Raw genomic sequence first — 72,089 nt, forward strand, 5'->3', positions numbered from 1 at the left:
AACAGATGTATCATGATGGGATTAGTACTCATCGTTTTCCAAAAGACCGGACAAAGAGAGAGAAATGGGAGCGCTTGGTCTACACAGGCTGTGCACTGAAACTGTGCAAGCTCGCGTAGCCTGCTGGTGCTTCCGCAGATAACGTCACGAGTCTGACTCCAGACTCCCTTAGGATTTTTCCAGACGCGTTTTGTTATTTTATTTTTTTCTGCTGTAGACAGATGGCCTTGTGCAAAATTACCCTTCTGGATGAGTGTGTAAAGGGACATACTTTCATATTTAAAAAAAAAAAACGAAATTGGTCCAGAATATGCACTTTAACTTCATCATTTCTTGATGGATCTTCACCAAATTTGACATGGAAGTCTGGGGCAACCCAGAATTTTGCAAAACCCGGGCAACACCCGGGTAACCTGCTAGTAACTCCATAAAACATATTAGAACATCTCATTCCAGATTTAGTCCCCCTTTCCTGTTATAATAATCTCCATTCTTCTGGGAAGGCTTTCCACTAGATTTTGGGACGTGGCTGTGGGGATTTGTGTTCATTCAGCCACAAGAGCATTAGTGCAGTCAGGGGTTAGTTCATCAGTGTTCCAGTTCATCCCAAAGGTGTTCAGTGGGGTTGAGGTCAAGGCTCTGTGCAGTCCAACCTTGACAAATTATATCTTCATGGACCTTGCTTGGTGTCATGCTGGAATTAGGTTTTCTTGAAATATATTTATCCAAATTAAAGTTTTGATTTCTCATGTTTTTTAAACACAACCGTTTTAACCCATCTGTATCAAGGGTGCTAATGATTCTGTAACACTGACTTCACAACAGTTCAAGGTGGAGGAGTGGGAATCACATGACGTCACAGGATCCTATGTGAAAAATGTGGGTGGCTCAGAGATCAGAGACACCCAGCACTCTGATGTGACCGACTCGCAGAGGATGGAGCAGTCCCCTTAACAAATTGCTAATCGATCCAAGTCCTGAGAGATGCATCACCAAAACCAGCACTGTTCCCTCTCAGATGGACAGCAGATCTGCTGTCATGGTTTGAGGAGATATCATGGCGGATTTGAGTACGATTCATCTAGGCAGCTACAAGACGAGGATAATAATGTCCCGGGGATGCACGAATGTCCGACTGTGTGTTATTACACAGGTAAGGCATGAGAGTCATATTTAGGTTTGTGTATAATCCAATTTTCTACATTTCATATCAAGGGCAGGTTCAAAATAGTGTCCAATTCATAAATTTGTTATAGTTTTAGTCACGTTTCTCATAATTGTCTTGGATTATGACACTTCAGTTTTAGTGTATGATGTATGTGTTGTTTATTGTGTACTGGGTATGCACAAATACTTTTTTTTTTATTGCTGATTTCCTTCGTAATTCCACAATCTGTTACAATCTGCCAACACGAGCAGAAAACCCGCAGTGCCGTGCCATACACGATCTCAGCATGCTCGCTGGCACACACACAGGATAATGTCATCTAGCAACAAAGCAGCCCTCCTTCCTTTTCATCTCCTTCCCTCATTCTGAACTAATCTGTCCTCCTTGCAGGACAGTTGAATAGCTGTCAACGTCTACCAAAGTATTGTCTTGTGATTTTAGTCTTAAGATTTGACTGACATTCTCCATCAGTCCACATAGATATTGGGTGAGCTGGAGCCAATCCCAGTTGACTTCTGGTGAGAGGCGGGGTACACCTTGGGCAGGTCGCCAATCTATCACAGGGCCAACACAGAGACAAACAACCATTCACACTCACATCTATGGGCAATTGAGAGTAGTCAGTTGACATAATCCACATGGCTTTGGACTGTGGGAGGAAACCCACGCAGGCACGAGGAGAAGAACATGAAGATTTGCTGGCAGATTTGAACCCAGAACCCTCTTGCTGTGAGGTGACAGTGCTACCTACTGCACCACCATGGTGCCTCTGACTGATGTTATGTTTTATCCGTTTATAATTTCTTAAAGCAGTGCAAAATGGGGTAGATGGTCTAACAAAATATGACATCACAAGATTTTACGTTTTTATGATGCACAAAACAACATGCATCGTGATACACAAGTGAGCCAACAACAAAACCACATTTATTTATTGTTTACAGCAATAAATTAGCAATATATACACTACCGTTCAAAAGTTTGGGGTCATTTTGAAATGTCCTTATTTTTGAAAGAAAAGCACTGTTCTTTTCAATGAAGATCACTTTAAACTAATCAGAAATCCACTCTATACATTGCTAATGTGGTAAATGACTATTCTAGCTGCAAATGTCTGGTTTTTGGTGCAATATCTCCATAGGTGTATAGAGGCCCATTTCCAGCAACTATCACTCCAGTGTTCTAATGGTACAATCAGTGCCGTATTAAGCCAATGCGGTGCCCCTGGGCACTATACCTCAAGTGCCCCCCCCCCCCCCCCACACACACACACACACACCCTGCGCACACGTGTTCAGTAACCTCCTGCACACTCACAAACCTTGCCCTTTGCTGTCAAAAATAGTAGCATATACATAAACAATAGTACACATAAACAAGGTCATTCTTCCTCATTGAAAATGTATTAAGTAGGCTACATCAGCCCATCAAATTCACTGAAAACAACCAACGATATGCATGTAGGCATATTGAAATGTCTTATTCAAAAATGAGCAGCATATATTTGTATGTCTCAAGGGGATCCTCGTCGTCGCCGACCCCTCGGCCAACACTGGCTGTGGTTGTAGCATCTCCCCGGCTAGTGTTAGCAGGGCCATCTCCCTCACTAGCATCGCTGATTTCACTAGCTTCGGCTTCAGCGCTGGCAGTGACAGCAGTTGTCGATGTTTTTATAAAAAAACGATCTAACACTGGAACATTTTTAATTGCAGCTACACGCCTGGAGTCTTTCTCTTTTTTAATTTTCTCTTCGCACAACCACTCAATTGATGTCTGTCCATTTTTCATTTCTACCGCGGTTTTTAGAAAATTGATACATTTCACCGTAGGTGGACTGGCTCAACTGACAGGTTGAGGAAAGGGAGGTTAATGGTCACATAGGCCACTCTTGCTCAGAATTATGATTATTGTTGTTGTTCTTATGAAATTAGTGTTCATAATGAATTATATATGACTATTTAACAATGTCAAGTGTATAACCATTTTAAGTGTACAAACATTCACGAAAAATATTTTTAAAGTTTCTGTCATGTGGTGCCCCCCCACTGTGAGTGGTTGGTGCCCCTGGGCACTGTGCCGCAGGCCCATATAGTTAATCCGGCCTTGGGTACAATGTGTTTGCTCATTGCCTCAGAAGGCTAATGGATGATTAGAAAACCCTTGTACAATCATGTTAGCACAGCTGAAAACAGTTTAGCTCTTTAGAGAAGCTATAAAACTGACCTTCCTTTGAGCAGATTGAGTTTCTGGAGCATCACATTTGTGGGGTCGATTAAATGCTCAAAATGGCCAGAAAAATATCTTGACTATATTTTCTATTCATTTTACAACTTATGGTGGGAAATAAAAGTGTGACTTTTCATGGAAAACACAAAATTGTCTGGGTGACCCCAAACTTTTGAACGGTAGTGTATTTGACAGCTATTCCACGAAATCAAGTCGTACATGAGCTGATAGCTGACGAGGCACGTAGCTCCGATTTGGCTATAAGCCGTGTAAGACGAGATTGAGTGGAATAACTGTTTTATTATTTCCACATTCACTGGATTTTGAGAAACAGAACATTTTTTTATTTTTATTTTTTGCAAATATGATAAATAAAAACTCTATACAAAACGTCCAACAAAATCATTTCCGCTTAGAATGTAAACAAACCGGCGAAATGACCGGAGCAATTTGTGAAAAATGCTATAATAATAATAATAATAATAATAATAATAATAATAATAAATGAAAAATAAAAAATGTATGTTCTTACCATCAAATACTTTTATTCTGTATCTTGTTGATTTTTTATTTTTATGCAATTTTCTTCTTCAGAGTTTTTTGGCAGTTGGCAAGCCAACATAAAGGTGCATTACTGCCACCAACTGGGCTGGAGTGTGGAACAGGAGATACTGGGGACGGAAAAAAACTATATTCTTTTTTTCTATTTCCGTTTCTTTTAAATATTTGATAACAATTTTTGAGGTTTTGTTCTCAAGTCGAGTTTTTATTTCATCCTCGGTTGGTTCAGCAACACGCGCCGCCATTTTGTTTTTCTCTACTCATGGTATATGAGCTGATATCCTAGTAGTAGAGTAGCCAATCAGAGTACGCGATTGCTCATGTCCAGTGAATGTGGACGGAATAAAATAAATTATAATCATTTTAAATAAAAATTGTACAGTTTATAGAATTTAGTGAAGAAATAAAAAAAATCATAGTAGTGTTATTTCAAATAAACAAAAGCTTTAAGAATAAATCACGATACCTTCTACAAAGCAGAAAAGTGTATTGTAAGAGTTTATCACAATATCTATGCGGAATAAACCTTTACACGATTAGTTATTTGGTACTTTTCTTTTAATGTTGAGAAAAATAAATTAATAATAGAAATTATATGATATTTTAGACAGTTTTGCATCATCAAAATCAGCTGCTTCCAGAGATTAGAATTGTTTAAAAAAATTAAATCACAATACTCGTTATATCTCAGTAAAATGTACTGTGACATAATTTATCACATTTTTGATATTTTATCCATCATATTACCCAGCCCTAGTGAAAATTTTCATCAGCTTCATTAAAATATTCAGTATGCTTAAAAAATAGATATTTCTGTAAACCAGAGGGGAAAAAACCCTGAATGATTAGAACAAGAGGTGTCTCTGCATCTTGCATGCTTATTCAGAGTTTCTTGTCTTTTTGGAGTGATGTTTTTTGAGAGAACACTGAAGGGACTCTATTAGCTTAAAATTTTGAGTCTCAAAACAGCTTCAGCTATGCTTGGATTTTATTCGTCCTCCTTTTGTATATTTTTCTCCAGACGACAGTGAGGTCACCCATGCATACGTTCAGAACGAGATGGATTCCTGCTTAAGTGAGTCTGGAAGTGATTTTGGAGAAATGTGCAACCAGCAGGAAGTCCACGATGTCCTGATGGATCCATGCCTCCAAGCCTGTGATGGGAGAGAACACAACCTTGAAGTGTCTCATCCTCAAACCAGTCGAAGAACAAATGAAGAGCCAGAACAGAGTGAAGACACTTCATGCCCATGCAGGGCCGTACATTCAAGATGGAGTAGCAACCAATGGCCATCATTACCTCCTCCGTGTTGTGATGGTGTGTATCAGTCTTGATAAAGAATCAATAAAAACGCACAGACATTTCAAACACATTTCAGCATTTGGTACAGTTGTGGTCAGAAGTTTACATAGGCCCAATCCCAATTCTAATTTCTACCCCTACCCCTCCGCCTTCCCCTCCGCCTTCCCCTTGGCCCTTCCCCTTGAAACTGAGCTACAAGGGATAGGGCTTGAAATTCAACCCTTACGTATTGGGATAGCCCTTCAACGATCGCATACGTCATCGCGTACCTCCGTCAGCGTTTACGTTAGCAAAACGCGACCAAATGCGTCATTGGCTGCGACCAGCCGCTACAGTCAGAGCCAGAACAGAAATCTCTGCTGGCAGGGTGTGATTTGTTAACTAACACCACTGAATGGGATATCTTTGGCGCTTCGTGCACCACATCCGACAGAATGAGGTGTCAGAACACTCATGTAAACAATAAAAGCGAGAATAACAGAACAAAACGTACGCAGTAAAGCAACCGAAAACAATACTCACTCCCAAAGCTTTTTAGCAGCAGCTTGGATTTCAGAAATCGCTGCTCATTCTCAGCTCGAAAGCGAATCAAGCGGCGTGTTTCCTCTGGATAACAACTTAAAACACGTAAATAATGGAGAAAATACATTTATGACAATCTTTCGCCGCGGGAACCGCCATCTTTCTGAAATCCGCATGGCATTGTGGGAAATCACTCAAACCCCTTCGTTCGGAGTCAGCTCCAGGAAAATCTCCGTTTGGAGGGGTACAGAAGCCCTCCCCCTTCCCCTACCCCTCCGCGTTAACTGGGATTGGGATACCCCTACCCCTTCACGTGAACGCGCAAAATGGAGGGGAAGGGCCAAGGGGTTGGTCCAAGGGGTGAAATGGGATTCGGCCATACAGTGACATGAATGTCATCTTGGATATGAATGTCATGGCAACATTTGGGCTTTCAGTAATTTCTTTGAACTGTTCTTTTTCTGTGGCAGAATGATTGTACAGCATACAGCTTTAATTAAAAAATAACACTAGAATTTGGTGCACAAGTTTTAATTTTCTTTGGGTTTTCTGAAATCAACACAGGGTCAAAATTATACCTACAGAGTCAGAAATATACATACAGCACACCTAATATTTGGGTAAAATGTCTCTTTGCAAGATTCACTTTGACCAAACATTTTTGTTTACCATGAACAAGCTTCTGGCAGAATTCTGGTTGGATATTTCATGACTCTTCATGGTAGAATTGGTAGAGTTCAATTAATTTTTTTTTTATTGGCATGGACTCGACTTATAAGCACAATCCATATATTTTCAATCGGGTTGAATTCAGGACTTGTTTTAAGTTTATTGTTAGCCTGCTTTATCCTCCACAACCAGCTCTGATGTGGGTTTGGGTTTATTGTCCTGTTGTAACTCCCAAGTCGTGTTCAAGTTTCTGATGGTTTATGCTGAAGAATTCTGAGGTAGTCCTCCTTCTTCATTATTCCATCCACTTTGTGCAATGAACCAGTTCCACTGTCATCAAACCAGCCCCAGAGCATGACGCTGCTACCACCACCACCAGCTGGTACAGTGTCCCTCTGTACAGGGTGGTCATTGTGGCCAAACAACTCAATCTTTGTCTCATCTGATCATACAGCTTTCTTCCAGAAGGCTTTTTTCTTTGTCCATGTGGTCAGCTTGAAGGTGTCAATTTTGGAGCAGGGGGTTATTTCTTGGATAGCAGCCTCTTAGTCCATGGTGATCTGAACTGTAGACACTGATCTATCAGCCTCCAGTTCATGGCAGGGCTGTGCCATGGTGGTTCCCAGGTTGTTCCTGACCATCCAAACCAATTTCCTTTCAGCTGAGGGTAACAGTTTGGGTTTTCTTAAGCAAAGTGGCTTGGCAAAGTGACTACACCTCACAATAACTTGCATACAATTGTTTGAACTGATCTTGGAATTTGCAGTTGTTTAGAAACAGCTCCAAGAGACATTCTGGAGTTGTGTATATCTGTGATCCTCTTTCTCAGATCTGCACTGAGCTCCTTGGACTTTCCCATTTTACTGCGTGTTGGTCAATCCAATGGGTGCTGTAAACAAACCCTTTTTATGAAGGCACAGAGAAGCTACCAGCTGTAGTCAATCATGATCACTAACAGGAAGTTAAGAGACCTCGGCCTGTATTGATTTCAGAAAACCCAAAGAAAATTACAATTTGTGCATCAAATTCTAGCGTTTTTTTTTTAAATTAAAGATGTATGCTGTACAATCATTCTGCCACAGAAAAAGAACAGTTCAAAGAAATTACTGAAAGCCCAAATATTGCCATGACGTTCATATCCAAGATGACATTCGTGTCACTGTATGGAAACTTCTGACCACAACTGTATATTTGATATAACCATTTACTATGATGCTGTATTTAAAAGTCATCACCTGTTAAGCTGAACCTGAGCCACAATTTAGCTAGAAAGAAACATCTTGTCCATTTTTACAATATTGTTATTTAATCACATTGTATAAATGTGCTGAATTGTTCTAACATTCTGACTTGTGCGTTTTGACTGTAAATCCTTGCTTTTCAGTGCGAAACACATTGGTGGTGGGCGTCGAAGTGGATGTTGTCGAAGAGGTGGTCTACGAGGACACGGAAATTATTCAAGCACAAACCATGTGAGTCTATGAAACACATTTTTCAAATAAATTTGAAATTATTTTTTTAATTACATTAGAAGAACTGCATGGATATTAAGTGCAAGGAATGTTTTGTAAAAATCATAATTTGTCTTTAATTTATAGTCCTACTTAATGGACATAATCCATTCCAAGCATAGATCTCTTAAAGGAGCACCTGTGTTTCCTGCGTGGCGAATTATAATCGCTATTAAAACATTGATGAGGCTTTCCCTCGTACCAACAGTCCTCATGCTCTCAGCTGAAACTGCGTGAGTTACCAATGGTAGCTGAAGGAGGGGTCTATTTCTGGGCCAGAAAAATATACACTCATCGGCCACTTTAACAGGAACTTGTTGTTTATTATGAGGGGTGGAACTCTTGTACAAGCCCTTCGGGCTTCGTTCCCTCCTTGCACCATTGTTCTTATGAGTGCTAAATAAATAAACCTAAATTCTAAGATTCCTGTTCTTGGCTACAGGAGTGGAACCCAATGTGGTCTTCTGTTTGCTGTTGCACGCTGAGATGCTTTTCTGCTCACCACGGTTGTAAAGAGTTGCTACGAGTTACTATATCCTTCCTGGCAAAAAAGCGTTGAGACAAAAAATCTGTCCATTTTCCTCTGACCTCGCTTATCAACAAGGCATTTGTTTCCACCCACAGAACTGTCGCTCACTCACTCGATGTTTTTTGTTTTTCGCACCATTCTGTGTAAACTCTAAAGACTGCTGTGTGTGAAAACCCCAGGAGATCAGCAGTTTCTGAATACTCAAACCAGTCTATCTGGCTCAAACCAACACCCATGCCACAGTGAAAGAAAGTCACACGTCACTTTGAGATCACAATTTTTCCCGTTCTGATGTTTGAACACTGTGAACATGAACTGAAGCTCTCGATTTGAATCTGCATGATTTTATGCATTGTGCTGCTGTCAAGGGATCGGCTGATTAGAGAACTGCATCAACCCGCAGGTGGATGGGTGTTCCTAATGAAGTGGCCAGTGGGTGTAAACAACAGCCTGAAGGGCCAAGCCTGATTCATTGTATTGCAAAACATAGCTGATCAACATTATAACTGAAATTGTGTCATTATTATAGGTGTTGAAACAAATGGGGACGAATCGGTTGAGGTTTTTATTCGAATTCACAAATCACCTTCTTTATGCACTAATTCAGCTCTTGGTTATGTTCATGTTGTAGGTTTGATGGATGCCTGCAGGATCATATGGTGGAGTCAACCTCATGTTATTGTGACCAGTTGTTTTTCATGTGACTGTAACCATTTTTATTATTCCTTACATTATTGTATATTATCATATTAGTATATTGATATTATTACTAGAGCGGCTACAATTATTGACACCTTAACGATCTTTTGGCCGTTGCAAAAGTAGAAAAGACTTTCAATACGTAAATTGTGCATGAATAGTTACTCAAACTTCAGATCACATGACATCGTTCCACAAGTATTGACACCTTTGTTCACAATTATCGACATCCAGATGATTATTTATTTTTAAAAAAATCATTGGTATGTGGTATCAAGTTAATAAAGCATAGTTTTTATTTAAAATTTGTTTCACATAGACTTATATTAGGTACAACATATCTTCTATATAGGCTAAATATATCGATGTCGGTGCTTACGTAAACGAGGAAGTAATTCTAATGTTTGTAAACAAATGAACTGATAATGTTTAACCTGCGTCAGAAAATCTTTTGGTTCCATTTTCTACGCACTTTCTAAGTATTTTCGTAGATCACATTTTGTTAATTGTTCGTTGTTGTTTGTATTAATTTCTAGTTTACCAATAAATTTCAACAGAAAATTGACACTGTAACAACATGAAAATCCAGGTCAAAGGTCGCATGTTATTCATCAAACCAAAATACCGGTATAAAATGTCTACTGATATTGTAATATGTGGTAGATATTTACAACAAACTGCAAAAAAAAATTTTTTTGAATGGAATAGAAAAATCTGAATATTTCAAGCACGGGGGCGGCACGGTGGTGTAGTGGTTAGCGCTGTCGCCTCACAGCAAGAAGGTCCGGGTTCGAGCCCCGTGGCCGGCGAGGGCCTTTCTGTACGGAGTTTGCATGTTCTCCCCGTGTCCGCGTGGGTTTCCTCCGGGTGCTCCGGTTTCCTCCACAGTCCAAAGACATGCAGGTTAGGTTAACTGGTGACTCTAAATTGACCGTAGGTGTGAATGTGAGTGTGAATGGTTGTCTATGTGTCGGCCCTGTGATGACCTGGCGACTTGTCCAGGGTGTACCCCGCCTTTTGCCCGTAGTCAGCTGGGATAGGCTCCAGCTTGCCTGTGACCCTGTAGAAGGATAAAGCGGCTAGAGATAATGAGATGAGATGAGAGACTTCATCTACTTCAACAACGTTACACGAAGGTCGACACATAACAGTTATCTGTGGTTAATTGAAGAGAGCAACTGGACTTGCTTGAAGATTCTTGAAAACGTTTCACCTCTCATCCTAAAGGCATCCTCAGTTCTGTCTGTCTAATAGGGAGTATCCGGTATTTATCCTCTCATGGATCATCATAGAATCCGAATCGGAATGCTGATGGCTGCATTGTAGGTGGCTGATAAAAGATGTCATAGACACCCACCTCTGTTCAGTGATGGTCGTTCCAGGTTGACAAAAATGAACGATCCTCTCTGGCTAAGATGTCTACCAGTTTTCTGGAAGTCCTCTCATACTCCCGCACCAGTCGAAGGGAACTCATCCCAAAGTGCGTAGAAACATATCTGTGACGAATCTCAGTCATCCAGGTACATAGTAATCTGTGGTTGGTAGAAGAGAGCAACTGGACTTGCTTGAAGATTCTTGAAAACGTTTTGCCTCTCATCCTAAAGGCTTCCTCGGTTCTGTCTGACTAATAGGGAGTATCAAGTATTTATCCTCTCATGGATCATCATAGAATCCAAATCAGAATGCTGATGGCTGCATTGTAGGTGGCTGATAAAAGATGTCATAGACACCCACCTCTGTTCAGTGATGGTCGTTCCAGGTTGACAAAAATGAACGATCCTCTCTGGCTAAGATGTCTGCCAGCTCTCTTCAACCAACCACAGATTACTATGTACCTGGATGACTGAGATTCGTCACAGATATGACACATAACGGTTGTAAATGTCACTTAACTCTACAGGGTGTCGATAATGGTGGACACCGGTGAAAGTGATGACTATTATTGACACCTCACGTGACTTCTCAAACGTGCATTTAGATACAAAATGGCGGCTGTCGAAAGAAAGAGTAAGAAACAAAGTAGGTTTCGACAAGGAGATCATGAAATATCGGTGAATTTGATCAGTAAAAACATGTCCATGATCTTTCCACCATGCTTACCTGCGATGACAATGTCCGGGTTTTCAGAAAAATTGCTGATCGTACTAAAAAAAAAAATTCCATCTCAAGTAACGAGCTGCGTCATCAGACGACAAGATCAAAGGGTGTGTGTGGGGGGGGGGTCTTCCAGTTGATTAATTAATCAATAATAACTGTTGTAACTGAAACTCACTTTTGTAAAATTGTTTTCTTTATTGGTAAATGTGAAAAAGTGTCTAATTATGGACTGTCGATAATTGTAGCCGCCGATCTATTATTAATGACAGGTTTGTTTTGCGTTTACAATGTCTGCAATGTCTTTCGGAAAAAGTGCAATATTCGGAACAACAGTCATTTTTGTCATTCAGAGTGCTAAGGGTTAGGATTTCCGAAGCATTGATTAATGATTAATTTAGCTTTTGGCATATCATGAAGACTTGAATAAATAAAAGAGTGGGGAATTTATGAGGTCCGAGATGCAATTAGTAGGATATTGAATAATCAGATAACAGGAATAATAATAATAATAATAATAATAATAATAATAATAATAATAATATATTTTGATAATTACATGCATTAGGGTACAGTATATTTAATATACAGTCATTAAGGTTATTTTGTTATCATTCAATGCTAAGAACTGTCAGAAAGCCATTTTTAATCCTTCATTGTTCTGTACTTCGAATGGATTCTGCCTCATTTTGTCATTTTGAGTAAAAGTGTCTGCTAAATGAATAAATATACATGTATACTAGATTATACTTTGGTTGTACAAAGAGTTTGCCTTCATTTGAACAGATTTGACCACTATATCAAAGGCTAGTCGATGCTAAGTATAATTACAGTGTAATATTGGCCATATGAAGTCTTTTTCTGGTTATTTATTGATATATCTGAGGTAAATGTTAATATTCCTGATGCTTCTGTCTTGTTTCTACTGACTTTTTCCCTCAACTTTGTCCTCTGCAAATACATAACAACTATGTGCTAGCTAACTTGAGTCAGTAGCTAGCTAGCTCTGTGCCTTGTGTTTCTTATGACCACTTAAAAAGTGAATGTTGTGTTGTTTAGACCATCAGAAATAACTTAATACATAACAAAATAATACTGCATGACGTGAGGAATCCCAGTTCTACATAAACATTGACTTATCATATAACTCTAAGGGGAAATGGAGCATCTGGAACATCAACAAGACACGAAAACACAACAGTCTCAAACACATGATGAATAAATTGTCTTTTATTTATCTAGTAATTTCCCACCACTATATATTTTTTTAAATTAAATAATGACGCATTGTACTTTTTTTATCCATTTATAGTTACATTAATGTTGTGGATTGTTCTCGAAACAAGTTTGTATGTTTTGGGGGGGGAAAGGAAAAAAATGTTACATCATTAATTATTACTCATCATAACATCATAATGAATAATCATAATCAATAATTATCACTACATCATAATTATTACTCATTGATCATGTTTACTGTTTTTGTCAAGCAATTGAAATGTGGTTTATTAATATAACAATGTAGTAATATTACAATATGGTCTGTTTTATTTTACTATTACAATTATTAGTAATTAGTAATTATTATAACTGTAAAACATGGGCGATTGCTCTAAGACAATGAGGGAGGCCCAGCCTCCTCTAAAAATGACAAACATCGTGTAGGATGAATTGCGCTAGGCTTATGTTATAGCCGACCTTATAACATTGCTATTTCAGATCCAGAATCATAGAAATATATGTGCTCAACCCAACTACAGTGCGAAATCATTCCCTTATAACTTTCCCCAGTTCGCCTAATGTGCGCGTGAGTTTCTCCCCTGCGTGACAGCGCGATGCAGCCCAGCCTCAGTGGACTTCAATGGCATTTGGGAGCTATGCGCTTTTCAATCTCATAATGCAAGACGATTATTGGACAAATACTGCGAAAACGCCTGCCCACCGGACTCCCAGCCTCACAGTGGGAGGGACATGGCAGTTTCCACGAGGAGACTGGTGATTGGTGAAAGCGGCCGGATATTTTCTTTGATTGACAGCTCGTTTCAAACAGGCAGCGGTGAATTTCAGTTCAGTCCCATGCGGATTCACAAGTGCTGTGGTGTATTGTAAGAGATCAGCTTACATTTCGATTTCATTCATTACATACGGTTTCTACCAGCTTTTTTAGTTTGTATATATTTTCATTGTAAATAAAGTGTAAATATAGTGTTGTCAAGTTTGCTATCTTAGTTCCAGAAATTTTGTTTATTTGAGTGACTGAACTTGAACTTGAGGGGGCTAGTCAGCTAGCAAGAAAGCTGCGCACGGATGCCAAGCATTGCTGATTTAATTTTGGCGAAGCCATTTGCCAGTCTTCCTTTCGAGGAAAAAATGAAAATTAAAGAGCAGGGTAGACCAACGCCTCAAACTGACTTGGTGAAAAAGGTAGGGAATAATACTCGTTCCTTTCAGCTCTCCTGGTACGAGAAAGTGAATTGGCTAACAGCAAGTGACCCACATCAACAACAGTAAATAGGCTACTTTAGTAATATGTCATGGATGGACCAAAAATATAGAATCTATTTAAAATGTTTATGCTAAGTATATTATATTGGAATATATATTTCTCTGGATATGAATTAAACACAGCTACAATTTGGAAAACATTTTTAAACAAAAACACAGCCGAGAACATTTCACACTACAGACCTGGATTAAAAGTGAAGGGTTATCAAAATTGTCAATAAAACATTTCTCAGTCAAAATAAGTAAAATATAGGGAAAGTGTCATTGAATGAAATGTGTGGCACCCAGCTCTATGTTTGGCTCCCCAAGGTCAGTGCTTGTGCCTATTCCAGAACACTCTGCTGTTACTGCTGAGGTTCCTGACAAAGAGCTGCTTTCAATAATGATCAATTTTTAAACATACCACAATTTTAAAATATAAAATGTTAAAATATACCCCCCCAACACCACCATCATGTATATTGGACAGTAGGCTAATGGGCCAAAAGAACCTGTTATTTCACAGTTTGTGACCCTGCCAACAATCAGCCAGATCAGAGGCAAGAGTATGGGCAAAATTGATGTGTTTTTTCTTTTAAAATCTGGAAATATCGTAACCGACCAGCCTCCCCTGTTTGAAAGACTACCAGCCGCCACTGCTGTAAAATGTTTTATTGTACAGAAACTGAGGTGATTTTTGTCATTGGTGGGCTTTTTAATGCATTTCCATGTCGGCATGGAAACGGTCCATACCATCTTCAAGATTTTTTTTGGGGGGGGAATAGAGAAGATTAAGCTAAATCAGATATTAAGATAAAAACGCATTACACACAATACTGTGACAATTATTTCTACAAGCCTGCAAATAAAAGCACTATCAGTTAAAAAAAAACAAAAAAACATTTATACTGAAAGTCTAGTGTCCCACCAAATGCCGTTGACAGGATGCGGTGGGCGTGGCCATGTGAATGCAGGAAGAAGAAGAAGGAGCGTCCATGACTTCTCTCTAGCAACGTCGCCGTTGGGTTATGGATAAAACTGCCGTGGTTAAAGTCGGGGCGGTGGCTAGTGCGGGTGTGTGCGCCCTTTTTGGAGGAGTCGTCCTCGTTCAGTATATCGTAGCGAAGAAGAAAAGAGCTGGCAAGAAAACGAAGATCATCGAAATGGTGAGCTTCCGCTCCGGTTTAACGCGCATGTGCGGACGGACTCAGCGAACCCCAAACGCCTCCTTACATACTACATAAGTGCCTTATATAGGGGATAAGTGAATAAGGTGCACACCATTTGTAGTACACTTTATATCCTACAAGACTGCATTTGGTATTCGGTCGCAGAACCGCTTTAGAGGTCATAGCAGCCGGTGCTGTGCTCTTAGCTTAGCTTAGCTGGTTAAACATGTGGCGAGATTTAGAAATACATTTTACCTAGACATTGTAATTAATGTTTATTCTGAACAGGAGTAATTACTGGGATATAACTATAATATAAAAATAATGTTTGTTTGGCTGGTCACGAGTGAACATACATTTTTTTTTTCTCACTTCACTGCATCATCCGGGCATCAAATGACGTCGCGACTTGATGACGTAAACGCTTGCCAGTTCCAGACTGGAGTGAAGCCGTTTGGCCGCCATCTTACCACTCCCATCGCGTGTATTTCCTGACTTTCCCTTTCATTACTTCTTCTTGTTTCTTCAATTTTACCTACATTCCTTACATATCTTTTATAGGTTGTCTGCTTCCCTTCACTGTTATTGTTTGTTTGTTTTATTTCCTTTTTTTTTTTTTTGGAATGGCTCTTTTTTTTTATGACGATTTTCAGTTTTTTCTCTTATACAGTGTATCTTTTGTCTTTCATATATTTCTCATCTCATTATCTCTAGCCACTTTATCCTGTTCTACAGGGTCGCAGGCAAGCTGGAGCCTATCCCAGCTGACTACGGGCGAAAGGCGGGGTACACCCTGGACAAGTCGCCAGGTCATCACAGGGCTGACACATAGACACAACCATTCACGCTCACATTCACACCTACGGTCAATTTAGAGTCACCAGTTAACCTAACCTGCATGTCTTTGGACTGTGGGGGAAACCGGAGCACCCGGAGGAAACCCACGGGGAGAACACGTAAACTCCGTACAGAAAGGCCCTTGCCGGCCACGGGGCTCGAACCCAGGACCTTCTTGCTGTGAGGCGACAGCGCTAACCACTACACCACCGTGCCGCCCTTCACGTAGGCATTTTTCTCACCAACTACATAAATAACTTGTCCGATTTTGTGTAGCTTCCAGTAGTTGAAATGACACTGCTGCTCTGTAATGGGAGTGGTAAGATGGCGGCCAGCTGACTTCACTCTAACAAGCCTCCAGATTTTATACAGAGTTCAGTGGTTCCAGACGCCAATTAAGCATCAACTGGCCACGTGGTGTAGATTTACAGGTCAAAAGTCATATAGGTTGAACTTTCCAAAGTACACGATTAATTTACTCATGTGCTAATATCTGTGATAAGACTCCTGCTCCAGCCAATCAGTGCCAGGGTTCGCGTTCGGCTTCATCTATTCCAGGGAAACCTGAGGACATTCTACATCTTCACCTCTGACTTGTTGCCTGGAAAGCATTGTCTATAATATTGTGACATCGATTAATCAGTGATAATAAATCCTAGTCTTGTGTACTTGGGAGTCCAGAGTCCATTATATTTACCTGCTGATTCAACCCGTGAGAGGAATTGCAAAGTTGTGAATTTATAAGTTGAACTGTACTGTAGATCTTTGATTGATCAAAAGGCTGTTGATTAATTTCCTATAACAGCAGCTCTGAGTAGATCTGCAAGACAAAGCACGGGTTTTTATGAATGCACTTTTACTAATACGTTATCATATTCACTCAGGCTTGTACCATTGGTGCTACACGTATCAAAGACTCAATAAATTTAATAAAATAAAGTCTTATTTAACAAAGAACAACATGTAGGCTGTTCCTTATTGAATGTTGAAGATTTCTGTAAGGAGATGCTTATTTAATATTTATGAAGCCATTCAGCAAGAATTAACTAATAACACAGATATTCCCCAACATTCAGTGGAACTATAAATGGCTAAAATTTATGGCATTTTTTAATTTGTTCTTTCATAAATTACAAATTATGATTGTTATATCTTTTGCTCTGTCTGTTTTACACTATATAGCCAAAAGTTTGTGGACACCTAACCATCATATCCATATACCATGAAAACAAGCATTAATAATAGACTTTTTTTTAAATTCTCCTTTGGTACGAAAACTTTACTTCTGCTAGTTGCACAGTGTCTTTCACACAGAATGCGACCTAATTGCATTTGAGAATGAATACAAACAGTAGAGTACATCTGACCCTTAATCTTGTCAGAGCTGTAAAACTGCTAGTGTTCAGTGATTTGATCTGTTGAACGAAACCTTTGACCCTCACCTGTATGTTGTGAAACTGTAATGTTTTACTTCTCGGTAATTCGTTTTGAAGTTCATGGTTGGTTCATGTCAACTGAGGAAATCTTCAGTCCTTGAAAGAAAGTCTCCCAGTCTTACTTGCCCAATGAGCGAGCAGCACCCAAAACATACTTGCCTGAAAAACAATTCCACTTGCCCAGAGCTTTATTTTATTTTGAAGAGGACAGAATGCAGTTGATATTTTTTTAAATAGGTGAAGCAGCATAATTATCATGAATCCACAAAACCATAACACCAATATGTGCAGACACATTCAGAAAGAAAGTTCTAGTAGCAGAGGAATTAATAATTTCGGGTATATTAAGCTGTGTAGAGTTTTGAATGGGTATTATAATAATAGTAATAATAATAATAACGCTGGAGCTTTGTTTCTGTTATCAAAAGAACCCAGTCCTGTGCAAAATGCCTCCATGGAGCCAGAGTGTAGAAATGAACCTACAGTTCGAGAGAGTTCTAGACAGACGCTGAACTTTACAACAGCTGCACAGATGTGAAATGGAAATAAATCGACTAAGGCAGGAAAAATTTATTTTGGATAAAATTTATTGTCCGTTACACACTGATCAACCTGTGTGACTCGGTTGTGCCTTTTGAATCAAGAATAAATGAAAAGGGAACCGAACATTAACCTTTTATTGAAATTATTATTACAAGTTACTGTATGACTACAGCTACAACCAGGGGTGCCGCCAGAAATTTTGGGCCCCATGAAAGATTAGAATTTTGGGCCCCCCAACTTTGCCCACCCTCGTCACAATTGCACTATTGTCATTATTTGACTTTTGATAGCCCATGGACCTTGAGTTTGTGACTTTATTACATTTTATGTATTAACCAATGGTTTAGAACGTGTGAACATTCCACACACGTAACCATGTCAAACACTTGACTGGTGTCCGTTATTAGTGTAACGGGTTTATTTTTTTCCACTTGCCATTGTGTGTAGTGGTGGGGAAATTCTGCGCTGGCCCTTTAAGAGCGCAGGTAGTTATGGGAACGAGGCGCTGGCCTCTTTCAGTTTGGTTTGGAAATGTAAGCGCCAATGCCACTGGACGTTTGCAGCCCGTCCTCAGCAGTGTATTTGTGTCTCATTTCTTCAGAATAAAAAGACTGGTGAACAACACAACGTCTGTTACATTAGCAACACTTTAATCTAGCAAACTGTATATGGCGCTCGCTCATTAAAAACATACATGCTTTAGGATTTAAGGGTTGTATTGCTGCTCACCTCCTTCTCCAAAGGGGGGGTTCAGTGGTTTGGTAGGGCGGAGGTCCCCCTGAGGCTGAATCTGTGCATATTTAGGGCACCCCATTAGTTATGAAACTGGTTATTAGCACTAGTTATTAGCACCAGCATAACGTAATATTTCATCTTGTTTATCACACAAGTCAGTTCAGTTATTAAAATGGAAAAATGTCACTGTACAAACTGTAAAAGTGTTCTCTTGATAGGCTAATCCAACCACGTTCATACTGTTCATTTACCATTCGCTAATATTTTGAACACACATGTGAGCGATAGCTACCTTTCTTTGGGAAAAACTGAGTGACCAGTTGCCTGCCTCTCCGGTCCCTCTCACGGACCGAACTGGACCGTACCATTTCGCAAAAGGGGGAGGGTTAAATGACAATATGTTGAAGAACTCAAGAAATAGACAACCTTGTTCAATTAGCTCATTTTACCGGATGGAATATTACATTGTTGTTATTTCAAAAGTCTTATTAAAATCATTAAAAGCATATTATCAGCCCCTTAAAGGGCCCCATGGCAGTGCTGGGCCCCTAGAATTGTTCTAACCTTTCCCCCCCTGGCGGCGCCCATGGCTACAACTGGAATGTGCGGATTCTGTTAGCGTTTGTAATTACTGTGCCATCCACTATTAGAAAAATTAAAATAAAATCTTACAATATTGTTTGAAAGTCAAGCACAAGATAGTTATTTTACAAATAACACTTCAGATATTGTTTTAACAATAATAAGAATCACTGTATAAATGACAGAGTGCAGATAGCTGTGTAACTAGATGTCCTTGGGGTTGTTGAGACATGGAGGGGTGGGGATACGATTTAGCCCACAGTTCAGGTCGGAGTCCTTTGAGAGTAAATGCTTTGGCTTTCGCAACATTGTTCCCAAAAGCTGATGTCGGGAAAAAGTCTTTACACAAAGAAGGTTTTTCTTGCTTTTGTAGTCTTTAACTGTTCTTCCATGTCAGGACTTTGTGGGAAAAAGAACGTATATTCCAACATGTAGCTAATGCTAACGCTAGGCCACTAATCTGCATCGTCACTCCAGTCGTTTCGAGGAATTTTGTACGGATCAGAACCGCTAATAAACTCTAATTTCCATGTATATCTAGCCTTCGCTTCTTTCTGACTAAGATTGTCCAAGTAATCCGATAGTAGAGCTTTTTTAGGTGTAGTTTTCTTCGGACAACAGCAACAGATGCCAGACATCTTCACTTGGCTTCAGTATCTGAACAGCCAATCAGCGGATCCCGTATGTGTTTACAATTTTTATGTCACGATTTACAGCCAATGGCAGACACCCTTTGTCGGCTGTCCACCAATCACAGGCTCCCATGCCACAATGGGGGTATGCTGATAAATATTTCTCATCTCATTATCTCTAGCCGCTTTATCCTGTTCTACAGGGTCGCAGGCAAGCTGGAGCCTATCCCAGCTGACTACGGGCGAAAGGCGGGGTACACCCTGGACAAGTCGCCAGGTCATCACAGGGCTGACACACAGACACAGACAACCATTCACACTCACATTCACACCTACGGTCAATTTAGAGTCACCAGTTAACCTAACCTGCATGTCTTTGGACTGTGGGGGAAACCGGAGCACCCGGAGGAAACCCACGCGGACACGGGGAGAACATGCAAACTCCGCACAGAAAGGCCCTCGCCGGCCCCGGGGCTCGAACCCGGACCTTCTTGCTGTGAGGTGACAGCGCTAACCACTACACCACCATGCCGCCCCTTGATAAATATTTAGAAAATAAAAATTATATCATTATGAAATATATGAAACCATCAAAAGCAATAAAAAATTGTAATATATACTGGTTAGAGGTAAGGAACATTATTCAGTGATGTCGTTTATTATTAACTCGAATTGTGATATAAAAGTTCCGGGTCTGACACCTGCCCGCTTCAACCGCGTTGCTGGCACACGATGTCCTTGACCCTCGTCGCCCTTAGCCAACTGGTATAATCACGTCATTATGTGGACGTATTGAGCCGAGCTTTTCCAGTACACTTGAACACACACATACTTCGATGAATTATAAGCAAAAACCAGGAAATTTTAATGGATAAAACTTTTAATGCATTTCCTGTGAAACGAGACGAGCTACTTTAGACTGGTTCCCTGCTCTCTTAGCGCAGAGTGAGAATACAGTCAATGTCTCTGACGCTTGGTAGGCAAGGCAAGGCGAGTTTATTTCTATAGCGCATTTCATACACAGTGGCAGTTCAATGTGCTTTACGGAGGTAAAGGCAAAACAGTAAACAATAAAATTACATAAAATAAAGGGGGAAGAAGAGAGAAAAATAAAAATAATATAAGAATTAAACAATAGTAGAAGTAAAATAATAAAATGAAGTAAAAGTTCAGTAAAAAACAGCCGAATAAAAGTTAAGTAAAGTTTAAAACATGTAAAGATGACGATATTTATCAGTTAGCAGAAAGCATCTGAGAACAGCTCGGTCTTTAATCTAGATTTGAAGCTGCCAACAGCAGGAGCATTTTTGATGTCCTCTGGGAGTTGGTTCCATAGCTGTACTGCATAGTAGCTAAAAGCTGCTTCACCACACTTTTTGTTTTAACAACAGGTTTTACCAGTAAATTTTGCTGCTGCGATCTGGTAGATCTGATTGGGTTAGGCCGCTGCAACATATCAGAGAGGTAATTGGGCCCTGTACCATTTATACCCCTTTTCCACCAAATCAGTTCCAGGGCTGGTTCGGGGCTGGTGCTGGTTCACAACTTGTTCAACTTGCGAGCCAGCTGAGAACCCCAGTTTGCTTTTCCATAGCTCGCGGTGCTAAGCGGAGCCACGTCATTACGTCGCTGTATACGTCATTACGTCGCTGTATACGTCAGTTACGGCGCTACGTTTACATAAACCTTGGCGCAAATATCAAAGCAAAAACAACACGGAAGCAGCAGCAACAACAATAATAATAATGGATGACTTCGCGTTTGTACAGCTGCTGCTTCTCGTCGCTTAAAAATGGCGATCTTTCGCGGTCTTGTTATTGTTGTTGGTCTTAACAACTCCGCCCCCCCCACCCACCCCCACCCGCTGACGTAAGCGGTTCTTTCCTCTGGCCCAGCAGAGAGTTGGTGCTAGCCTGGAACCGGTTTTTCTGGCCCCAGAGCCAGTTCTTTGTCAGTGGAAACAGAAAACCCGGTTCCAAACTAAGCACTGGCCCCGAACCAGCCCTGGAACTGCTTTGGTGGAAAAGGGGCATTAGAGATTTGTACACCAGCAGCAATGCTTTAAAGTCAATTCTGTAGCTTACTGGAAGCCAGTGAAGGGACCTTAGAATTGGAGTAATGTGCTCTGTTCTTTTTGTTCGTGTGAGAACCCTCGCCGCTGCATTTTGAACCAGCTGAGGTCGTTTGATGGTCTTTTTTGACAGGCCTGTGAAAAGGCCATTGCAGTAGTCAACCCTACTAGAGATGAAGGCATGTATATGTTTTTCCAGATCATTTTTTGACACAAGTCCTCTTAGTTTGGAAATGTTTTTAGGTGATAAAATGCCGATTTAGTGATTGCTTTCATGTGACTGTCAAAGTTTAGCTCGCTGTCAATGAAAACACCAAGATTTTTAACCATATCTTTTGTTTTAATCCCCTTTGTGTCAAGAATAGTGGTAATCCTGAGTCTTTCATCTTTTTTCCCAAATAGAATTACTTCTGTTTTATCTGTGTTCAGCTGAAGAAAATTCTGTGACATCCAGTTGTTGATTTGGTCGATACACTGGTAGAGACATTCAAGGGGGGCATAATCATTAGGTGATGGAGCAAAATAAATTTGGGTGTCATCTGCATAGCAGTGATACAAAATTGAGTTGTTCTTGATAATTTGTCCAAGTGGGAGCATATAAAGGTTGAATAGTAATGGTCCAAGGATCGACCCCTGGGGGACACCACAGGTCAAGGACATTTGATGTTGAGGTACAATTTCCCATGGTAACAAAGAAGCGTCTATCTTTTAAGTATGATTTTAACCAATTGATAACTTTACCAGTCAACCCAACCCAGTGTTCAAGTCGATATAGCAGTATGTTGTGATCAACAGTATCAAAAGCTGCACTGAGGTCCAGTAACACCAGGACCGATGTTTTGCCTGCATCAGTATTAAGACGTATGTCATTTATAACTTTAATCAGCGCTGTTTCAGTGCTGTGATTGGCACGAAATCCTGACTGAAAGTTATCAAAACAGCTGTTTGATATCAAGAAGGCAGTTAATTGATTGAAGACAATTTTTTCTAGGATTTTCCCGATGAATGGTAGATTTGATATTGGCCTGGAGTTGTTCAATACTGAAGCATCCAGATTATTCTTTTTAAGTAGGGACTTTACAACGGCTTTTTTCAGGGACATGGGAAAAATGCCAGTCTCTTGGGATGTATTTATGATCTGAAGCACATCTGTAATTGAGATGAAGAACAGACTTAAAGTTGGTGGGCAGAATGTCCAATTCAGATGTTGAGGAACTGAGATTTTGTACAGTTTTTTTCAAGAGTCTCATAATCAACTCAACAAAATTCTGACATTGTGTTGAAATTGTCTGTCTGTGTCACTGGTGATTGCAGCTTTTCAGTTATTTGCAACTGAGATGTATTATAAGCAATATTCTGCTGTATTTTATCAAATTACCTTTGAAGAAGGATGCAAACTCATTGCATTTATTAACTGAGAGAAGTTCAGGTGCTAATTGTGGTGGGGGATTAGTTAGCTTCTCTACTGTTGAAAATAGCACACGGGTATTGTTCATACTCCTGTTGATGATGTTGGAGAAGAAAGACTGTCTTGCTTTACCAATTTCATAATTACATTTACAAAGCATCTCTATGGATTTGATAACGGACGTGAAGTTTAGATTTGCGCCATTTTCTTTGTCTTCCTACATTCTCTCTTTAGCAGTTTAACAGCTGGGTATTGCTTCCATGGTGCTTTCTGCTTGTCATTGACTTTCTTGATTTTGAATGGCGCAATATCATCCGTAATTTGGGTCATATTTGAATTAAAAATTTCCAGTAAGTCGTCTACAGAGTCTGACATTTTGGTTGAGATCCGTGAGAGAGCTTGCTCAAAGAGAACACGTGTTGTCGTTTATGACTCTCCTACCCATAGTCGTTGAGCTGTTCTGAATGTGAGGGGACATAGAAACATCAGAGAAAACACAGAAATGATCAGATAAGGCCAGGTCAACAACAGTAGTAGAAACAGTAAGACCCTTTGCAATAACGAGGTCAAGGGTATGACCACGAGAGTGGGTCGGCCCTTGTACATGTTGTACGAGGTTGAAGTTGTCAATAAGTGCAAGTAGTTCTCTGGCATAAGTGTTTTCAGGATTATCTACATGCAAGTTAAAATCCCCAGATATAATAAGACAGTCAAACTCTAAGCAAATGACTGACAACAGTTCACCAAACTCTTCCAGAAAAACTTTGGCTGAATGTCTCGGAGGCCTGTAAGTAGTTAATAACAATGTTAGGAGAGCATGTAACAAGTGCACATAAGTGTTCAAAGGATGTAAAATCACCAAGTGAGGACTGTTTACATTGAAAAGAGGCTTTGAATATATTTGCGATCCCTCCACCTTTCCCATGTCGGGTAGCACTCATGAAATTAAAATTTGGGGGAGCTGCTTCAATAAGGGTGGTAGCACTCTTTGCTTGATCCAGCAATGTTTCAGTTAGAAGCAAAAAAATCAATATGGTGTTTGCAAATAAGATCATTAATTAAAATGACTTGTTTGAAAGTGATCTAACGTTCAGAAGAGCTAGCTTTACAGAAAGTCTAGAAGTAATATCCGCTTGGGCACTCTGATGTCGTTTTGAAACAGGAAGGAGACTAGACTGGTTTAGCCCCTGGGTTAAATACACTACCATTCAAAAGTTTGGGGTCACTTTGAAATGTCCTTATTTTTGAAAGAAAAGCACTGTTCTTTTCAATGAAGATCACTTTAAACTAATCAGAAATCCACTCTATACATTGCTAATGTGGTAAATGACTATTCTAGCTGCAAATGTCTGGTTTTTGGTGCAATATCTCCATAGGTGTATAGAGGCCCATTTCCAGCAACTCTCACTCCAGTGTTCTAATGGTACAATGTGTTTGCTCATTGCCTCAGAAGGCTAATGGATGATTAGAAAACCCTTGTACAATCATGTTAGCACAGCTGAAAACAGTTTAGCTCTTTAGAGAAGCTATAAAACTGACCTTCCTTTGAGCAGATTGAGTTTCTGGAGCATCACATTTGTGGGGTCGATTAAATGCTCAAAATGGCCAGAAAAATGTCTTGACTATATTTTCTATTCATTTTACAACTTATGGTGGTAAATAAAAGTGTGACTTTTCATGGAAAACACAAAATTGTCTGGGTGACCCCAAACTTTTGCACGGTAGTGTATGCTCTATGTTTTCTATTTCTTATCAACACAGGAATAGAGAATGGCATAGGCATACTGGGTCCCAGCTTGTTTTCAAAACTACACCCAATGCAGGGACCCACAGCACATCATACAAGACTCTCTGTATATTCCATGAGGTTGGGAGGGGGAAGGATTAGAGATGTCATGTATTTTTTTTTAGATGGTGAAAAAGATTGGTAGCCAGCTGAAAGTCCTGGGCGAACATGGTTCAGTCTGTTGTAGGGCTGCACGATTATGGAAAAAATGATAATCACAATTATCTTGATCAAAATTGTAATCACGATTATTAATCACGATTATTCTTGATGTTAGGGAAATCACTTAAATTTTATTTCACTATATTCAAACAAACAATATGAACAGCTTTCAGTGCAGAATGAAATTTAAAAGAGAAATTCTGATTTCCAAATGACAAATAAATGAAATTTATCCAAGAAATTACCAAAGGATGAAGGAACTGAAAACTCAATTGCAACAATTACATAGCATTATACTGAGGCCTACAAGTTTTTAGCTAGAAAGACCAGCCTATCAACATGCTCTGGCTTTAAACATGAGCGAAGGCAGGTCACAACATTTCCTCCAGTGCTGAATAGTCTGTTGTTCCGACATAGTTAGCTTTTCTCTCTCACCTCAATCTGTTACCTACTCTCACACTATCACCCCTTGAAGAAGATACCGCTGCACTGAAGCTCTGCGCACTTGGCTTGCTTGCTTATTTAGGCGGAGTAATGAAACCTTACATGCGTCAGTTCGCCCCCTAATGGTTTGGCGGAGAACTAGTCAAAAAGTGCTTGATCAGATATGCAGCAGAGCTCGCATTTTAAATGGAAATAAATCGCGATTTTCATTTAATTTAATCGTGGCAGCCAAAATCGCGATATTCGATTAATTGTGCAGCCCTAGTCTGTTGGTTGATTTTCGATGAACTGGGTACACTGCTTGTCGCGAATGATTTGGGCTGGAAAAAGAGAGTGCAGCCATTGGCAGCAATCTCTGCATACTTTTAGGGAAATCCATGCAGGGGGGAGACGGGGATGGTACAACAAAGTCAGAAGAGCGAGACTGAGATTGGGACTTTGGTGAGGTCTTTGTGAGTGTCTCCATGACTGTCTCCCTGACGGTCTCTGTGATACTTGCATGGGGTCGAGATGGGGATGATGCAGCCTTGGCGTGATTGTCTTTGGTCAGGTCCTCAATCTGGATGGGCGATGCAGATATCTGTGGCTGCCCATTGTTAACAACAGTAGGATTCATTTTATATGGGAACCAGTCCAGGAAAACAAGATTTTCGAGAGACACAGGTGTACTTTGTTTTGACGAGGAGTCAGATGTCACGATGTGTGATTCACTTTGCAGAGTGATTGAAATATGCTACTGTCGGACTGACAGTTCAGGTCTGCATCACGGAGTGGTTGCCTGTGTTGCTTAGGTTGCCAGCACTAACTTTTGTCGTCTGATCGGACAATTACCATTAAAGTTTTACTTTACATACTTTAGTTGTCTCAGACAATCGGACATGTGGTTTTTCAAGCATAGCTTCATATAACGTTAACAAAGTAAGTTAACTGGTATAATAATTAATATCTAAATGTCTGTTCCCATTTCAAGGCTCTACATTAACTTTTGAAACCACTTGTCCTGTCGGGCAAGTTGAAAGGAAATTTACTTGTCCGAAGAAAAATTTGAGAAAAAAAACCACAACTATTTGTAATAAACTAATTTCACCAGAATTACTTTAACACAATCTATTCACTGCAGAAAAAAATTGGACTCTGTCAATCATTAATTTATTTATGAGAAATTGAAAACCAGAAAATTAAAATTATGCAGTATATTTTCATTTTTAAATTATTAACTTTGAATATATCCTCCACTGATTAATTGTTGTCTAATTATTCATTGTGGCTCCTGTATGGTATTTAATGGTTGCGATGAAAGTTGCGGTGTTTTAGGTTTTTGTTGCGATTACATTGCGGGAGGAAGTGAAAGTTGCGAGAAATTGTTGCGATTTTCTCTTTTTGTGATTAAAATTGAGTGATATGTTAAATATTAAGCTACTACTGAAAAACTATTGATTAAAAAAACAAAGACACTGATAAATGGTCCTATAAATAACTTTACCAATATAAAAGATTACCAGGACTACAAAAATGCAGAAAAATAGGCTTTACTTATCCAAATGCATCTCATCTCATTATCTCTAGCCGCTTTATCCTTCTACAGGGTCGCAGGCAAGCTGGAGCCTATCCCAGCTGACTACGGGCGAAAGGCGGGGTACACCCTGGACAAGTCGCCAGGTCATCACAGGGCTGACACATAGACACAGACAACCATTCACACTCACATTCACACCTACGGTCAATTTAGAGTCACCAGTTAACCTAACCTGCATGTCTTTGGACTGTGGGGGAAACCGGAGCACCCGGAGGAAACCCACGCGGACACGGGGAGAACATGCAAACTCCACACAAAAAGGCCCTCGCCGGCCCCGGGGCTCGAACCCAGGACCTTCTTGCTGTGAGGCGACAGCGCTAACCACTACACCACCGTGCCGCCTCCAAATGCACCTGTTGGTTCAAAAGTTAAAGTGCAGAGAACCTCACAGCACAACATGAAGTTACCTTAAAATATAATATAAATGCCTCAGCTTTCATGTAAGAAAAAAAAACTATTAATACTAGTACTGTGTGCAGGCAGTCTCTCCTGAAGACTAAATTAAACAATAATTATAAACTAATAAAATAAATGGCTCAGGCTTCATAGAAGAAAAAACAATTTGAACAGAATCTCACAGTATGATGCTGAAGCTGCCTAAACAATGGAAAATAAAATACCATTTTGGCAAAAATGTTGGCATCCATTAATTTCTTGTATTAAGTAAAAAAATAATGTAAAGTGCACACAGTCCTTCACTGCAAACATAACACACTTTCAGTAACAGAATTTAAGCCTACATAAACACTGACTCGCACATGCTGCTTCTCTTGAACATATACGCGGAAGACGACGCCAACGATTGGTCAAATTTGCGGGAAAGTTGCGGTGATTGGATATAATTGTAACACCGCCCTGAATTCGCGGGGATTGGTTGAATTTGCGTTGAAGTTGCAAATCGCAACATCGCAAAATCCTGGAGGGTCTGGTAAGCGACCGTTTACTTTTCAGCTCAAATACACGAAGCGGTATTGGCCGGTTTCGCAAGCGGAATATTGCGCATGCACACATCGCTCTTTCCGAAGAGAAACATCTGGCGATTCATCAATACAATATGTCGAGTGAGATGCTTCGGAAATCATGTGAATAAACTGATAAATTTGATATGTAGCCCGAATATCGGCGTATTTTGGCACTTGTCCGATCGGACAAGTAACTGAGACGATGAACTTGTCCGACATAAAGGATCAATTTTCCCGGACAAGCGGACAACCGTTAATGTCGAGCCCTGCATTTGCATCAATATTTATTCCATTTAAGAGTCATTCAAGTCCTGCTTGAACTTGTACTGCTAGAACATTAACATAAATTAAGTTATAGCAGTGGAACTCAATGTATTATCTAATAATTAAGGTATTTATTCATTTCTCATCGGATCGTGTTCAGTATTTAGCTTGCTTGGTGAAATATATATATATTTTTTTTTAATTCTTACAATTGATTAAGTACTTAGCCCTGTGATGACCTGGCGACTTGTCCAGGGTGTACCCCGCCTTTCGCCCGTAGTCAGCTGGGATAGGCTCCAGCTCGCCTGCGACCCTGTAGAAGGATAAAGCGGCTAGAGATAATGAGATGAGATGAGATTAAGTACTTTTTAATGCTACTTGTCAGGAATACAACATTTCAGGATGCTCAGTTATTGGAAAATAATCAACAATGGGGCACGCTTCCTGTTCCCAACCTGAAGTCAATTATTTTCACAGCACATATTGAAGTACTTTTCCTTAAGTGTCACAGCAGTTTACTAACTAGTAGAATTTTTCATTTATTAAGGATGTCAGATGTCGTACTTTTTATCTGTTTATAGTTACATTTCAACTTGGAGAACATTCCTGTTAGACAAGTTCCTGTTATGTACAGTATGTTATAGCAGCTAAACGGTTAGAACCTTACCAGCCTCCCTTCTCTTCCTCCTTCTCTTGAAAGTAATGCAGTAAACAAAAACGGCTTGTCATTTTGCCAAGGAACCGGAAGATGAAGAAATGCGCAACGTTTTTTTTTTGTTTTGTTTTTTTAACACGCAGTGCAACCTGAAGGCATCTGAGTTTAGTCAGATCTTAAAGAATTGTCCAAGCTGGAAAACCGCCAGTGGTCAGAAAACACCTGTGTTGCTTTATACATTGGGAATAAAAAGTATACACACCCCGTTAAAATGATAGGTTTTTCTGATGTAAAAAAAAATGAGACCATGATAAATAATTTCAAAACTTTTCCCACCTTTAATGTGACCAATTCAATTGAAAAATAGACAAATCTGTTAGGGGGGGAACCATTAAAAAAAAAAAAACGTATAATAAGCTGGTTGCGTAAATTTGCACACCCTTAAACTAATACTTTGTTGAGGTACCTTTTGATTTAATTACAGCATTTAGTCTTTTTGGGTCAGTCCATCAGCCTGCCACATCTAGACTTGGCAATATTTGCCCACACTTCCTTGCAAAAACATTCCAAATCTGTCAGATTTCAAAGGCGTGTCTTGTGCACAGCCCTCTTCAGGTCACCCCACAGATTTTCAATTGGCTTTAGGTCTGGGCTCTGGCTGGGCCGTTCCAAAACTTTTTTGGGGTCACTGTCGTCCTGAAAGATGAAATTCATCTTCAGCTTTCTAGCAGACACCTGAAAGTTTTGGACCAAAATTGACTGGTATTTAGAACTGTTGATAATTCCCTCCACCTTGACTAAAGCCCCTGTTCCAGCTGAAGAAAAACAACCCCAAAACATGATGCTGCCACCACCATGCTTCACCGTGGGTATGGTGTTCTTTTGGTGATGCGCAGTGTTGTTTTTGCGCCAAACATACCTTTTGGAATTTTGGCCAAAAAGTTCAACCTTGGTTTCATCAGACCAGAACACACACTTTTTCTTTGACCCTACCTCATAATCCAGACATATGGAGAATACGGGAGATTGTCATCACATGTAGTACACAACCAGTACTTGCCAGAAATTCCTGCAGCTCCTTCCGTGTTGCTGTAGGCCTCTCGGCAGCCTCCCTGACCAGTTTTCGTCTCATCAATTTTGGAGGGATGTCCAGTTCTCAGTGATGTCACTGTTGTCCCATATTTTCTCCACTTCTTGATGACGGTCTTCACTGTGCTCCATGGTATATCTAAAGCCGTGGAAATGTTTTTGTCCCCTTCTCCTGACCGATACCTTTCAACAATGATGCTTTGTAAGCTCTCTGTGAACCCTGGCTTTTGCTGGAGGATCCAACTGACTAAATGTCTGAACTTTATTTGGGGTTAATCAGTCTCATTTTAATCGATGGCAGGTGTGAACCCAAAAAGACTGAATGCTGTAATTAACAGGGCTGTGAAAAATCCACAGATCCGCGGAATTCCGCGAATTTGGCCGCCAAAAATATAATTTTAGTAAATCATCTAATTTTGCAATAAAAAATGGGGGGGGTTGTTGTCTACCGACCGCTAGTAGTCTCGTACAGCGAGTGTCACCGAGCCGGCGAGTCTGGGAAAGAGCCTACCGCAAATTGTTCTTTCTGTAACGACATTGTAATTTTTTTATCTTTTTTTCTTTTGCGACAATGACAGACCAGTTTACAGCATTTGTGCCATGCTTACAAACCACGGCGCGAATCTTGTGTTCTTTTGGTTTACCATTGTGCTCTTTAAACACGCTTTCGATATCAACGGTTTTGAAAAGGAGAATTTCGCGGTATGTCCGCGTCACGGAGGGACATCGTTCAAAGGGAGGACGGTGAGACCGACGATGTCAAAAACATTGACAAGGAAAATGGCATCAAAAATCCATGGAATTGGCGATGGCTGGAGTTTAAAGCCGGTAGTGAATATCTCCATGAGCACATACGGAAGATAAAAGAACCGGGGAAAGCTTACTGCATCTTGTGCCATCAGGATGTGAAGTACGGTTCTGGTGGAAGAACACGTTTGGTTGACCATGTTAAAGGAAAAAAAACCATGCGGAATTGGTGAAATTGAAGCTGTTGAACTATAGATTACCAGGTAGACCATCTTGTTCACATTTATTATTTATGTAGTTTTAACTTGTGTTATTGTTCATAATGTTCATTGTTATCATGAATATGTAATGAAAGAGAGACCAAAAGAGCAAGGAAAAGCCATATAGAAAGTCAGAAAGAAAAGAGTAGGCTTTCTAAGCTGAAGAAACTGCTAACAAAGAAAAGGAAATAAATATAAATATTGACTTGTAAATAGTTGTATATAGTTTTTGACTAGAATCTGTCTAACATGAACAAGAAAGACATTTTGGTATTGAATCAGTTCAAAAACAAGAACATTAGTGACTATTATTTAATAGTCAGTCTAGAATTTCCCCCTGGAAAAGACATTATGGGACCCAATGAATTGATACAAATTGACACAAGAATATGAGTGAATTTACAATATGAGGTATGTTATTGATATATTTTCATTCTTCAAGTGAACCCTTATCAGTTAAAAGGTAAATCAGTTCATATTGTATTATTTCAACATAATAACAGTTCAAATTAAATGGCATGGTTGAGAAAATATTTGCTTTCAGGAGATGCTTCAAATCTATCAATATACACAAAATCTGTTCAGCTTCTGGGGCCCTGCGGCCCCCAGGCCCACAGCTCCTGGGGAGCTGCACCCCCCAGACCCCCTGCTAAAATTGTTTCCTCGGATTTTGTCATTTCTATTTCACAGTCCTGAATTAAATCTAAAGGTGTTTCAACAAAGTATTAGTTTAAGGGTGTGCACACTTGTGCAACCAGCTTATTGTACAGTGGGGCAAAAAAGTATTTAGTCAGCCACCAATTGTGCAAGTTCTCCCACTTAAAAAGATGAGAGAGGCCTGTAATTTTCATCATAGGTACACTTCAACTATGAGAGACAGAATGGGGGGAAAGAATCCAGGAAATCACATTGTAGGATTTTTAATGAATTAATTGGTAAATTCCTCGGTAAAATAAGTATTTGGTCACCTACAAACAAGCAAGATTTCTGGCTCCCACAGACCTGTAACTTCTTCTTTAAGAGGCTCCTCTGTCCTCCACTCGTTACCTGTATTAATGGCAACTGTTTGAACTCGTTATCAGTATAAAAGACACCTGTCCACAACCTCAAACAGTCACACTCCAAACTCCACTATGGCCAAGACCAAAGAGCTGTCAAAGGACACCAGAAACAAAATTGTAGACCTGCGCCAGGCTGGGAAGACTGAATCTGCAATAGGTAAGCAGCTTGGTGTGAAGAAATCAACTGTGGGAGCAATTATTAGAAAATGGAAGACGTACAAGACCACTAATAATCTTCCTCGATCTGGAGCTCCATGCAAGATCTCACCCCGTGGGGTCAAAATGATCACAAGAACAGTGAGCAAAAATCCCAGAACCACACGGGGGGACCTAGTGAATGACCTGCAGAGAGCTGGGACCAAAGTAACAAAGGCTACCATCAGTAACACACTATGCCGCCAGGGACTCAAATCCTGCAGTGCCAGACGTGTCCCCCTGCTTAAGCCAGTACATGTCCAGGCCCGTCTGAAGTTTGCTAGAGAGCATTTGGATGATCCAGAAGAGGATTGGGAGAATGTCATATGGTCAGACGAAACCAAAATAGAACTTTTTGGTAAAAACTCAACTTGTGTTTGGAGGGGAAAGAATGCTGAGTTGCATCCAAAGAACACCATACCTACTGTGAAGCATGGGGGTGGAAACATCATGCTTTGGGGCTGTTTTTCTGCAAAGGGACCAGGACGACTGATCCGTGTAAATGAAAGAATGAATGGGGCCATGTATCGTGAGATTTTGAATGAAAACCTCCTTCCGTCAGCAAGGGCATTGAAGATGAAACGTGGCTGGGTCTTTCAGCATGACAATGATCCCAAACACACCGCCCGGGCAACGAAGGAGTGGCTTCGTAAGAAGCATTTCAAGGTCCTGGAGTGGCCTAGCCAGTCTCCAGATCTCAACCCCATAGAAAATCTTTGGAGGGAGTTGAAAGTCCGTGTTGCCCAGCGACAGCCCCAAAACATCACTGCTCTAGAGGAGATCTGCATAGAGGAATGGGCCAAAATACCAGCAACAGTGTGTGAAAACCTTGTGAAGACTTACAGAAAACGTTTGACCTCTGTCATTGCCAACAAAGGGCATATAACAAAGTATTGAGATGAACTTTTGTTATTGACCAAATACTTATTTTCCACCATAATTTGCAAATAAATTCTTTAAAAATCAGACAATGTGATTTTCTGGATTTTTTTTTTTTCCTCATTCTGTCTCTCATAGTTAAAGTGTACCTATGATGAAAATTACAGGCCTCTCTCATCTTTTTAAGTGGGAGAACTTGCACAATTGGTGGCTGACTAAATACTTTTTTGCTCCACTGTACGTTTTTAACTTTTTATGTTTTTTCCCCCGAACATATTTTTGAAATTATTTATTGTGGTCTCAGGTTTTTCTGATGTAAAAAAATATATATAATTTTAACGGGGTGTGTACGATATACTTTTTATAGCCACTGTATACGCAGCGTATATACACGTGTCTTCTGCTACCTTTTTATTTTAAGCACTTCAGATAAGGAAACGTTTTCAGAAGCTGATCAACGCTTTGATGCGCTTTGAAAAGAGTCTTTTTCTCGAGTTCTTTCTCCCAGGCCGTTGTCCTGGTTAGATTTCCCGAACGGGCTTTTTCAGCGTTCCCTGCTTTATCCTGTCCTTCACTATCATTGGCGGAGATTTCCTGGATCAATGTAGAGGAGGGCGTCCGTTTTGGCCTTGAGGGGTATTGGGACACGGCAGGGTTAGGGGTTGAAAATGAGCACGATAACGAACGGCATGTCTCAGCATCGGAGATGTGGAGTTCTGGGGAAAACGAGGTCAGTGAGTGCAGGTTGTGTTGGAACAGGATTTCCAGGCTAGAGGCTGTTCTGTGTGCTTCAGCTTCAGGCGTGTGCTTGTTCCTGCGCTTGCTCAATCGTGAAGAGGTTTAGGAAACCTATTTGTCTCTCGGAATTCTGTAGTAGACAAATCATGAAAGAATCAAAGTATGCTTGTGTCGAGTACATTTAAAACCTTGACATGGATCAAGAGAGGGGTTAAATATACAAGAGAAGACATTGAACTCTGGCTTTTCAGCACACACATGAGTAAAGGGAGGGAGGGGCAGCTGATGGCTGGCGAGCTGCTCTGTGAAAACCTCAGTGCTGATTAAGGCTGGATTATGACATTGATAAATGCTTCCAGACCTGATAGGATTATTTTACAGCTTGCTTTTTTTATTTATTTTAGTTTTGATCAGCGTTTTTCAATGACCTTCTACCGCTAAATCACGCTTCCACAAGCTCCGAACACTGAACTACGTAAAACGTCAAAACTCTAGAACGTGTTAAAACAGATGCCATCTTGGTCCTGTTTAAATGTTCCCCTGCTCCACACACTACACCTCTTAAAGGAGAACTGAAGTCATTTTTAAACTTTGTCTTAATTAACGTGTTATTCAACGACGTTTTCGGTTTTAGTAACCTTATATCGTGACTCGTATTGGCAACTAATTGCAATTAAATATTATACTTATCGGCCTGTTCGGTTCTTAGCCACGTTGAATTTGGTTCGTTTGGTCCACAGCAGACGTCGCTTATCCGCACGATCTTCACGAGACTTGTGCGAGACTTCGAAACGTGAAGTGTCAGCGCCGCCATTTTGAAAACCGTTTTATTGCACAAAAACAAGTTTAAATGATGCCTACTTTTCTTCAAACTTTCCTGATTGCTAACAAAACAAACACAACTTCCGGCTTGATTACGTCAGCATTCGAAAGAGGGCGCGCGTGTCTTTTGACAACGTTGGCAGATGTCGGTCACTTTGATTTCCGCTGTACGTTTTCAGGGTTTTTTCTAGAAAAATTTAGTATGAGGGCGCTCACCATGGCGAGGGGGCGAAGCGGGTGGGGATGGTGCCGATTGTCCGTCCCCCCCCCCCCTCCGCCGTGCGAAGCCTTTGAAAAATTGAGGCTACAATGGGACATTCTGAGGATATCTGAGAGGGAAATTGTAACATCGTCTGTCAACATTGAAAAAGAAAGAAGTAATCTTCTTCTACCCCGGACAGTCTTTGTCTGTCTTCCGTTTCGTGCCGCGGGATGACATCTTTAAATGCCCAAGTGTCAACAAAAACAACTCACGAACGACTTCTGTCAAAAGCTCCCGTGCCGGTGGGTGAAAGGTCATTCAGTCTCGAGAAATCTCGCTCTACAAGTCAGCTGACCTTGTATGTAACCCATGTCAAATCTCGCGAGAGCAGCCGCGACAAGTAAACAACTAAACAACATGGCGCCTCAGTCTGGAAAACGCCAATTCGGATTGTTTTTGCACCGTCTGGCGGTGTATCTACTATGATTGGAATATTTTTGGAGTAATTATAACGTGTTTGATGATCAGACACATCGTCACGTGGTGTTGCTGGGATGTTTTCATGGAGAAAAGATCGTTTTGAGAAAGATTGCATGTTGTGCAGTAGCATATAAGTGCATGGCCTAAGTGTGACTTGGGGTTCAATCAGCATTTCGGTAAGGGGGCGCACGCCGAGAGTAAGAGGGCGCAGCGCCCCTGTTCCCCGGTTTAGACGAAAGCCTGGTTTTACTTCCGTCCTACGATGTCTCGCACAGGTCTCGACGAATCTCGTTTACGGCCGTTGCGTTGACATACGGACTGATATATTACAGAGCATATTTCAAACACTCATAACTTGCTATAGCAGCGACAAAATAGCGATCAAAAATGCATTCCGATATTTAATAAAATGAGAAATAGAATTTTGTTAATAAAAATTTTTGCCTTCGGTTCTCCTTTAACAGTCGAAACTCAGCCTTCTGGATGATCAGCTAACTGCAAAGTGACCTTGTCGCTGATAACAAAGCGTTCGGATGCTTACCAGGAATTTTATCAATAGAGGAATTGACACGTGACGACAAAAAAAAAAAAAAAAAATCATCCAACACTCGACTTTGGATCTAAACATTTTACAAGTGGATCTACAACACAGCACCCAGGGAACGTTTCCGACCTGATAACCAGCATAATCGTGACAAGAATGTAGGTCGAGGTTTACTTTCCTAAACATGTGGGCTGATTAACAGGAGCACTGAGAGAAAGAGAGAGAGAGACCGAGATCGGAACTGATTTCTGTAAGGTTTCCAGGAACAGGTTCTCCGAGAAGCTTCGGTTAGATCTGTTTTCTTCAGTAGTTGGCATACTGACGGTTTTTGTTTGTTTATTAATTTAGTAGAACCTTTCGTCCTAAGTTCAGGATGATTTGAAATGGCACCGAATTCATGTGCATATCTGGAAGAGTGTCATTTTAAAGGCACTCCTTTTCAGACCTGTAAAATTACACTTCTAAGCACTATTTCCGCAACCTCTTGTGTAAAATTACACGAATTTAAACATGATGCTATAGAAAAGAACAGTTCTATATCAGATAGATAGATAGAATAGATAGATCTCATCTCATTATCTCTAGCCGCTTTATCCTTCTACAGGGTCGCAGGCGAGCTGGAGCCTATCCCAGCTGACTACGGGCGAAAGGCGGGGTACACCCTGGACAAGTCGCCAGGTCATCACAGGGCTGACACATAGACACAGACAACCATTCACACTCACATTCACACCTACGGTCAATTTAGAGTCACCAGTTAACCTAACCTGCATGTCTTTGGACTGTGGGGGAAACCGGAGCACCCGGAGGAAACCCACGCGGACACGGGGAGAACATGCAAACTCCGCACAGAAAGGCCCTCACCGGCCACGGGGCTCGAACCCGGACCTTCTTGCTGTGAGGCGACAGCGCTAACCACTACACCACCGTGCCGCCTAGATAGATAGATATTAGGTATAATTTCCCAGTATTTATATAAACTCGTGAACATATTCCTGAGTGACAGTATTTTCAACACAAGAAGATAAACTTCATATCTTCATGCCATCATGCAATATTATACAGACACGAGCATTTTACTGGGAAATACACCACTTGTACTTTTCATACGAGCTCCATCCAGGACATGGAGAACCAAAACCGTGGCACAAATCCAGGCGTGTAACTATAGCAGGTTCACCCGCACCTGGGCCCGTGACCGTCGGGGGGCCCGTTGCGGATTTTTTTTTTTTTTTACAAATCCATCAAATAAACGCTACATAAAATGATAATAGGTCTTTGTTGTCATTCTATTTCGCAAAAGTAACTTTGTTTCTATTGAGATTACAAGGAATTCTGGGTAGGCTGATCTGGGTAGACTGATCTCCGTGTCTTTGATGTCTGCATATTTCCATTATCGTTGCGAGCGAAACAATGCCCTTCAAACACAAAAGCGGCTCCAAGAAGCAGCAGGAGCGTAGGGAAGAACAGGAAGGGGTGGCAAACTAACATCTACTCCTTCCCTGTATGGAAAAAGACCAGATATAATTTTCATCACACTGACACAGTAATAGTTGTTCTGTGTATAGTTTTTTTTGATCGCTGTGTATTCTGGCGAGACGTTTTTAGACACTCCATGGTGTCTAACTGGAGGTGGAGCTTTCGTAGGCTGTGTCTGAAATCACTCACTCATTCACTACTCCCTACTCACTATCTAGGGAATTCTATATAGAGGACTATATAGTGAGCTCATTGGTAAAATGAAAACACACTTTCGGACACTACTCCGCCGCGCTGTTATTTACGTCATTACTGTCGCACAATTAAAACGTGCCAGATCAGTCAGCTGGTGGGTTTTCAAAATAATAAATACACGTGTGTATTTTTGTGATAAATCCATATTATACTGAGCGCATTTCCTCATCTCATCTCATTATCTGTAGCCGCTTTATCCTTCTACAGGGTCGCAGGCAAGCTGGAGCCTATCCCAGCTGACTACGGGCGAAAGGCGGGGTACACCCTGGACAAGTCGCCAGGTCATCACAGGGCTGACACATAGACACAGACAACCATTCACACTCACATTCACACCTACGCTCAATTTAGAGTCACCAGTTAACCTAACCTGCATGTCTTAAATCCTCCCTTAAGTGTCACTATGCCCACTAGGGGGCCCGTATTCCACATGTCGCACCAGGGCCCGCGGCGAGCTTCTTACGCCACTGCACAAATCTCTATATTGATGAGTTGTTTCGATGAATTTGGGGACTTTTTGTTTGTGTGTCTCTATAATTTACATCTCCGATGTGTGACGTTTGAAATTTGAATTTATTTTTTATTTCGAACATGTATAAAAAAATTTATGTAACTATTTGTACATGCAAAAGAAAGAAAACGAGAAATTGACAAAAAAATAAATAAAATAACAAAGAGCTAAGCCATTACAAAACACCGCACATTGTTCGAAAAAGGAGTGGGAAGAAGTACAATACTTTTTTTTAATTTCCCACCCCTTTTTAACTACCCCGAAATCCAAACTACATTAATACACCTATAAAAATATATACCATATATACACTTCATGAATATCTATATACATATATAATTACAAAAATAAATATATACTACATCCCATATATATATATATATATATATATATATATATATATATATATATATATATATATATATGTATATATATATTCACTTCATAAATATCTATATAAATATTTAATTACAAAAATAAATATATACTACATACCATATATACACTTCATAAATATCTATATTTTTGTAATTAAATATTTATATAGATATTTATGAAGTGAATATATATGGTATGTAGTATATATTTATTTTTGTAATTAAATATTTATAAATATATACTACATACCATATTCACTTCATAAATATTTAATTACAAAAATAAATATATACTACATACTATATACACTTCATAAATATCTATATAAATATATAATTACAAATATATATACACCATATATACACTTTATAAATATCTATATAAATATATAATTACAAATATATATACACCATATATACACTTTATAAATATCTATATAAATATATAATTACAAAAATATCTACTACATACCTATCTCTGTAAATATGAAGATATATGAAGATATAAACTATCCCCATAAATAAATATACCATATACTAAGTTAGTTCTAATATAACAATCAACCCTATTCTATTTATCCCTCATCATCCTCCATTAACATACTTCCTCTTCTATATACTTGTTTAAAAATATTTTTTGTACCTTTTTTTTTCAAACAGATTTATATTTGCACTTTTGTTTTATTTCTGTCTCCAGTCTGTTCCATAAATTCACCCCACAGCTCGATACACACGTTTTTCATATTTGTTCGAACCTTTGGTTCAAGACAACGTCATGTTGTCTTGACAACCGTGCAATATTGTAAACCTTATTCAACGCTCATTCTCCATTGGGTATACTAGAGTGATTGGATAAGCGATATGCGAACAGTATTGCATGCTATCAAACCAAATGAATGAAACTGGCAAGAAGGGAATAGAACACATGTTTTTATTCCATCGAAAAAGTGTTCAGATGGATAATAAGTAATATTGGCTGGTGTTGAGTGGTATATCAGATATATTCCGTTCAGCTAGCATGATCTTGAACGAGTCGAAGATGAGTAGCTGAATGGAATATATCGATAGACCACAAAAAAAAGCCAGCCAATATTATTATTATGATTATACATACACACTCTCTTCATATCAGCATTCCTGAAGGGCAGTGTGAGCTTACCTGTGACTCAGTGCTGTTAGCGTGGCAGTCCAGTTAGCTTCTAGCCGGTGTAGTGCCATCGAAGGCCAATGCTAGTGCAGTCAAGTTGAATATTAGTATTATTATTTTCCCTGTGTAATTTACTTGGTTACTTTTAAAATCACCATTGACAACTACACACAATGCGACCTGGCAGCCAAAATTCTCCCAAAATCTTCCGCTTTTAACGAAGCAAACCTTGCAGCCATGTTTTTTTTTTTACTAACTGTCACAATCGCTCACTCACTAGCGCGGAAGTTTTACATCTCCGATGTGTCAACTGGACATCTTCCAGTTTTTCGATGTCCGTTGGTATGTTTTTCTCTTGTAAATATGCGTGAAGAATATCTAATGAAGTTTTGGTAGCCTGTCGGGTATTCAGTGCGTCTTTTTTTTTTTTCCCAATTTATTTAGTGCTTAAACCTAGCACTGGATTAGCCTCATCGTCTCTCTTTCCCGGCCGCCAAAGAAATGATTGTGTGCATGCGCAGTAGAAAAGTTTTATCATTGGATCTTCGCACGAGCTCCGACGTGTGGCGTCGTGTTGTCTTGACAACGTGCAGTATTATAACAATATTGCACGCTCATTCTCCATTGAGGACAGCGGCGTAATATATGGATAAGTGATATGACAACAGTATTGCATGCTATCAATAAACTCACTTGAAGGGAATAGAATACGTTTTTATTCCATGGAAAAAGTATCCTGTATGTATAACATTTCCTGACTCCGATGATGTCACGCGTAGTGTTTTCCTGCTGACTAGACGCACGTTGTCAAAATGGCGACCCGGTTCCAAATTAAAATTCTTTCGATTAGCCTGTATATTTTTTGTGGATGCGTCCATATAATATAAAGAACATTACAAGGTGGCGTGAAGATAGGAAGTTTATCTTTTCGTGTTGAAAATATTTCACTCGAAGATAAACTTCATATCTTCTCACAACCGTGTAAATATTTGGCAGCGCTGCTTGTAATCATGAACCAGTCAGAAACATGTCGAGGTCTGGAATTAATTCATGAGTAAAATGTTCGAATTCTGTCACGGTTGTCGTGTAACACAAATAGCAATGTGTGTTTGTTTGTAAAAGATCTAAATTAACCATCAGTGACGGCTTTTTTTTTTTTTCCACGCTGTGTGTCGTGTATTTGTGTATGTGTGAAGGAGGGGCTGACAGAAGGGGTGGGGCTTGTGTCTGGGACACGCCCCCTGTGTGGCTGAGCTATATAAACTGTCAGCTGTCAGCAAGAATTTTCTTTCCTTGTTTTTCACAAAGCTGCAACAACACAGAGAGAGAGAAGGTAAGCAGATAGACAGGAAGCTACTCACTGTTGGAAATTTTTCTTACTGACGTGCACTTATTTCTACTGAATAGTGACTAAATCATGGTTGTGTGTTTAGATTAATAGTATGATGAGAGGAAACGTGCTGTGAGCAGAAAACTTTAAGTTTATGTGAGCAAGATAAACGCACATACTGTACAAATGACATCAAGTAAGGCAAATGGTTGTGGACAAGCAGCAATTTAAATGGTGTGCGTGAGCGCGTTAATTATACGTTACATAAGTCAGTGTGTCTCTGCAAAACAAGTTTCAGGTTGAAGTCAAGTCAGGACATTTTTGCAGAAGTGGAACAGTGTGTTTAACGTGTTTTTTTTTTTTTTTTTTGGCCATAATAATCATGCAACAGTAATACTAATGCTTTAGTGTTATAATGTAATGTTTATTTATAGAATAAATTGTATAACTATTCTATATTTATATCATTCTATGATGGAATAATTTTGCCAGTTGTTTTTTTTTTTTAATTAATTTAATCTTCTATAAAGTACTCTATTTAAATTGGTTTACTGTTTGAAATGCTTTCACACAGACGCACAAACACACACAGGTCATGCATGCCCTGTGATCAACAGTCTTAAAAATATACCTTCTCTCCTTACAGAGGATATTTGTGGCTATTTTTTTCGCCACTACCCAGAATAGATGTGCATGTGGAACGGGGATTATATTTAAAATCGAGTTCAAAACCGCTACGGAAAAATGACAAACGATATGAAGGAAGAGAAAAGAACAAATGTTTCTCTGTGATCTCTTTCGCCATAGAGTTTTTATTTGTCTTCTGGATCGTGTCTAATACGTAGACGGCAAAAAATAAAATAAAATTACGCATCAGTGGAAACGGAAATGACATGGAAATTATTTGCGATAACTTACATCTTCAGCCGTCCTGAATGTTTTAGCTCTTGAGCATGGTGCCTCTGTGCCGTGTGTGTGTGTGGGTCTGAGAGTGCGAGATTAGTTTACATGGCTCCTGTTGTTCCTCCTAGCCTTTTTAAATCCCTCCTCCTTTACATCACGTGTCTAAAACCCGTTTTGGACTGACGTTAGTGCACCATTACAGAAAAGCAGAGAAATGTTTAGAGGATCTGCTAAACTATTACGTCAGTGACTTAATAGGGAATTTTAAAAATGGAGAAATAAAACAACAAATGGCATTAATAACTTGATTAAATAAATAAAATTGTGAATAAATGTTACATGTGAAATGAACATAATTTCACAATTTCCTGAACATGTATTAAAAATTTCACATATTTCATTTATAACCAATAAAGATTTTAAATAATGGTATATATTTTTAAATAAATAATGTGATTTTTTTTTTTTTTAAATGAAAGAAAAGTCCTTATTACGTTATCTTCCCGATCTCTTCTGTTTGTCTGTCTATTTGTGGGGTTTTTTTGTGATGTATTTTTTTTAACGCTTTTCTATTTACTAATCAGTACTGCAAAAAACTTTTAAAAGGTGTTGTAGTGAAAAAAGGCATATTTTAGTTGATGCACCCTAAATAGGAAGTACTGTTCAATAATTCAACTCCTTTTCTATAAAAAAGGTCGAAAGCTGTCTGTCAGTCAGCATCGCACGCATTCGGCACACATACTGTATGTAAATAACGGCTGAGGATCTGAGAGTGTGTTAATGCTTCATATTTCACACTTTCTTAGTGTACTCGTACAGCGTCACAGCCCTGACTGTTTAACTTGCGTCTCTGCAGATGCCCGAGTTTGAGAAGAGCACGGTCCACATCAAGGACCCCGAGCGGGTGGAGCAGATCATCTGCGGCCTGATTAAAGGAGGCGCTTCTAAATTACAGGTACAGACCTCAGACACGAGTTAGATATTTATCGAGAATTTCAGATTGTGTTCGGTACGAACTGCCCTCATAATCCATTAACGTCTACTACTGTTCGATTATTACTGCACTACTACTACTACTACTACTACTACTGTACTACTACTGCACTATTACTACACTACTACTACTACTACTACTGCACTATTACTACACTACTACTGCACTACTACTACTGCACTACTACTACACTACTACTACTGCACTATTACTACACTACTACTGTACTACTACTGCACTATTACTACACTACTACTGCACTACTACTACTACACTACTACTACTGCACTATTACTGCACTATTACTACACTACTACTACTGCACTACTACTACTGCACTATTACTGCACTACTACTACTACCACTGCACTATTACTGCACTACTACTACTGCACTATTACTATACTACTACTACTGCACTACTACTGCTGCACTACTACTGCACTATTACTGCACTACTACTACTACCACTGCACTATTACTGCACTACTACTACTGCACTATTACTACACTACTACTACTGCACTATTACTATACTACTGCACTATTACTATACTACTGCACTACTACTGCTGCACTACTACTACACTACTACTGCACTATTACTACACTACTACTACTGCACTACTACTACTACTGCACTACTACTACTACTGTACCACTGACCATTACTACTATACTAATAATAATTTACTGTACTATTACTACTAATAATAAAAACACATTACTGTACTATTACACCTATACTATGACTACTACTGTACAACTATACTACTGTGGCACCTTATTATTACTACGATACTATGACGACTACTATTGTACCACTATATTATCACAACTATTACTACTATTAGTAGTAATAGTAGTGGTATGGTAGTAATAGTAAGGTGCTAACCTTGCTATTATTACTATGCTACTTCTACTATTACTACTAATATATTACTATACTATTGACTATTCCTGTACTACTGCGATGTTACTATTGTACTATTACTGGTACTGTATTACTACTGTAGTACCTTACTATTACTACTACACCGCTGCTGCTGCTACTACTAATATATTATTGTACTATTACTCCAATACTAGGACTATTGCTGTACCACTAGACTACTACTACTACTACTACTGTGGTGCCTTATTATTACTACACTACTACTACTGTTCTGTTGCTACTGTACTATCACAACTATACTACTACTAATGCACAACTGTACTGCTAGGATTATACTACTAATTTATTTCTGTGCTACTGCTATTGTAAGAACGATACAGCATACTTTTTATAGTTACATTTACTGTACTGAAGCACTGACACTGGAGACTCCTTCCATAAATGTTAAACATCTCCTTACAGAAAACGTCACCATTTCAAAAATTGCACCTTGTTTTAATTGGTTTATGGAGAGTTTTGCTAGGCCTCCCAGTGCAAGTTGCTTCCATAGAAACAATTATGTATTAGTACGAGCGCACTAATGTAAACCTGAAATGAGATAAAATACAAACCTAAAAATATAAATCAAGAATTCCTGAGCGCAAATAGGTTTTGAATGATGTATTAATATTTAGCTCACAGGTTAAAACTGTATAATAAAAGCTTTGTTTTATAAGGCATTGTATTTATTTTTTTTAAATAAAGCTTTCCTCATTAAAATGCAATTTATAAAAATGTATTAATGAGTGACTTTTTGAACCTCCAGCCCAGTCCCTAGAACCCACTGTCCTGCAGGACTGGAACTGAAAAACTCCTGCCTTCCTTTTAAAATAGTAGTTTTTAATGATTTGATTAATATTTAGTTAATAGCACGTACTGTATATCAATAGTTTGTAATAATAATTTTAAAAAAAACCCTTCTTTTTTCCCTTTAGATCATCACAGACTTTGACATGACGTTAAGCAAATTTGCAGTCAATGGAAAGCGCTGCCCGACCTGCCACAGTAAGTCAAACCTGCAACACTGGAACAGGAATCTTCATCACTAATTATGGAACGAATGGCGTTAAACACAGAATAACCCCCGCGCTTTGAAGCGTTGATCAGCCTCTTTTCATTTTCCACAGATATCATTGACAACTGCAAGCTAGTCACAGAAGAATGTAGGCAGAAGGTGAGCATGTCTCAACCTGTATGCATCATTTTAATGCTGTCAAAGTATGCATTGTATTTATGCTGAAACTTTTTTTTTCAGCTGTTTAAACTGAAAGACACCTACTATCCTATTGAGATCGACCCACAGCTGACCATGGAGGAGAAATACCCGTTTATGGTGGAGTGGTGAGTGGACCACATGTTCAACCTCACATACAGTATATTTACAATCATTTACACACACCGCTGCACACTGTTTAATACTGGAATTGCGTTGCCCTGTTCCTTTAGGTATTTTAAATCTCACACATTACTGGTGGAGCAGCGGCTACAGAAGGACAAACTCCCCGAGGTGGTGAGAGAATCGGACGTCTCTTTACGGTACGATCATCATCCTGTCAAACTTATTCTGAAGTCTTGAATTTAGAGATAAATATCAGTATACAGACAGTGGGTGTTATTGACATGGCTATTTACATATCAAATATATTTATATATGTTTATTGCCGTAGGTTTTATATAGAACTAAATAACCACGTGTTATTGCAGAACGAATAACCAAAAATGACTTTTGATGATTTAAGATTACATAGAATTATGCAGGGCGGCACGGTGGTGTAGTGGTTAGCGCTGTCGCCTCACAGCAAGAAGGTCCGGGTTCGAGCCCCGTGGCCGGCGAGGGCCTTTCTGTGTGGAGTTTGCATGTTCTCCCCGTGTCCGCGTGGGTTTCCTCCGGGTGCTCCGGTTTCCCCCACAGTCCAAAGACATGCAGGTTAGGTTAACTGGTGACTCTAAATTGACCGTAGGTGTGAATGTGAGTGTGAATGGTTGTCTGTGTTTATCACTACGTTCAGACTGCAACCTGAAACGACCCATATCCGATTTGTTGTGAAATCCGATTTTTTTGTTAGGCCGTTCACATTACCAATTATATGAGACTTGTATGCGATCTCCAATATGAACGGAAAACGACCCAAAAGTGTCCCGCGTGCGCAAATTGACACGTAATAAGCACATCTACGTAATACGTAAAAAAAAAAAAAAAAAGCGCACTCTTCAAGTTTGCAAGTAAAGCATGGAGATGAGGCGAGACCTGGCGATGTGGTTTTTGTGGCGGCGGCGGAACTCACACAATAATCTGATTAATGTGGGCAGCAGACTAATGAGACCGAAGGTGTCAAATTACTGGAAATTTCCAGAACAATCTTATAATCTTGTAATACAGGATGGTTTAAGATATAAATCAGTTATAGAAACTGTTTTATTTAATCAGGCTAACAGATCAACATCCAGGTCCCTACCAAATCCACCATTAGCTTGATCAATTCTATAAAAGTCTATTTAAATTCTGAAAACTGTACAAATGTTGTTGTTTTCCACCAAAGAGGCGGGATTAGCCAACGCAGAATAGTGACGTTTGTCTCTTGTTGATGACGTGTAGGTCGCATGAATGCGACCTGTCCGGTCAGACTGCAGTCGCATGTGAAAATAACGGATATGCATCGGAATTAGGACCACATATCCAAGCGGCCTGGGTCGCATGTGAAAAAATCAGATCTGTGTCGTTCAGATTGTCAATAACAAATCGGATACAGGTCGCATATGGGCAAAAAAATCGGATATGGGTCGTTTCAGGGTGCAGTCTGAACGTAGTCTATGTGTCAGCCCTGTGATGACCTGGCGACTTGTCCAGGGTGTACCCCGCCTTTCGCCCGTAGTCAGCTGGGATAAGCTCCAGCTTGCCTGCGACCCTGTAGAACAGGATAAAGCGGCTACAGATAATGAGATGAGATGAGAATTATGCAGGTGGACATTGTCGTACATATTTTATTACATATCTTATTAATGGATGTATTAATATTCCAGAGAAACAAAAGTCCTTAAAGGAGAACTGAAGTCATTTTTAAACTTGCTTTGTTTCTTAATTAACGTGTTGTTCAATTACGTTTTTGGTTTTATTAACTTTATATCATGACTCGTATTGGCATTACATTACACTTATCGGGCTTTTCGGTTTTTAGCCATGTTGAATGTAGTTCGTTTGGTCCACGGCAGGCGTCGCTTATCCGCGCGATCTTCACGAGACTTGTGCGAAACTTCACACGTGAAGTGTCGGCGCCGCCATTTTGAAAACTGTTTACACAGCGGCCAGATCGCCATATCATTCCAATTTAGATTAATTTCGAGATTTGCCAGCTTCATCGGTGATGGAGATTATTCCGTACGACTTCGAACCAACGTGGAGTAGAGAAGAGTTGGAAAGACGGCAGGATAAGGACTAGTCCGTCACGCTGGTATTTACGTCATTACTGTCGCACAATTAAAACGTGCCAGGTCAGGCGGCTGATGGAGTTTCAAAATAATAAATACATGCATGTATTTTTATGATAAATACAGCGCATTTCCCACATAATCCTCACTAAGGTTTCGGACAGCACTACAAAATGGCGTCCACACTATATAGTGCCCTATATATAGTGAGCAGGGAGCGATTTCGGACACGGAAAACTTCCGGCTTGATTACGTCAGCATTTGAAGGAGGGCGCTCGCGTCTTTTGACAGCATTGGCAGATGTTGGTCACTTTGATTTCCGCTGTATGTTTTTATTTCCGTCCTACGATGTCTCGTACAGGTCTCAACGAATCTCGTTTACGGCCGTTGCTTTGACATATGGACTGATATATATTACATGGCGTATTTCAAACACTCATAACTTGCTGTAGCAGCGACAAAATAGCGATCAAAAATGCATTCCGATATTTAATAAAATGAGAGAAATAGAATTTTGATGATGATGATAAATTTGCCTTTAATTAGAAATGAAGAAAAGTGTTAACCTGAAACTATGGTGCAGGTTTTCACCGACAGCTTCAGAAGCTATTTTGTCCGAAATATTCTTCTAGAAAGTCTGAAACTGGTCTTGCTTCATTATTAATACATTCACTGTCTTTACTGAAGTTACTTCCTGGATTCGTCGGACTGTTAACTTTTTAAATTTAAAATGTTAGGAGGCACCGTGGCTCAGGTGGCTAAGGTGCCATACCATAAATCCGGGGACCCGGGTTCGATTCCGACCCGAGGTCATTTCCCGATCCCGCCCCATCTCTCTCTCCCGCTCATTTCCTGTCTCTACACTGTCCTATCCAATAAAGGTGAAAAAAGCCCCAAAAAAATCTTTAAAAAAAAAAAATATTTAAAATGTTAGTTGAGTTAGTTAGTTGAGTATCAAGTGTGTGTGTGTGTGTCACAGGGAGGGTTATGAGCACTTCTTTGACCGGCTACACCAGCACAGTGTTCCTGTGTTCATCTTCTCAGCGGGGCTGGGAGACGTGCTGGAGGAGATCATCAGACAGGCTGGAGTTTATTACCCCAACGTCAAAGTCGTCTCCAACTTCATGGACTTCGACGAGAATGTGGGTATAAACACGTTGACCCGTTAGTTGATGCTGTAGGATTTTTGTATTCGTATTTAATGATCGTGTTATAGTCGAGTCACTAAACCTCGAGTCCCGTTTCGAGTCCCCAGTGTCCAAGTCATTAAAAAAAAAATTTCGAGTCCGAGAACAAGACTCCAACCGCGCCATGTGACGGTGGCTGTTTTAACATTAGTTAGTTCCTGAACATGACGTATGAACAGGTGAGTGTGCTTCTCTTCGTCAGGGAGTGTGAAGTATTCTGTCAGAGATGGCTGGGAGACGGATGTACAGTAAGTGCAGAAGGTGGGTTTATTAATACAAGTGAAGACAGGTAAACAATTCAGAACGGCGGGGAAAATCGTAAAACAGTGAAACAGGTCGAGCGAGGCACAACCAGGCTATCGTAGACTCGGCAGAAACAAAGACGAGAAACAGGAAATCAGGGAACCAAACAAGGCTCGGTAATGTGTCAGCAATGCAACTCAATACTTCGCAAAGTAAGTGTGTTTTCACAGTTTTTATACAGGCCCGCTGACTGCGGTTTAATCCTGTACAGGCGTGAGTTGTTTACGGCGCAAGCGAGAGAGTCTATCTGATGCACGCGCCAAGGCGTGCAGGTGTGACACTCTTGCACGAAATTAATGTGGATATAAATATCATATGCCAAATTATTATGGCATGTTCCAAAAAAATAAAGAAAAAATCCGAGTCCTCGTCGAGTCACGAGTCCTGGACTTGAGTACTACAAGCCTGTTTGATGCTGATAAACTAGTTACACAGTAGTTTTATATAACTCGTACTTCATCATAACCTGCATGAGTGAGAAATTTCATAATTCACTCATAAGATGCTTTTATCCAAGTGAATAATGGACTTGAGCACTGAGCTGCGCAGTTGGAAGCAGTTTATTCCTTACTGAAGGGTCCACAAACGCACACAAGCTCAGGGCTGAACCTTTAAAGGAACAGTCCACCGTACTTCCATAATGAAATATGCTCTTATCTGAATTGAGACGAGCTGCTCCGTACCTCTCCGAGCTTTGCGCGACCCCCCAGTCAGTCAGACGCAGTCAGACGCGCTGTCACTCCTGTTAGCAATGTAGCTAGGCTCAGTATGGCCAATGGTATTTTTTGGGGCTGTAGTTAGATGCGACCAAACTCTTCCGCGTTTTTCCTGTTTACATAGGTTTATATGACCAGTGATATGAAACAAGTTCAGTTACACAAATTGAAACGTAGCGATTTTCTATGCTATGGAAAGTCCGCACTATAATGACAGGCGTACTAACACCTTCTGCGCGCTTCGACAGCGCGTTGATATCTGAGCTCCGTATCAACGCGCTGCCGAAGCGCGCAGAAGGTGTTAGTACGCCTGTCATTATAGTGTGGACTTTACATAGCAAAGAAAATCGCCACGTTTCAATTTGTGTAACTGAACTTTGTTTCATGTCACTGGTCATATAAACCTATATAAACAGGAAAAACGTGGAAGAGTTTGGTCGCATCTAACTACAGCCCCAAAAAATACCATTGGCCATGCTGAGCCTAGCTACATTGCTAACAGGAGTAACAGCGCGTCTGACTGACTGGGAGGTCGCGCAAAGCTTGGAGAGGTACGGATCAGCTCGTCTCAATTCAGAGAAGAACATATTTCATTATGGAAGTACGGTGGACTGTTCCTTTAAGCTGTAGTCAACATTAGTTTCTTGTTCACTATACTGTATATATCAACTTAATTACTTTATCACTTTAATAAATTTAAACACCAACATTTGGCCAAAAGGTTTAGGAAAAATGTGTTGATATGGCACTAATCTGGCATGGTGACCATCGTGAAAGATGAAAATATTATGTAATGCGATCCTGGCATTAGGTAAATACAAGGATATTCACTAGTTATTAGTAATAATGTTGAATAAAAACCAAATGGTTCATAATTAACAATTATTCACTGAAGGCAAAGTGATGATTGGTGAATAATTAAGTTATTCCATGAAATCGAGTCTTGCATGAGCTGATGGTGACTATAAGCCACGTACGACAAGAGTGAGTGGAATAACGGTTTTATTCTACCCACTGGATTTTGAGAAACGGAGCATTTTTATTTTAATTTTTTTGCAAATTCAATAAACAAAAACTTCGTACAAAACGTCCGACGGAATCCTTTCCGCTTAACAACCTGGCGAAACGACAGTAGCAATTTGTGAAAAATGCTATAAAAATAATTCTTGAAAAATAAAAAAATATGTTCTTACCATCAAATACTTTTCATTCCATTTTTTTTTTCTTTTTTTTTGTTTTTGGGTTTTGCTTTCAAGTAGAGTTTTTAATTTCGTCCTCGGTTGGTTCAGCAATACGCTCCGCCATTTTGGTTTTTTTTCTACTCAGAGCTGATATCCTAGTACTAGAGTAGCCAATCGGAGCGCACGGTTGCTCATATCCAGTGAATGTGGATAGAATAATAATTCACTGGTGGATAATTGTTTTAGTATAAATACGCAGGTGATAGTTTATCTTTTAAAAATCGTATTAATTTCAGAAGCAGTATGCAAATTGTAATGCGCGCTGACTTGTGTCACACAAAATACTTTGTTTTGAAATCAATAAAATAAATCACAATTCCACCTTACTTTTGAATAGTTTTCGACCAAACTTCGTAGCATCTTTAGTGCTTTTAGCAACGGCATTTTCTTTCATAATCTGTAACTCTTCCTCGCTTATGGTGACGACGCGATCGGCCGCCATTTTGCCGAGTCGCTTGAAGTGATTATCGAGAAATAGTCTGAATTTCTCAACTGATCAGCGTTCACGATTTCCGATAATCAATCACCTGCGTATTTATAATATTCAAAAAGAAATAAAATATCATATTATGGGAAGACTTGAGGGCTTTTCGGACCTAAAGCTACGTATAGCTTTCTTTAGTTTGGACAAATCGGAGCTGAATTTTGTCATCTGCTGTTTTAAATTCTGACTGCTGAGGGCGCTGTCAATCCTACAGGGTGTCTTGAGAGGGTTTAAAGGCGAGCTGATTCACGTGTACAACAAGCACGACGGCGCGCTGAGGAACACCGAGTACTTCAAACAGCTGAAGAACAACAGCAACATCATCCTTCTGGGAGACTCGCTCGGAGACCTCAACATGGCCGACAGCGTCCCCAACGTGGAGAACCTCCTGAAGATCGGCTTCCTCAACGATAAGGTCTGCTTGTTCTCACGAGTGTTGAATTTGGAGAGTTGCTTCTGTACTGTTGTGCTAATGTTTTTTGTTTTGCAGGTGGAGGAGCGCTTGGAGAAATACATGGACTCTTATGATATTGTTCTAGTGAAAGATGAAACCCTTGAAGTGCCCAATTCCATTTTACAGAAGATCTTATAGAGACTGGTTTATTGGATTACTAGTCACTGGGCTAACACATGCACGCACAAGCCATACGAATACAAACCTCTCGACCACCATCTGTTAACGTTATTTCCCATCCTGGACATTTGGGTGTCTGGTTATTTCTATTTTTTAGAAAAGAAAAAGCCAAACCAACTGTGGAGAAAATCTGTTTAAGCGAATTTGTTTAACGTGTACATTAGTGGACTTGTATTATTTTTGATATTGTATCATGATTTCATGCGCAATAATAGCTGGAATGAAAGAAGACTGGTCTTAAGGTTAGCTTTAGAAGTGTGAGCATTTTTATAGCAATACGGGTCGTAACTGCAGTGTACTACAGTGATGCTTGGTAGGAGTGGGCGTGGCCTATCCCGGAAGCACTGTCAGCATGGTGAGAGTGTTCCGGCTCTGACACTTCTTCCTCAACCTCAGCTACATCACTCTAGGTCATAACTGGGCTCAAGTAAAGAGAAATGTGTGTGCAGGGCTTTTTTTTTTTTTTTATTCATGCTGTAAATGCATGGTCTTTCATAAGCTTTATATCTAACCACTCGTCCCACTCGTGCAACTTTTTGTTGCGTCCTGCATCAGATCCCAGTCCCGATGCACACCGCAAGTCTCGACTCAACCCCATGCCCTGTGAACCTTTCTGGCTCGATTTCTATTTTACAGTAAAAGTATTCATCCCTAGTACAACAGGAAGTTCAGACTGTATATTATAGAGTTTCTTGAGAAACATAAGATGTACCCGTGTATTTCTACACCTTGACGTGTAGTACACTGTAGTTTCGTCCTGCGTTCATAGACATGAAATTATTCTTTACCACGTATATATGCACATGGATATTAATTCCATGCCCATCACCCTACAGCAATACAGTACAATATCCCAATCGATCAACAAATATAACATGAATGTATCGTGTATTTTTATTAATGTGTTACGCTTTTGGAACTTGGGTCTGCTTTTTGTGTTTTCACTACCTCTCTAAAGGACAGTTCATCTAAAACTGCTAACGTACTGCGAATGAAAGCAGCAGAAGCCTGAGCTGAGCTTTCATTCGTGTTTTTGTTTTTTCCTTCCCTCTCAACGTCAGCATTTTTAGATGAACCGTTTCCTCATACATTTGTTCATGAGGTGGATTCACGCTGACTTGCACTAACTTGTGTTTTAAGTTCTTGAGGCTCGTTAAGTACGTGCTGCTAATTTGCATGTTGGTTTTCTTGCTGTCCAAATGAAATGTTGGAAGAAAATAAATGTAGGCAATAATGATGACCACTTTTTATTAAAGGTTTGGAAATCTAAGTACGGGATGGATTATTGCTTTATAGTTGTACGTTGATCCACACCTGGGTTTTTGCAGTTATGTATTCAAGAACTAAAAATGTCAGCTTTTAGGAGCTTAAAAGTGTTGTGTGTACCTTTTTTTATTAATCAGGGATCCCAGACGTCCGCTATTTAGCGGAATTCCGCTATTTTTCTAGCCAAAGTGGTGGTGGGTTTTTTTTAATCTCTTGTATATCAGTTAAAAATATGTTTAAGTAAAATGACCAGCAGAATACGTTCTGATTTGGTTTGCTTGTTTAGCGATGTTTTTGTCAGCTTCGTTTGTTCTCGTTGACATTCGGGAACACTCGGAAGTTAAATTGATGTAAATACCGCGAGACTGTACGCGATAGAACGAGAAAACAATATGGCTGCGCCCATTTGCTAGAAAATGTATTTTAACTCCGTTCGTGCTTTTGTTTCTAAGGCGTTGAACTTAATTCAATATGCAGGGCTGTGAAATTTCCGCGGATTCTGTCGCGAAAAATATCATCTTCACAAAACGTCTATTTTTGCATTAAAAATCATTGGGGGGGTGGGGTCTAGTCTGTTTTAATCATAGGTTTTAATCGCCTTGCACGAGACTGGCGGCTCAATACAGCCGGACTCGCATGCCAGCTGAGCGTGGAACACGTCTTGACTGCGACTCAGGAGCAGTGTTGCCAGATTGGGCGGTTTCAAGTGCATTTTGGTGGGTTTTGAACACATTTTGGGCTGCAAGATCAGACATAGTTAAGATGCCATCAAAAAGGAAAGCTAAGGAGGTGTTTGAGAGAGATGCAAAGAGGGCTAGAAAAGAACACACAGACAGACTGAAGGAAAAGATGAAAAAGAACAAGTTTGCAAAACTGAAAGAGATGGTGTTAAAAGAAAATTAAAAGACTTTCATTAGATGCTGTTTGACAGACTATGAACATTTTGTAAATAGCTTTAATAGAGGAATGCAAATACTATAGAACTAATAGCCTTACTGAAAGATGAATTGAAAGAAATAGCTGGGAGTGATGCAAAGAGGAATAGAAGGAGCCAGAAGTAAAAGAAAAGATGTAAATAATATTAGCTAAGAAACATTAGTTGTTTTTTTTTTTAAACTTTTGCTCTGTAGACAAGAGACATTGTGACAGATTCTTGGAAAAAGCCAGGACATAATACAAGAATTAAGTGTAATTTGGAAGACAACAGGTATCTCTCACTTAAATATTGAGCATGATTTTTCACAAAGTCATTTTGAAAGGCCTATCAAAGTTTTCTTTTGTTAACATTTCTTTAAATTATTTACACATTTTTTTTACTTTTATTTTAAGAGATAAAATACATAGGCACTTATTTCAAGGTATTTTACATGGATCTTTCATTTTAAAAGAGAAAACTGTTGATAGGTATTTTATATGGCAAAATGAAGACCAAGACTAGTCAAATATTTACTTGTTGAGCTCAATTTTTTACTTGCAGGAAATGCTCAGAATACACCATATAACACCTAAAATGGCTTGGTGTCTGAGGCCCTGCGGGCCCCAGACCCCCTCTTTCCTTGGATTTCTTATTTACAATTTCACAGCCCTGAATATGTCGTGGAAAAAAGATATTGTACATAAAAGAGATAGCGGAACAGTGTCCGGGTTAGAAGAAGTATATTCTTCAAAGCTATGTTTTCATCTAATTTTTATAAAAAATTTTTTGCCACTTATGTCATTGATTACAAAATATGGCATCAAATAAATACACATTATTGTTAAATTCTGTTGCTTTTCTATGTAAAAAAATGTGTTCTATAGCATCTTTAAATGTTAAAATCTCAACAGCTTCAGGGGGCTTGCAGCCCCCTTCACTCCTGCTGATAGTTTCTTACATTCCTCTATTTTTTTCAATTACTGCTGGGATCCCTGATTACTGCAAAACAAGCACAAGTCATGTTAACAATCTGAATAATTCTTTTATTGTTTATTCACAACAAGATAATCAGGCACACATTTTAAATAAGGGAAGCCACTAATTCAAATTTGCCACCATAGGGGCAAACCAGCCGTCTTTTTGTCCTTCCTTATGAGCCGGGACAGCGGCCCTGGTGCTTTCCACGCTTCCTCCACACCCACATCAAGATGACGGCTCGTTTCTTTCAGAGGATGTGTGTTTTTCATAAATAATTTCTTTTTCGGCAAGTTAGATTTACAGAAAGTTCACGCATACCAACACACAGCCGCAAAGTTACAGGCTTTTTAACAATACAGTACTTTTCTCTGTGAGCTTTAAACAGTCGTGTTTGTTAGTGCTTCTTTGCAGGCACAGCATATACAAAATAAACACGTCTAAATGAACAAAGTAAATACATAAATAGTTCCATTTAAGTCAACGTTAATAAAATTTAGCATTTTGTACAAGTCCTTTTTTTAATGTCTTTGTTTGATCCAGTTGACGGTTCAATGTGTCCCAAACTGAACACGAGCTGCTCACTCACACGTCCATGCAGTAAATGGGATGGGACGAGGTTCTCTGACACCGGCTCAGTCTGTACAAGGACGTCAGGGCTCACCCTCGTCCTGTCCCATTCTCCCAATGCGTGAAGAGTAACATGGTCTCACAAATGATATGGCCCCACTGAGAGGGTTTTTTGTGTGTCTTTGGCCTCTCGCCTGCATGCGGTGTGGTCTGCAGGGTCGCCGGCGTCACTCGGGTCACCGGCCAGGGCAGGACATGGGTCTAATGCAGCGGCCCTGGCTGAACACCAGGTTAGCCGGGCAATGGCAGCCGGCCACGCAGGGTCTGTGGCACGGGCCAATTTCGTTCCAGTTGTCACAGGTTTTGGTGCAGCCAGGACCACAGGTGTCGTACACAGCACCATGTTTGCATTGCGTGGCTGCACAGAAAGACAGACAAAAATTTTAGTCTGAGCAATGATGATAAATGTTCATAAACAGACAAGGGTCAACATTAAAACTTTCTTTCTTTCTCTATTAAAAAAAAAGCACAACTTTATTCATCACACACTTGTGAAATTTCCTCTCTGCATTTAACCCATCTGAAGCAGTGAACACACACCCAGAGCAGTGGGCAGCCATGCTAACAGCACCCGGGGAGCAGTTGGGAGTTAGGTGCCTCGCTCAAGGCCGTTCCATATTAACCTAACCTGCATGTCTTTGGATTGTGGGGGAAACCCACGCAGACACGGGGAGAACATGCAAACTCCACACAGAAAGGCCCTTGCTGGCCGCTGGGTTCAAACCCAGAACCTTCTTGCTGTGAGGCGATCGTGCTATGAGTATACCCTCAAACTCATAAAGGAGTAACACAGAACAGGCGGTCACAATCAGGTGAGAAACCAAAACAAAAGCACATAGCAAAGGGGACTCCATGACACACAATAGTGAACTGTTACTATTAAAGCTGGGACTTCAGCTCAGCCAAACCTTAGCCAGATACACCAAAAAAAGCAAAGGATTTTGCAAGGGATTAGCGGCAGGTTGCTCCGTTGTGTGTAGCTGTCGATTTTAAAAGTAACTCAGTAAATTACACAGGGAAATAAAGTATTTAAGTCTGAGTGAAAACTACTGTAGCTAGCCGCATGGAAGAAGAGCCTGGAGACAGAAATCTTAGTTTCTCGGCTGTTAGCCTGTGTGCGCTACTTGCTCTCGATAGATAGCACTGGCCTGACTGCTTTATTAGCATTTGCTAATACTACACTGGCTGGAAGGTGACTTCACTGCTGCGCTGACTTGCGGTTAAGCTCACGCTGGCCTTTGAGAAGGTCTCATCTCATCTCATTATCTCTAGCCGCTTTATCCTTCTACAGGGTCGCAGGCAAGCTGGAGCCTATCCCAGCTGACTACGGGCGAAAGGCGGGGTACACCCTGGACAAGTCGCCAGGTCATCACAGGGCTGACACATAGACACAGACAACCATTCACACTCACATTCACACCTACGCTCAATTTAGAGTCACCAGTTAACCTAACCTGCATGTCTTTGGACTGTGGGGGAAACCGGAGCACCCGGAGGAAACCCACGCGGACACGGGGAGAACATGCAAACTCCACACAGAAAGGCCCTCGCCGGCCACGGGGCTCGAACCCAGGACCTTCTTGCTGTGAGGCGACAGCGCTAACCACTACACCACCGTGCCGCCCTTTGAGAAGGTCTAGGGTGATAAATTTTTGGTCCCTCTCACTATAAATCAAAATCTGATTGGTTAATTCATCTGTCACTTCCTACATAAACATACACTGCCATGGCCTTCTGTCCTGGTAACGAAGTCCTAACCAGCTCTAAACTCTTCTTAGCCTGGAGACAACAAACCAAAAAAAACCCATCTCACTGGATAACTCGATTTTAATGTTTTCAGGACAGTAACACTCATTTCTGAAACAAATTTGATAGAAAATAAGGCCAAATTACAATTAGAAAAAGAATAATTATAATGAAATTATGAAAGAAATTATATATAACATTTGAAACGCTGATATGTTTGGGCTTTCTCTGAAGGCCTAGAAGGCCCTGACTGTTCCCCTCTGGTGACACACCATCATCAGGCACAGCAAAATAAATCAACTATGACGGGAACGCAAAATTTTGAAGCAGTAAATCAGAGGAACGTGTTTTTTGGGGGGGTTTTTTCACCAGAAAACCAAAGGGGATGCAAACATTCACACTAAACGATACACAGTTAGAGAAATATACCAACAGGACCATGTTTACTGTACTTATGAGAAGATTTCACTCGTGGAAGCACTTTTTAATTCAAAATGCCTTCATGATTCTAATTGTAATTTTAGCAGGTTGACTCCTCTTTTTAGTAATCCATCAACATGTCTGAGAGAAATTTGGATATTCCTGATATCTTTGACCCGTTACCACTGTCACATCATCCTAAATAAAACACTAATTTGTTTACCACAGTCATTAACCGGCTTCGGTGCTTAGCAGTGAGAAACAAATGCATCCCAGGAGTCAATTATAATTTTCTGCATCATTTGTTACTTACTCAAACAAGACACTTGAGGCCTCCAGAGCACAAGCACTCCCTCTCTCTCACACGCCCGGCTGTAGGCGATAAAAGACTCGCAGTAGCAGTTCTTATGAACTGGGCACTCACACATGTCTGTAACACAGGACCTGAAAAGAGGGAATTAGTTAATTTAATTACGTCAACCGAATTAAAATAATTACATACAGGGGGCGGCACGGTGGTGTAGTGGTTAGCGCTGTCGCCTCACAGCAAGAAGGTCCGGGTTCGAGCCCCGTGGCCGGCAAGGGCCTTTCTGTGTGGAGTTTGCATGTTCTCCCCGTGTCCGCATGGGTTTCCTCCGGGTGCTCCGGTTTCCCCCACAGTCCAAAGACATGCAGGTTAGGTTAACTGGTGACTCTAAATTGAGCGTAGGTGTGAATGGTTGTCTGTGTCTATGTGTCAGCCCTGTGATGACCTGGCGACTTGTCCAGGGTGTACCCCGCCTTTCGCCCGTAGTCAGCTGGGATAGGCTCCAGCTTGCCTGCGACCCTGTAGAACAGGATAAAGCGGCTAGAGATAATGAGATGAGATGAGACATAGATTCAGAATCACATAGTGTATGAGCCTGTGTTTAAAACTGTGACAAGAGCAGCACCTAGTGTTTAGGAAATTAATTACACCTGGATTTTCAATCTTCAGTCTCAAACCACACTATAGACCAGGGGTGTCAAACCTGATCCATAAAGGGCCGTGTGGCTGCAGGTTTTCATTCCAGCCATGCAGCAGCACACCTGATTTGGCTTATTCAATCAACTGACACACCCACCCTTTAATCAAGGGTGGGTGTGGCTGCAAGTATTTGACTGTGTGAAGACAGTTCAGTTGATTGAATGAGCCAAGTCAGGTGTGCTGCTGCATGGCTGGAATGAAAACCTGCAGCCACAAGGCCCTTTATGGATCAGGTTTGACACCCCTGCTATAGACCCTTTTCACGTGACGTCACGACAAACGCGGCCGCCATTTTGGACATGTACTACCAGTAGTTTACCACAGCCAGCATTGAGGAACGGCAGCAAAGAAAGTGTTTATTTTCAGCAAGACTTCCATCATGCCACTATATTGTTGTGCACCTGGATGTAGTAACCATCAACACACAAGGCAAGGGTTATCATTTTATCGGATCCCGGTAGATGCTGACCGACGGAGAAGATGGATAGCGGCATACCAACGCCTGTGTAGTGACCACTTTGTTGGAGGTAAGACGAATAAAATTAGCCAGAAAAGGCATTACATTGCTGTTAACATTCTGTGGCGGCGAGTGTGTAACCAAATAGGCTAAAATAACCCATTGTAACCTCTTTGTTCTTCTGTAGTAGCTATTATCTAACGACATTAGCTAGCATTGTGTTCCTTTGCTGTTGGTAGACTGTAGGACAGATCAGAGGCAGTGTCCTACAAACAGCGCTTAATTTGAGGGGGGGCAAGCCGGAGCGCGCTCCGGAACCTCGGGCGTTGGCTCCGGCAGCTATTTACACTGGATCCGGTGATCCGACACTTCTTTTGACTATGTAACAAAAAAAAAAAAAATAATAATAATAATAATAATAATTAAATAAAAAAATGCAAGTTTATTTAGTGTTAATGTCTGATTTTGATATCTGTCTTGTTGGTGATTTCTCTCATGAAACGACATCCACAAAATATCTCCAGATGAACTTAATTTGCAGTGTTATTACAAAACATGCCCAGAAGCGCAGCGCCGCGCCCCCCTCCCCCCTCTTTTTTTCCGCACCGGAGCCGCTCATCCTCTGCGCTCCAGGACCTCCCACTTTACAAATTAAGCACTGCCTACAAATAAAGTGTTCAAAACAAGAGGAACAGGCCGTTCCCTGTAATCTGTAACAACGGTTGGAGAAAGTAATGGCAAATAGTGAGTGCACAAACCATAGAAGGTAAACTGTACACAGCGCCAGGGCAGTGTGATGGTATGTCTACTTTTAGATTGTGTTAGCTTATCAATGAACACACTCGTCACTCGATGAGTTTCACGTCTTTACGACGGATACTTAAATGTGTGTTAGGTATTATTGTTGCAGTCTAAGCAGTCATTGTAGCAGCTAGATGAGCAAGAACCGAAAGGGTCTGTGCCATAAACCATTATTTCTGTACGGCGTTGCTGATGTGTCGTTACTGTTGTTATTTCTCCCTCTGCTCGCCCTACGTCGCTGGATAGCGAAGATGTTTTCTGCATCTCGCTCCTTTTTCTTGTATGTTGTCCGTTTGTCGCCTTCCTCGCATTCAAACCAATTCGAGCCGAAGTCTTCACTTCATCACAGGTAAGATCAGGCTATTTATTAAATCTTTCTTTTTTTATTCTTTCTAGTCTTCGTTTATTGATGTAGCAAAATACTTTGGTAACGTTTGTCTGATTAGCTGGGTCATAGTTACACAATATAATGAATATTGTTAGCATGTTAACTTAGCTTTGCATGCAGTTTTGTTTGTCGGAGAGGTCTCGCTTGACTCAAGCAGTCCAGATTTTGTGCCATCATTATTTGTGTATGCCGAAAATCACAATTTTAAAGCAAGGATGGAAAGGTAAAATTGTGTGCCCTCACTCTAAATGCCAACTTACGCTGACTGCTCTAACCTAGCTCCCGCCCCGTTCGGTTTCATTTCTGCTCTCTGCCTCTCGCTTTTTACGCAGCTCTGATTTCTCTTAGCTGCACTCTTTACACTATCATTCCTTTCATGCCGTTACCTCCTGCAAATTGCTGTTTAGTGTTGGGATTTGCTGTTGTAGCTCATTGCCATCACACCACTGGCATAATTTGATTAAAACAAAATGAATATGAATGTCCCATTGTTAATCAAGTTGTACATGCCCGCACATAACAATCATATGCGTCTAAAGACTTGTAGGCACGAAGTTTTTTGTGGGTGTACACTGAAGTCTTGTCAATAAGGTACGAGTATATCTGGCCATTGTATACCGGGGAACTTACTAACATCGTCCGTCCACTCTTTAATTAAATACGGATCCGGTAGGCGATGTCCACTTCATCTCATCTCATCTCATCTCATTATCTCTAGCCGCTTTATCCTTCTACAGGGTCGCAGGCAAGCTGGAGCCTATCCCAGCTGACTACGGGCGAAAGGCGGGGTACACCCTGGACAAGTCGCCAGGTCATCACAGGGCTGACACATAGACACAGACAACCATTCACACTCACATTCACACCTACGCTCAATTTAGAGTCACCAGTTAACCTAACCTGCATGTCTTTGGACTGTGGGGGAAACCGGAGCACCCGGAGGAAACCCACGCGGACACGGGGAGAACATGCAAACTCCGCACAGAAAGGCCCTCGCCGGCCACAGGGCTCGAACCCGGACCTTCTTGCTGTGAGGCGACAGTGCTAACCACTACACCACCGTGCCACCCGCGATGTCCACTTGTTAGAGTTAACTTATTTATGTAGCATTCTCGATCTTGTAACGACAATTGTTTGGCATAATCTGACAGCTCATAATGCCGGTCTATGGGCAGCGCCATTGTTTCTGGGTCCAGGCTGCGCGCGCATCCTGGCAACGGTCGGTTTGTTTACAAACATGCGAAGGGGTCTATAGTGAGCAGGGTTTCAGAAGGAAGAAGCTTATTAGGAACCAAAACAGTTGGTGAGGATTTGACGAAAGACACAGTAGTTTAGGCTCATGATGGATTATTTTAGCCTGCAGTCGTTGAGGTACGTGCAGAACAAATGCAGATTTTGCATAGTGACTCTTATTAGCCTTAAATGTGTCTAAACTGTTGCTTTGGTTGGTGCAAGAGAAAAAGACATCGCTACACTGTCAACCAGTTTTAGTAACAGCCTTTTAGTCTAATACTAGTTTCAGCTTGCTTTATTTATTATTATTTTTTAATTCCTAAAATGTTAGTTCACCCTACGATAAAGCTAGTGCATGTGTAACTTGTTTACTATAATGCTAGTTAAAGTTTACCAAGTTCATACTTCAGCCTGTTTTTGTCATGCTACTTCACACTTTAGCCTGTTTTTGTTGCGCTAGTTCACAATTTAGCCTGTTTTTGTAATGGGCAATTCCAGCATTATGGACGTGACACTTGAACTCAAAATGGCAACAAATGACCCAGTGCATGTTTTATTGTCTCCCAGTATTTAAACAGGTGTTGCATATTTTAAGGCTGTACCATACTGGAGAAGTGATAGAACAAGAACAATTCCCATAGTACATCTAGGGCATGCCAGAAAATGCCAATAAAAGATGCGTTATGGATGTGACAGAAAAAGTATCACTTTTCTTGGGTGACTGTACATTTTTATCAAACTCTGTGAAATTGTAAACCTAATGTCGAAATGGAGATATCCGTTTGATAGAGGGGTCCAAGGTGAATATTAAAAAATCTTTGTTTAAAATATTTTGTATTTCATGCAGAGTTTCGGAAGGAAAAGTCAGCGTTATGGATGTGACGAAATTCCGTTATGGATGTGACGCGTCTGAAATAGACATGGCGTATGTTTAGAAAATCAGCAATTTAACCACCATAACCCTTTGAAAAACTCTCTAAATTTCAGCTAAAACTATCAAAGTTCTTAAATAATATTTAGGATGGCTATTGTTTTGCTGTTTTGTGGATTTTAGCATACATTTCTGTGGCTTGTGGCAATAATATAGAATTGTACATGATCAAAGTTGATTTTAGCTTGGGGTTTACATTATAAGAAAGAAAGACTGACAGTGACATATTAGGTTGGTTACAAATTGGTTCAACTTATTCACATCTGTAAAATACAGGCCTAGGTGATATCTCTGGGAGTGGTTTTGATGTATTACATGTTGCTTTATTTTTGCATGGTGAGGTTGACATTTACATGGAATTGCCCTCATGTCAGTTCTTAGCCTGGTTTTTTTTTCGTGCTAGTTCACATTTTAGCCTGTTTTTGTCGTGCTAGTTCACAATTTAGCCTGTTTTTGTCATGCTAGTTCACATTTTAGCCTGTTTTTTTGTGCTAGTTCACATTTTAACCTGTTGTGCTAGTTCACATTTTAGCCTGTTTTTTCGTGCTAGTTCACATTTTAACCTGTTGTGCTAGTTCACATTTTAGCCTGTTTTTGTCATGCTACTTCACACTTTAGCCTGTTTTTGTTGTGCTAGTTCACATTTTAGCCTGTTAGCCATTCATCTACATGCCATGAATCTGCAAACTCATCCACATCGTACTTGAACTAGTTCACGTTTTAGCCGGGTTTTTTTTATGCTAGTCCACTTTTTAGCCTGTTTTTTATGCTAGTCCACTTTTTAGCCTGTTTTTGTCATGCTAATTCACATTTTAGCAATGCTCGTTCACATTTTCACCTGTTTAAATGTTTTAAGCTTTTAACTATACTGCTAGCTCATACTTTAGCCTATTTACTATAATACTAGTTAATGTTTTAAGCTGTTAGCTATAACGTTACTTCATATTTTAGCCTATTTTCAATACTGCTACTTTATATTTTAGCCTTTTAACTGCAACACTAATTTATGTTTCAGCCTACTTCATATAAATAAGCATTAGGTAAGAAGATACAAACATACATACAGGAATAGCACAAACAGAGAAAAAAAAATAATCCATGGATAATGCACAGACATTATTTTTATGGCACATTAGTAACAAAATCAGCTGGTGTGTGCCCCAAACTTGATTGATTGATTGATTGATTGATTGATTGATTGATTTAAGGGGGTGGGGGGGAGGAAAAGAAAGCAACTTTGCAATTAGCCAACAACGTGAAAAAGATCAAATTTGACAAACAGGGAGATAGATAGATAAAAATGTTTGTAACAGCTGGGTAAGTGTGGGCTAGTCACCTATAGAAGGGGGCGAAGTCGACCACAGAGTGGCATTTCTGGAACTCCCAGGATTTGAGTTTGTGGCAGGAGCGGTGGGCACGGAGCTTCACCTTGACTGAGCCGGGGCAGAGGAACGGTGTGGGCCTGCGGGGAGGCTGCTCACACACTTCATTACCATCCACACGCCATGAATCTGCAAACTCGTCCACATCGTACTTGAACTGGCCATCACTGCCCACTGAGTCGTCCCGCCTGTGACCGTTATAGTTACCGCACAGACCACAGAGTCGATTCTTCAGGTGAGGAGCAGCCACCACCTCCACCAGACTGTCACCATCCCATGTGATCTCCAGACCTGACACACACAAGATACATGACACAGTGAACCACAGTTCAGTTTTTCCTAAATTTGTTGCCATAAGCGAAAACAATTGAATTAGTTATGGAAAATGGGAGACAAATCTTATTTAAAATGTTTGAGAAGCACTTGTATGAAATTTGAGATCGATCTGAACAACCTGCTCATTTTTTCCAGATTGTCTCTCCATAGTTTTAATAGAAATGGCTACATTATGTCTGCACCTAACAAAGGATTAGTGTCTCTTAACGACTAACACACGACCTTTCCTCACGATCAATAATCAAAGATATCAAAATGTTTTGACTTTCAGGAAATAATAACAAAAGATTATTGAGTTATACTAGTTGAGAATAATAACCTTGTTTTGGAAACGGAGAATTTGTTGTATGTCTTGTAGAATTAAAAGAAAGAACTCAAACACAGTCAATATACAGAATGTATTTTAAATCTTACATAAAAAACATTTTATGTATTAACTTTGCAGTAACATGGATACTTAAAAAAAAAAAAGGGAATTTTCTTTCCGAGTTTGTGTTCTATTGGAAAACCAGACATTTTTGAAAATGCTGACATCTAGTGTCCAAAAATAAGCTCCATGTAGTCCTGATTCCTGCTGCACCATTAAAACGGAGGATTTGTAAATTTGACTGCTGTTGTTCGTGCTTTCTGACTGTTTTGGTTGCTCTCTTTCAATGTGCAATATAAATGCAGTTGTGTTCCTAGGTACAAGTACTGACATACCGGTTTTAAATCGAGGACATTCCCATTCAGCATGATACCATCCTGTCCTCTTAGCCGCACTGACAACTTGACATCAAACGATTCAATTCTATTCACATGATCAGCACTTCCTCTTGGTCCTTACCTACGATGGTGGTGAGTTTCAGCAGGTAGCCGTCAAGGTCGATGTGGACGCCGGTGCTGTGGAAAGGCAGGGCGACGCGTGTGCCGTTCTGCCGCACTGTTAAGTGCTGGTGCAGGCTCACGGTCATCCCCGGCATACGCAGCTCCACTGACTTGGTCCAGGAGAACGAGCGTGTTTTCCGTGCGTCATTCTTTACCAATACGGTGAAGCCACTTGCTGATGTGCAGTCCTTGGTCAGAACGTACTGACATGTTCCCTGGAAGTTAAAAGTGCGTCCGTCGAACGTGTTGTAATGGGGGTCGCCGAATACCGTACACACACCTGGCTCTGAGATGGACAAGAGAACGTGTTAGCAAGTAGGTGTTTGACACAAACTTCAGCTTCAGGCTGATGTTATCGTTTCATCGAATTAGATTTGCAGTTTTGTTGACTTAAAACCAAGTCCTTTGCTTGTGCCTGAGATTTGGGGCTTTCTTTCGATAGAAAGGCCATTGTTTGAGAGGAAACATGACCGTGTTTGGATTTAACACACAGTGGAGAATCGTGCAGGGCAGATGTGGTTGCAGTGGCAGTTAATATGAGCCAGACTTCAGCTGTCAGGCCTTGTGACCTTATTTTCAATGGAGTTGGATTTTTAGCAAGAATGCTGTGACTCGAGTATAATTTAATATGTTGGTGCTTCATGGTCACTACAGTTAGTACCAGGACTTTACTCATGGTGCATTTTTGGCAGCTTATGCTTTTCTAAGTATCTAAGCATCCATTTATTAAAAAAATAATAATTAATAATAATAATAATAATAATAATGTAAAAAACCACAAATAGGGCAACTATGGTTGTTATAATCTTGACCATTACATTATCCAATTCCGCTAACTGTTCCACTTCTTTTATGATTAGAAGTGCTAGGATTCATCCCACCACCATCTTACATAAGCCTCGTTCATTTATGATGCAATGCTACCTCGTTCTAAGATTACAAGGACATCAAATTAATTACAAAGGTTCTTCTTGGTGTAGATTCTATGACCTGTAGGTATAAAAAGATCTGTAGCTCTCAGACACACTCTTTAAACCCTTAAACATTCTGCATGACTTAACATCTGGCTAGTAATTGTGTTTACGACAAATTGCTTGCCCAGGCTACTAGTCTTTTTTTTTTAGTTGCCTGGTGGAGAAGTAGGTTTAGATAGATAGTCGTCACCAGATTTTTTTTTTCCTGAAAGAAAAAAAAAAATTATATCCAATCCAATACTTAATTTTCTATCACAACGCACAGCAGTATGTTAGCTTCCTGTAATATCCATAATGCATTCACTGCTGTTCAATGGTCTTTGCACGAATAAAAACTGCTTTTTGTGCAAAAAAAAAAAAAAAAATGTCCTGAGGGCAAAGACAGGATAATGGTGAAGGTAAACTTACTCACTTTCAGTGCAAACAGGGCAGCAGCCAGTCCGGTTCAGTATCTTATTCTGCAATAATACACACACATGCGCGCGAAAAGAGAAGAGTTTTATAGACATAGCTCAAATGTATAGAGTCACACAAACAGACATTGTGTCTCGGAGCACCAGTGGAAGGGGGTAGATTGTTTTAAATACCGTCAGAAGTGCACATCAAAGGTCTATCCCCCCCACCCACCCACCCACCTTCTCCGAACCCTTCCACCCCTCCTGCCCAAAAACACAACACCACACACATCAAGCCATACACTCAACCGGAACCCTGGCGCATTCAGCATATACAAAGGCTTGTGGTTTGAGAGAGCGTCTAAATATAGAGAGCCGTTCCTTTGCTGTCAGTCAAACAGGAGGCAAAGCAGTCAAAGGCTGTCTGGCTGTCCCCCCAAATCAAGGACAGGTGTGTACTGGGAAATGGGTGGAATGTCGAATCAGAGAAAATCAGATATCAGGTTAAGTAGTGGAATCGCCTGGGGCTAATATAAATCACAGGCACAGAGAGAGACTAAATCAAAACAGAGAGGCTGTGTATAAGTTACATCAGCGTGCCACACAAGAGGATATTCCCAACGCTGCTTAGTTACAGGCTGTAATTCTGCTAAGAGGCTGAAGTGATGGGAGACGAACAGCTGGTCATTTTTAGAGAGGTAGGAGGTAGAAATCTTAGTGTGAAGAACAATTTTTTTAAGATGGGATGATGGTCATGTCTAAGATGCATCAGTAGCTTAACGATGAAGCTTAGTTTTGAGCAATGCATTAAGAAGAAGAACAACAACTTTATTCAATTTAAAGGGGAACTGAAGGCATTTTTTTTTTTATTATCAAAATTCTATTTCTCTCATTTTATTAAATACAAGAGTGCATTTTTGATCGCTATTTTGTTACTGCTATAGCAAGTTATGAGCGTTTGAAATACAGTGGGGCAAAAAAGTATTTAGTCAGTCACCAATTGTGCAAGTTCTCCCACTTAAAAAGATGAGAGGCCTGTAATTTTCATCATACAGTAGGTACACTTCAACTATGAGAGACAAAATGAGAAAAAAAATCCAGATAATCACATTGTCTGATTTTTTTAAGAATTTATTTGCAAATTATGGTGGAAAATAAGTATTTGGTCAATAACAAAAGTTCATCTCAATACTTTGTTATATACCCTTTGTTGGCAATGATGGAGGTCAAACGTTTTCTGTAAGTCTTCACAAGGTTTTCACACACTGTTGCTGGTATTTTGGCCCATTCCTCCATGCAGATCTCCTCTAGAGCAGTGATGTTTTGGGGCTGTCGCTGGGCAACACGGACTTTCAACTCCCTCCAAAGATTTTCTATGGCGTTGAGATCTGGAGACTGGCTAGGCCACTCCAGGACCTTGAAATGCTTCTTACGAAGCCACTCCTTCGTTGCCCAGGCGGTGTTTTTGGGATCATTGTCATGCTGAAAGACCCAGCCACGTTTCATCTTCAATGCCCTTGCTGACGGAAGGAGGTTTTCACTCAAAATCTCACGATACATGGCCCCATTCATTCTTTCCTTTACACGGATCAGTCGTCCTGGTCCCTTTGCAGAAAAACAGCCCCAAAGCATGATGTTTCCACCCCCATGCTTCACAGTAGGTATGGTGTTCTTTGGATGCAACTCAGCATTCTTTCTCCTCCAAACACAAGTTGAGTTTTTACCAAAAAGTTCTATTTTGGTTTCATCTGACCATATGACATTCTCCCAATCCTCTTCTGGATCACCCAAATGCTCTCTAGCAAACTTCAGACGGGCCTGGACATGTACTGGCTTAAGCAGGGGGACACGTCTGGCACTGCAGGATTTGAGTCCCTGGCAGCGTACTGTATTACTGATGGCAGCCTTTGTTACTTTGGTCCCAGCTCTCTGCAGGTCATTCACTAGGTCCCCCCGTGTGGTTCTGGGATTTCTGCTCACAGTTCTTCTGATCATTTTGACCCCACGGGGTGAGATCTTGCGTGGAGCCCCAGATCGAGGGAGATTATCAGTGGTCTTGTATGTCTTCCATTTTCTAATAATTGCTCCCACAGTTGATTTCTTCACACCAAGCTGCTTACCTATTGCAGATTCAGTCTTCCCAGCCTGGTGCAGGTCTACAATTTTGTTTCTGGTGTCCTTTGACAGCTCTTTGGTCTTGGCCATAGTGGAATTTGGAGTGTTTGAGGTTGTGGACAGGTGTCTTTTATACTGATAACAAGTTCAAACAGGTGCCATTAATACAGGTAACGAGTGGAGGACAGAGGAGCCTCTTAAGGAAGAAGTTACAGGTCTGTGAGAGCCAGAAATCTTGCTTGTTTGTAGGTGACCAAATACTTATTTTACCGAGGAATTTACCAATTAATTCATTAAAAATCCTACAATGTGATTTCCTGGATTCTTTCCCCCCATTCTGTCTCTCATAGTTGAAGTGTACCTATGATGAAAATTACAGGCCTCTCTCATCTTTTTAAGTGGGAGAACTTGCACAGTTGGTGGCTAACTAAATACTTTTTTTCCCCACTGTATGCTACATAATATATCAGTCCATATGTCAAAGCAACGGCCATAAACAAGCTTCGTCGAGACCTGTGCGAGACATCGTAGGACAGACGTAAAACGTACAGCGGAAATCAAAGTGACCAACATCTGCCAACGTTGTCAAAAGACGCGCGCGCCCTCTTTCGAATGCTGATGTGATCAAGCCAGAAGTTTTGTTTGTTTTGATAGCGATCAGGAAAGTGAAAAAAGTAGGCAGTAATCGTCATTTAAACTCGTTTTTGTGCAATAATTCGTTTGGAAAACAGTCTTCAAAATGGCGGTGACGACACCTGGCTGACACTTCATGTTTCGAAGTCTCGCACAAGTCTTGCGGAGATCACGCGGATAAGCGACGCCTGCCGTGGACCAAACGAACTAAATTCAACATGGTTAAAAACCAAATGGGCCGATAAGTATAATATTTAATTGCAATTAGTTGCCAATACGAGTCACGATATAAGGTTACTAAAACCGAAAACGTAATTGAATAACATGTTAATTAAGAAATTAAAAGCAAGTTTAAAAATGACTTCAGTTCTCCTTTAACCTATCTGAAGCTGTGAACACGCAAGTGAGCAATGAGCACAAACACATACCCAGAGCAGTGGGCAGCTATGCTACAGCGCCCAGGGAGCAGCTGGGGGTTAGGTGCCTTGCTCAAGGGCACTTCAGCCCAAGGCTGCCCTATATTAACCTCACCACATGTCTTTGGACTGTGGGGGAAACCAGAGCACCTGGAGGAAACCCACGCAGACACGGGGAGAACATGCAAACTCCACACAGAAAGGCCCCCGTCGGACCCAGAACCTTCTTGTTGTGAGGCGACAGTGCTAACCACTACACCACTGTGCCGCCCCTTACTTATTACATCATTATCAGGCTGATGTGTGGCAAATCCTTACATACACACGTATAAAAATGCAGACATCATTTTATTTCAAGTCTGTATCTCTCTATTGTATTTCCTCTGAAGACCAAACAGAAAAGTTGTGACCAAACCAAAAAACACTAAAATTAAGTTTGATTGGGGGCGTCGTGGCTCAGGTGGATAAGGCGCCACACCATAAATCCGGGGACCCGGGTTCGATTCCGACCCGAGGTCATTTCCCGATCCCTCCCCGTCTCTTTCTCTCCTGCTCATTTCCTGTCTCTACACTGTCCTATCCAATAAAGGTGAAAAAAGCCCAAAAATATCTTTAAAAAAAAATTTAAGTTTGATTATTTAAATTGAACAATGTATGTTTAGTTGATCTACTTTTAGTTTCTCCTTCAAAGGCAAGCAAAAGGCTCTCATCCACCTTGTTCATGTACATTACACCCGTGACTTTGATTTCACACACGCCTTCTCAGTCACTGCTGATGTTGTGTTACAGATGTGTCAGCGAAGAAGGGTGAGAAAGAAATCAACCCGAGCTTCGCGTCTTTATTTAAATTCTGCATATTTTTTTTATGACCATTGGTGGTGCTGTTGTGCTCGTTTCTACAAAAGTCGGAATGGTGTGCATTGATGTGTGTGAAACGTGTTGGTTGGTTTGTGCATGTTTAAGTGCCTCACCGCAGGGCAGCTGGTGACTGGCACACAGTGTTTAAGCTGACACTCAATGTTCCCCTTTACACAGGTACATAATGTGCAGTTCACAGACGACCAACGATCCCCATCCTAGAGAGAGAGAGAGAGAGAGAGAGATGAACAACAAAGAGCTGATCCTTATGTGTATCTCAATTTTGTACCTATTCATCCACACATTTACCAATTCTACATGCATCCATTGACCTTTTCTTCAGTCCAATCAGTTCTGAATCCATCCATCTATCATTTATTCATTTCCATCATTTTTCTATCCATCCATCTATACATTTGTTGGTTAATCTGCCCATAAGCCAATCATCCTTTAATCCATCATTCCAATAATGTAAGCATATTTGCATCCAAATGAGTCATTCATCCTTGTGTAAATCCATCTATCCCATCATTCTGTCCCTCCATCCAATAAACCAATCCATCCATTCATTCATAAACCCATTTATCTATCTATTCTTCCATCCATGCATCCATAAATACAGCCATCTAACTCAGTCATTCATTTATCCATCCATCCAGTCTCCTGAAACATCATTCCTGTCCTCACCCTATAGATCTTGTTTCTGACCCTGCAGTATTTGATGTCCTCCGTCTTCAGGTAAGAGAGACACTCGGGGCAGCACTGGTCACTCTGGCAGCTTCCTGCTGGAGAGCAGCGTTTCCTACACACCACTGTGGAGTCCAGACAGGTGCACGTTGTACAGTTATCCAAGCAGAAGGACGTGCCATTCTCAAACACCTCACTGTGGAATAAGCAGCTTCCCAGGGACAGGTCAAACACCTTCCTCTGACCTGCACAAGGGCAAAAATAAGCACACCCTTTGTCATGGTGAAAATGGCCTATTAAGTTATGTGTATGCATATGAAAAGCTTACCCTGGCACCTGGGACAACACTGGCCTGGAGGGGTGTGGCTCAGATGGGATGGGCAAGACAGAACAGGACAAACCTCCCTATGGCACATCGTTCGGCTTCCCTGAAACGGTATCCATAAAGAATATCTGAATTTGTTTAGTGCTTCAAATATCTGGATTTAAACTGAAAGTGGGTGTGATTTACACTACCGTTCAAAAGTTTGGGGTCACTTTGAAATGTCCTTATTTTTGAAAGAAAAGCACTGTTCTTTTCAATGAAGATCACTTTAAACTAATCAGAAATCCACTCTATACATTGCTAATGTGGGTAAATGACTATTCTAGCTGCAAATGTCTGGTTTTTGGTGCAATATCTCCATAGGTG

General features: G+C 40.4%; 2 protein-coding genes and 1 long non-coding RNA gene across 7 annotated transcripts in view; 1 reads left to right on the forward strand and 2 right to left on the reverse strand.

The window, feature by feature from the left end:
• Positions 1-14,717: 14,717 nt before the first annotated feature.
• nt5c3a (5'-nucleotidase, cytosolic IIIA) lies at positions 14,718-53,236 on the forward strand. 2 transcript variants are annotated; one of them, XM_060905673.1, is made up of 9 exons: positions 14,718-14,932; positions 42,904-43,002; positions 44,911-44,980; positions 45,103-45,149; positions 45,231-45,316; positions 45,422-45,511; positions 48,381-48,543; positions 51,547-51,747; positions 51,823-53,236. In XM_060905673.1, exons 1-9 carry the CDS (start codon positions 14,795-14,797, stop codon positions 51,922-51,924), a joined length of 996 nt encoding a protein of 331 aa, XP_060761656.1. In that variant the 5' UTR covers positions 14,718-14,794; the 3' UTR covers positions 51,925-53,236. The 2 variants fall into 2 exon arrangements, with proteins under 2 accessions (XP_060761656.1, XP_060761657.1); XM_060905674.1 differs by lacking the exon at positions 14,718-14,932 and adding an exon at positions 41,071-41,147.
• On the reverse strand, positions 33,537-42,165 carry LOC132871491 (uncharacterized). The gene is made up of 3 exons (XR_009651291.1): positions 42,063-42,165; positions 39,827-41,122; positions 33,537-34,127 (listed from the first exon to the last, which is right to left on the reverse strand). It is a non-coding gene; the product is annotated as an uncharacterized LOC132871491 (long non-coding RNA).
• A 1,934-nt stretch (positions 53,237-55,170) lies between the features above and the next one.
• The window catches only part of bmper (BMP binding endothelial regulator), a 49,845-nt gene continuing 32,926 nt past the window's right edge, over positions 55,171-72,089 (reverse strand). For all 4 annotated transcript variants that reach the window (XM_060905675.1, XM_060905679.1, XM_060905677.1 and 1 more), the window contains 8 exons: positions 71,727-71,826; positions 71,399-71,643; positions 70,825-70,929; positions 66,707-66,752; positions 65,280-65,606; positions 64,072-64,408; positions 58,233-58,363; positions 55,171-56,111 (listed from right to left, as the gene is read on the reverse strand). In XM_060905675.1, the coding sequence (XP_060761658.1) occupies positions 55,930-56,111; positions 58,233-58,363; positions 64,072-64,408; positions 65,280-65,606; positions 66,707-66,752; positions 70,825-70,929; positions 71,399-71,643; positions 71,727-71,826 (1,473 nt within the window). In that variant the 3' untranslated portion in view covers positions 55,171-55,929. The remainder of the gene's footprint in view (positions 56,112-58,232; positions 58,364-64,071; positions 64,409-65,279; positions 65,607-66,706; positions 66,753-70,824; positions 70,930-71,398; positions 71,644-71,726; positions 71,827-72,089) is intronic.

The sequence above is a fragment of the Neoarius graeffei genome, chromosome 23 (assembly GCF_027579695.1).
Source record: "Neoarius graeffei isolate fNeoGra1 chromosome 23, fNeoGra1.pri, whole genome shotgun sequence".
NCBI classification, from domain to species: Eukaryota; Metazoa; Chordata; class Actinopteri; order Siluriformes; family Ariidae; genus Neoarius; species Neoarius graeffei.

Bases quoted from the DNA above. Each gene is read 5' to 3' on its own strand.
- nt5c3a (XM_060905673.1), top strand. From the start codon at position 14,795: ATGGATAAAACTGCCGTGGTTAAAGTCGGGGCGGTGGCTAGTGCGGGT. The intron at 44,981-45,102 runs GTAAGTCAAACC...CATTTTCCACAG, and splicing joins GCGCTGCCCGACCTGCCACA to ATATCATTGACAACTGCAAG. The intron at 51,748-51,822 runs GTCTGCTTGTTC...TTTGTTTTGCAG, and splicing joins TCGGCTTCCTCAACGATAAG to GTGGAGGAGCGCTTGGAGAA.